Source organism: Anas platyrhynchos, chromosome 1 (genome assembly GCF_047663525.1).
Source record: "Anas platyrhynchos isolate ZD024472 breed Pekin duck chromosome 1, IASCAAS_PekinDuck_T2T, whole genome shotgun sequence".
Classification (NCBI taxonomy): domain Eukaryota; kingdom Metazoa; phylum Chordata; class Aves; order Anseriformes; family Anatidae; genus Anas; species Anas platyrhynchos.
The window spans coordinates 90,271,500-90,335,213 of NC_092587.1; the positions used below are offsets into that span (position 1 = coordinate 90,271,500).

At 46.4% G+C, this 63,714-nt stretch overlaps 1 protein-coding gene and 2 long non-coding RNA genes across 11 annotated transcripts; all 3 read left to right on the forward strand.

Annotated features, from left to right (window-relative positions):
- Positions 1-226: 226 nt before the first annotated feature.
- On the forward strand, positions 227-8,608 carry NFKBIZ (NFKB inhibitor zeta). Of its 3 annotated transcripts, none has more exons than XM_027449523.3 (12): positions 227-597; positions 972-1,114; positions 2,017-2,053; positions 2,159-2,265; positions 2,382-3,145; positions 3,583-3,688; positions 4,020-4,166; positions 4,500-4,563; positions 5,168-5,337; positions 5,959-6,069; positions 6,184-6,351; positions 7,056-8,608. In XM_027449523.3, the coding sequence occupies exons 1-12, from the start codon at positions 363-365 to the stop codon at positions 7,107-7,109; spliced, it is 2,106 nt and encodes a 701-aa protein (XP_027305324.2). In that variant the 5' UTR covers positions 227-362; the 3' UTR covers positions 7,110-8,608. The 3 variants fall into 3 exon arrangements, with proteins under 3 accessions (XP_027305324.2, XP_027305327.2, XP_027305326.2); XM_027449526.3 differs by having other exon boundaries at positions 2,162-2,265; XM_027449525.3 differs by having other exon boundaries at positions 975-1,114.
- A 10,612-nt stretch (positions 8,609-19,220) lies between these two features.
- LOC106016635 (uncharacterized) lies at positions 19,221-33,776 on the forward strand. Of its 6 annotated transcripts, XR_001189468.5 has the most exons (6): positions 19,272-19,408; positions 25,777-25,890; positions 26,643-26,768; positions 28,227-28,348; positions 30,607-30,747; positions 32,848-33,776. It is a non-coding gene; the product is annotated as an uncharacterized lncRNA (long non-coding RNA). The 6 variants fall into 6 exon arrangements; XR_001189465.5 differs by lacking the exon at positions 32,848-33,776 and having other exon boundaries at positions 19,221-19,308; positions 30,607-31,161; XR_001189464.5 differs by lacking the exon at positions 32,848-33,776 and having other exon boundaries at positions 19,253-19,392; positions 30,607-31,161.
- A 4,159-nt stretch (positions 33,777-37,935) lies between these two features.
- LOC106016638 (uncharacterized) lies at positions 37,936-49,068 on the forward strand. 2 transcript variants are annotated; one of them, XR_005262828.2, is made up of 3 exons: positions 37,936-38,031; positions 41,627-41,726; positions 45,741-49,068. It is a non-coding gene; the product is annotated as an uncharacterized lncRNA (long non-coding RNA). The 2 variants fall into 2 exon arrangements; XR_011803633.1 differs by having other exon boundaries at positions 46,794-49,068.
- Positions 49,069-63,714: the final 14,646 nt, after the last annotated feature.

Genomic DNA, 63,714 nt, shown 5'->3' on the forward strand with positions numbered 1-63,714 from the left:
GGGGCCGCCTCGTCTACCCGCTGCCCCCCCCCCCCCCGGGGGCCGCCTAGTCTACCTGCTGCCCGCCCCCCTCCCTCGGGGCCGCCTCGTCTACCCGCTGCCTGCCCATCCCCGCCCCAGGCGCGGCCGCGTCCCGCCTCCCCCCGCCGCCCTTACGGGAAGCGCGGCCCCTCCCGGCCCCGGGCCCTCCTCCGCCGGCGGGGAGGAGCCGCTATAAGCCCGGCCGCCGCGGCCGCCGCCCCCCAGTCCTCGCCGTGCCGCCCCGCCGTCCAGCCCTGGCCGTGCCCGCGCCCGCCGCCGCCGCCGCCCCGCTGCCCGCCGCCCTTCTCCGCCGCCGCCGCCCGCCGCCCCGCGGCACCGCCATGATCGTGGACAGCAGCCGCGACGCGGCGCCCGATGGCGGCGACGCCGGCGCCCTCAGCAGCCCCATCAACCTGGCGTACTTCTACGGGGCCTCGCCGCACTCCAGCGAGGGCAGCTGCTCGCCGGCTCACTCCGCCCCGGGCTCGCCGGGCTCCGACTCGGACCTGTCGGTCAGCAGCCGCGGCGGCGGCCGCCGGGACTCCTCGCGGGGAGGCGCCCGCCCCGCTCTGCAAGGTGCGGCCGGGCGGGGGGCGGGTGGGGGGCGAGCAAATGGCGGCCGTCGGGGGGTGGTGGTGGGGAGGGGGCTGAAGGAGACCCCCGCGTCTGAGAGGGCCTGGGGGGTGCAGGCGGTGACGAGGGGGGGAGGCGGTGACCTCAGGGCCGGTTTTTGGGGTGATTTCCAGCCTTTCGACAGCTGGCGCTGCGATGGGAGGTTCCGGCGTGATTCAGCCGGAGGAAGTGGCACGGAGGGGAGTGCGCTGCGGGGCTCGGCGCAGCCGGGGCGCAGGGCTCTACCGCGCTTTGCATCAGTGTGTCTCCTCCTGCCTTTATTTCTCCTCCGTTTTATTTCTTAACCACTAATCTCGGCGTTTCGTTTCGTGTCCCAGCAGTGGAGCAGCACATGGGGGGAGGAAAGCAGCACAGGGGCCCCTTCCAGGGGGTCCGCGTGAAGAACTCGGTGAAGGAGCTCCTGCTGCACTTCAGGAGCAGCAAGCAGATGTCCTCGGGCACCGCCGCGGAGGACTGCAAGGTAAGGAAGAGCATGTGCCAGGGCTGACATAATCGGGCTGAATGATTGCTGAAGCTGGCAAAAAAGAAAAGGGGGGAGAAAAAAAAAGCATGTGATAGAAGTAAGTTTACGGCTTTATCTGATGTGGATGAAGTCATTGTTTTTCCCTTTCAATACACGGTGGAAGAACAGAGCCGCCGGAGGAAATTAGTGAGACTGTTTACTGTAGGAGAGGGAGGCACTTAAATGTTCTTATTCGGCTTTATTTTCCGAAGGGAGTTCAGACCAAGATGCGTTTGTGTTGTGAGACAGTGGTAGTTCCCTGTTAACTCCTCTGAAGTCATGGATTTTAAGAGCAGGGAGTCTTTCCAGAAGAGGATCACTTGGCAGCTTGTGGTATTGCTGCATTCCTCTAGCATAAAGGCGTATCCCAATCTGGAAAGATAGGAACAGAAAGGTGTAAGAAATGTCTGTAAAGAAAACCCTCTTTAATCTTCCAATATCCGTTGAGAGTATGTTTGAGCTTCCTAGTTAAGTGTTGCCACAGGAAATTTTTTGCATAGGAAGCTTTACAGCATTTGAGAGAGGTAAACTTGGCAGGTTTACATTAAGAAAAAATCCTGACACCTCACTAAGGACGTTGTCTGTCTCCAGATTTTCTTGAGTTCTGCGGTATTGTAACAAATAGCTTAAAAAGCCTTAAGAAAAATGGCGGTTTTCGTTTCAGTTCCATAAAACTCTTTACGTTTTCTAACCTTAATTAAAGTAATTAAATTAGGGTTACATTGCCATGTTACTAGGTTTATTCTAAGGTGTATTCTCTATTTATAGAAGCAAGCTTCTGTTTTTGTCTTCTTTTATTTTCCCACTGAAATAACATTATAATAATGGGATAATCTAGATTTTTTTTTTTCTCTCAAAAGGCACAAGGAGGATTGGTGAACTACGAACAGTACACAGGTAAGAAAAAAAATACATATATATAATATATATACTACCATTATATTTTAAAAGTAGATAGTAGGAATAATCTCCACGTGGATTGTGAATTCCTTTTCTTTTCAGCAGAGCTGAAGAGCATCCTGGGTCACAGTGGCAAAAGAAAGGCTCCTGAGCTCCTTTCTGATGGACCTTCTTTCAAACGCCAAGCTAATATTCACCCACACCTCCTGGTAAGCTTGGACTACTTTTTTCTAGTGCTTTTTGTTTTCTTTTGGGTAATCAAAAACTGCTAGCTAAAATAATGCCTCTAACTTGCTGGTACTTGTTTGGATTCTTTTTCTGACAGACACCACCCCAGACACCGACTTCAATGGATAGCATGGAGGAGACACATAAAAATGAACCAAAGCATGACAGCAGTTCTGATCTGCTCCAGAACATTATAAACATTAAGAATGAGTCGAGCCCTGTTTCTCTGAATACAGTGCAGGTTAGCTGGTTGCACGGTGTCTCCAGTCACAGTTCGCCTGGTGAGCAATACCAAGACAGTCCAGGAACACAGACTTTTTCCCCGTCCCAGAAGTACCAAGCATTCCAGGATCACACCTCCCAGAATATGCTTGATCCTCCCCAGCATTACCCGTTTCCTTCATCGCAGAACCAGGAGTTGTCACAGAGCTATACTTCGGATGCATCTCTGGAGTACAGGCCCTTTTCTGCCAGTGACCAGTCTCCCAGCTACCAGCCGAATACCTTTGAGAGCCATGAACTGCAGTATTGCCCTTCACAAAGTTTCTCCTCCCTCCTCAACGATTCTGAAGGCTCGGAGAACATCTCTGCTCCCCTCCAGCCGCTGACGAGTGCCCACCCGCAGTCTGATGTCAGCTCCCATGCTCAGAATTTCAGCTTGGCTCCCAATAATATCTGTGGTAGTCTTGAGCGCAGCATCTCTTTGGCTGCTTTGAATGTCTCACTACCACACCAAAATGTTGCCAGAAACACAACGCAGCTGGGCAAGTCATTTTTTCAGTGGCAAGTGGAGCAGGAGGAAAACAAATTGGCTAACATCTCTCAAGACCAGTTTCTCGCAAAAGACTCTGATGGAGACACGTGAGTGCTGTTTATCTCAGTGTTTCCCAAGTAGAAGGTTGGGGAATACTTCTGTTCAGGTTTTGGTGGACTACTGGGTTTTAATGAAAGCTGTTTTGATAGTAGTGCTTGTGTCATGAACGCAGTGGTTTCGGTAATCATGGTCTCACTGACGGGCTGTGATGCACGCAGTTGCAGCACATTTGGTAGATAAGGTAGTTGTATCATCTAATTTCAGGTACTTATTGTTAGATTTTTATCTAGTAAATTGAGAGAAAAAGATTCTAATTTAGATGTTTGAAATTACCTTGGGAGGAAGGTGCTTGTGTTCCCGTCTTAGTCACCCAGAAGGCTGAAGCTGGCAGTATAGCACCCTTCCCATAACGATCTCTGTGTCTCTGTAGTGATTTGAGCCCCAGGTTGTATGGTTGTGTAACTGTTTTCCCTCTTCCCTGCAGCTTCCTTCACATCGCTGTTGCCCAGGGCAGACGAGCACTCTCCTACGTTCTCGCAAGGAAAATGGCTGCTCTGCATATGCTGGATATTAAAGAGCACAATGGCCAGGTGAGGTTCTCAACGTCTGTGCACCTGATCTGTGCACCTGAGTGCTCTGCATGTCTGGACCTTGAGGAAAATGTGGTGAAATGCTTATTTAATATTAACCCTGAGATTTAGTCTGCATACTAATACTAACCTTGAGCTATTAATACTTCTTGGGATCACCTTGAGCTGGGAAAACTATACGCTCAACTTCATTTGTCCTGGCTTCCTGGTATTCATAATCACTGCTTAAATAGTACCATGTAGCTAGCTAGGCTTTGTGTTTGTTTTAGTTGCTCCTTCCTGTTGGAGATCAGATGACTAATAGTTGAAATTTTCTTCTCAATGTTTGCAGAGTGCATTTCAGGTTGCTGTGGCGGCCAATCAGCATCTCATTGTGCAGGACTTGGTTAGCTTGGGGGCTCAAGTCAACACCACAGACTGCTGGGGTAGAACGCCATTGCATGTTTGTGCTGAGAAGGGACATGCCCAGGTCCTTCAGGTGAGAAGCTCTATTGTAGCTCTTAACTTGGTATTAGCTGTTACAGAAAATTCCGAAAACACCACGCTTCCCCTTATCTTTCTCTCAGTAGCCTTGTAGATATGTCTCAGGGCTCAACAGCCGTGGTTTAAAGTAAGCTTGAATTTGACTTTTAAGGTTCTTGCCAGTGTTTTGGAGTAATGTGGTGGAATCCTCTGCTACATCAAATCAGTAAATAAGGTTCTTTTTAATGCTTTTATTTATTGCAACTTTGCAACAAGGCTGTATACAAGCTTGAGGAAGCAGTATGCGGTTTGGGTAGACCTAAACATATGCCTGTTCCCACTTCTGTAGGCAATCCAAAAGGGAGCCATGGGAAGCAATCAGTATGTGGACCTTGAGGCAACGAACTACGATGGTAAGTAGTTTGGAGTTTATGACTTACAAAGTTACTGGACGTTACAGTGTTTTATAGCTGCTGATGTGAATCTAATTCTGGGTGAAAAGCAATAAAATGGGGTATTGCTTTGCCAGGTTGAAATTGGCAATTACACTCGAAATTGCGTTATGATTGGCATATTTGTCAGATAAAAGCATGGTTATCCTCTGCCTGTTGGGATCTTTCCTTCTTCTCTCTGACTGATTGACATATTTGGCGCAGAGACTCTAGATGATAATGGGCTATTGTTTAAAATCTGTGAGTGCCAGTAGTATATTAGTGGGTAGAGAACGCAGAATCTCTGGCACCAGAGAGCTGCTTTAATTGATCCTCTTTTCCATGCAATAACTCGTTCTGAAATATATATATTTTTTAATTTTTTTAACAAAGTATATGAGAAGAGATTAATTAACCTGCTAGCTGATTACTCCCCATAAGTTGGTACTTAACTCTTTGACTGACAACCCAAATCCTGAGCCATGCAGGAGCAGTCCTTATCACTTGGAAATGTGGAAACAAGCAGCCAGTTACTAATTCTCTATTGCACTCATTTGCTAATGATGATTTTATTTTTCAAATTAAGGTTTGACAGCGCTGCACTGTGCTGTTCTGGCCCATAATGCTGTGCTGCATGAACTGCAAAACTGTCAACCACCTCACTCTCCTGAGGTTCAGGAGCTTCTGTTGAGAAACAAGAGCCTGGTAGAAACCATTAAGACTCTGATACAAATGGGAGCTTCTGTTGAAGCAAAAGTGAGTAAAACAGCTTTCTGTAAGGTGTCAGATCCCAAGAAAATAGGGAAGCAGATCATGTCCCTTTATCCCATGCCACATCTCAGCCCACTTATTACAGAGGAAGTAGACTGATTTGAAAGCTTCCTAAGCAACTTGTATTTTAATTTACTCAAGTGGAATGAAAATGTTGCGTTTATTAAGAACAAGATATTATCAATGCAAATGAACCATGGGAAAAGGGAGGTCACAGTCTAATTTCTGGATTAAGAATGATGCTACACCAGTTGCAATTGGTTGTGTCTTAAAAGTAAGAATATGTTTGGAGCATTTTGAGGTATCTGTAGTAATAGGGTGCTGATGATACCCTGTTCTTAAACTGTACATTCTAATTACATGCTGCTACCTGTCCAGTTTAGATCAGTGTTGGGCAGATCATTAGTTGGTATAACACTTGTTTTTTTGGCTATGTAAGTTTACTGCTAGATGAGGTGTGGTCTGTTGTTCATTAGATGATAAAATATATATTCAGACCGACTTTGAGTATAAATACTTCAGTTCAACACTTTCGTTACTCTATCTGTTTTGTTTATCTGCATGCTCAAGCTGGATAGGTGAAACTAAAAGTTCCTTTCTTGATAGGATCGCAAAAGTGGTCGCTCAGCTTTACATTTGGCAGCAGAAGAAGCGAACCTGGAGCTCATTCGTCTCTTTTTGGAGCTGCCCAACTGCCTTTCTTTTGTTAATGCAAAGGTATGGTGATTTTTCCCGAGTGCAGATATAATCTGGAACATATGCGAGCTGGTCAGTATAAGTGTCCTGAAACCCTTGCCCCTGCCATTTCTTCATGGTATTTGTCTTCTCCAGGCTTACAATGGCAACACAGCACTTCATGTGGCTGCTAGCCTGCAGTATCGGGTGAGTCAGTTGGATGCGGTTCGCCTGCTAATGCGAAAGGGAGCTGATCCAAGTGCCAGAAATTTGGAAAATGAGCAGCCAGTTCACCTGGTTCCTGATGGCCTTGTAGGAGAACAGGTAAACAAAAAAGAAAGCACAACACACTAAAATAACAAGAACCAAAAAAAAAAAAACCACCAAAACCCTGCTCTCCCCTCCTCCCACTGCTAACCCAAAAGCTATATTCTTCTCAACATTCTTCAGGTTTTGAGTTGTAACTTAAGGAAAAGATTTAGCAAACAGCATTTTCTTCAGAGGTCTTTGGTTTTAATGTTAGGATCAGAAAGAATGTGCAAAGACCTGAAATTGTAGAATTCATTTGTAGCTTTTTTTGTCCCACCTCAAAAGCTTTTTATGTCAAACTAGTATTGAGAGTTTATTTTTCTCAGTAACCTTGAGGAATATGGGAGGTAATGTGCCTTTTCATGTTGATCTCAGTATGGCTTAAGATCATGTTACGAATTATGATCAGCAACAAAAATAAAAATTTTGAGGCCTGAATAACAGATGAAGAAGATAGCTCTTTCCTAGGAGCTGTTGAAGTACATGAAAGAAGATAGCCATTGAGCTAAGGAGCTAATAACCTAAGCAACTCAGTAATTCTATTTTATTTACTTGGTTCAAGTCTTGTAGAATTGGATCAATTCTTGTGTAACTGAATTCAGAATCTAGTCTCAGATAAATGAGGAAAGCAGAACTAGAAATTATTTTTTATTTTGTTTTTAAGTTTCTGACTTCAGGATGATAAATGCTAATGCTTTTGTCTTTTTTCTCTCCTCTAGATAAGACGTATCCTGAAAGGGAAGGCGATTCAGCAGAGAGCGTCGCCATTTTAAACTCCATGTTTCTTGGAGTTTATCTACTTTACACTCACTGTCAGTCAGGCAGTCCTAATGTATCTGTAAATAGACCATTTGCCTAGTGTTGGCAAATGTTAGTTGTTTCTATGAAACAAAAGTATTTTGTTCACTATCATATAGTGGGTTATGTACGAGTTAAAAAAAAAAAAAGAAAAAAAACCAAACAAACAAATCAACAATCAAATTCTTCCGATCAAATGGGAATGTTTTCTTCCCATGTATGTGGAAACTTTGCATGGATATCTGAATTTCATAGCTACAGCAAGACTGATTTATTTTAAACAGCCATACAGCTAAGTTCTAGACAAGGATAATTCTACAGTAGTAAATCTTTGTCTGGAGAGGGCTGATTCATGACAGCATTGCAGAGTTTTTTGTTTGTGTTTTTAATAACACTTAAATACTAAGTGCAAGAGAAATCAAGTATTTTTGAAGAGGAAATTTTATTTATATACCTTTGTGGCTTTCTTCCAATGTGTTGTGCAGGATTGTACATAGTCCTTGGTATTTTTGTACAGCTGTATAGTTCTGAATGTCTATTGATAGCTTGGGAATGATCTGAAGAAGAAAAATCTTCTCTGATCTCAAACTTGCAAGTTGCATATGGAGTTTTAATACTGGTGCAAATCATGTGAGTTCTGTTATTTTTAAAGACTGAAGACCAAAATTGCATTTAAGATGGATTGTCCCTAGCACTGATTTGTGCATGCTTTTGGACTTGTTAATAAGACATGAAAAGCCATGCTTACTCAGGGGACGATATCAGCTTTTTTTGTATGCAGTAGAGGGCTTTTGTTTTGAGAGGACAGTAGATTGAGGGAGAAATGTTGTGACTTACATAGTGTATATAATTTTGTTATACTTCAAGGAATATGATCCTGATTCAGTGAAAATATTTAGCATGTACTTAAATCTTGAAGCATGTTGAAATCACTCCATGTTCCTTATACTTAAATACATGTAAGCCCCACTAGTGTCAGTAGGACTTCAGCACATGCCTACGTAGCTTGCTGAATTGGGCTCTAGTTAATTCTAGAGATTTAGTGTTTCTCACCTCCTAAGCAGAGTTAGTCCAGTCACGGTTTTACCTTATAGGTACAGTAGATAGCAAAGCAAATATTTGAAGTTAATGTTTTTCTATTTTTAATAATTAATGGGTTTTAATGCAAAATGTGTTCTAATGATGCTGTATGCTTGTATTCTGTTGGATAAAACTGCCTCCCATCACTTAGTCAACAATCCACACTGGGCTGTAATCCAGCAGGATGTTCTTTGTATGGTCTTTGCTCTTAACTTGTTCTTGCATCACACGCAATTCTCTTCCATAACAAGTTAATTAGTCTGATTTTGCTGTTTTGACAAAGTATGTCTTGTAGACAAGCTAAGTGGAAAAATCTAATATTCTGAGGCCTGGTTGTGATGTATTTCTTGAAGGGTCTCCTGTATCTTGTGTTTGAATAAACATGTTACTTAAACACAGTTGTGGTTACTGTCTGTGATTAATACTGATGATGAAATCAAGATTGAGATAAAACTGATACAGCACGGTGATATGCAAGACTGGTGAAGGTTCATTTGTGAAGTATGAGATGGAGTCTCCTTTCCATCCCCCCTGGTTGTTTACTCCTTGTTTGATGCTTTTTTTTTTTTTTTTTTTTTTGTAGCTGGTGCTAGGGCATTTCAGGTCATTCATTATGTGGTTGTATTGCATCTGTATTTGGTATCTGTGTCCCAAATAGAAAGAATTAATAGTCACTAAATTGTCCCATTTGTAGGTTTTTACCTGACCAATTGATTCCTGTCTCATAGAGGAATAGAGAATCCTCTCTGGGTGCTGCTTTTGTCCCTATGTACTTGAAAGAATAGCAGTTCTGACAATCTCAGCTTTTCCCTATCATTTCTTTGCTGTCTTTGTTCTGACAGCTCAGATTTGAGCAGTAAACATAGTGCTGATGGAAGTCTGTACCAGTAAAGCTATATGCATTAAAAGTGTACATATAAGTGATAGGCCATTAAAAGTAAGTGAAAGCTGTACACATTGGAAAGACTGCCATCGTTTCGTGAGTAAAAGGGTGGGCTCTGAGTTGACCATGACCTTTCAGGAGAAGAAATGTCATGACAGACAGTGCTTGCTGAGCATTGAGCTAGAGAGATAGCAACACACAAAAAGCAGATGAGGTACATAGTCCCTAGGAAAGGGACAGAGAGGGAAAAAAAAACCCACAACTTCCATGCTACTTGTATAAGCCCTGCCCCCTCCTTAATTGCATACAGGTAGGGTATCCCCTCAGGTAAAAGTGTGTTGGAATTGGAAGAGGCCCAGAGGTGTGGAAGAGCTCTACATGGAGGAGCAGAGTAGCTGAGGACACTTCAGCTGCAAGAGCGGTGACTGACAGCAGATAAAACATCATATCAGGCCAGAGAAACTGGATTGGGATTAACTGCTTGCTGTGCCTTCCACTATAAGAGCCAGAGGCTATTAATGAAGGCACCAAGTGTACAACAGACAAAAGGATGTGATTTGTTGAGATAGTCGAAGAATGTTGTAGAAGCAACATATCTGCTGATCCGGGGAGGGACTGGGTGGATACCTAAAAGAAAAACCTTTTTGTGAAGGGCTTCTCAACAGTCCTCCTTCTGTTGAAGGGTGCTGGGGGAGTACTTGAGGTACAGTAAGATCATACAGGCTTGCTGTGTGCTTAATTCCCCTGGGGATTTGTTAATGGACACTCTTCTGGACGAGATAGTGCAGCAACCTATGAACTTTTGCTCTAGTTATGCTTTTAGTGTTTGACAGCTTCAGTCTGGCTCCACAGATAGCAGTCACACCTTTAATAAGAAGAAAATCTGGGGAATTCATCTTGTGGTCAGTTGAGTGCTTCAGGGGAGAGCTAGCAGATCTTTTGGTCTGCCCCTGTTCTGTGTAAAAAGTGGTCCCTGGAGGCCTCAAAAATGGCCTCTGGTGCTGAGGTAAGATGATGGAGAAAAGAGGCTGTACAATGTTTAGCAGATAAGACTATGAAATGATGATGGAGAGTGGAAATGGGATTGCATTTCTAGTTATAGTATGCAAAGAAGAAATGGCACCTGTTGATGTGAACAACTAATTGGGCCTAGATTGCGCTGAATATGCTGTCATCTGAATGCACCTCTCACTGTTCGTGAACTCAAGTCCTTTTTTGTATGAGGAGCCCAATAGAACAGTTCTCACTTCATTTCCCTTTTATTTATAAAAGGTGATTACACAAAAAAAAATAATAAAAAAAATAAAAATGCTGATGAGATGCTGGCCTTCATATCAGCTGGATCTGACTGCCTGGCACTCCTTTCTGGGTGTTGTTTACTGAGTCATCTAACAAAGGCTAAAGTACCTTGGGCTCTTAAGGGTGGCAGAGCATAAGCATGCACTCAGTCTGTGCTAGGGCATAGAACAGGGGCTGCTGGTGAGAGGTGTTTAGCAAGTGGTGCTGTACTTTCAGTGACACTTGTGCTGCAGATCTGTTCTTGAAGGCATTACATGTTTAAAAAATAATAATCCTGAGGGGAGACTGAAGTGTTTGGAACATATTTAACCTGCCTAGAGCTTAATTCCATTGTCTCAAACTCAGTAGGCAATTTCATAAGAAAGTATAGTTACCCTAAATGACTCATTTTTTTCTACCCTATAATGCTGGGAAGTTTTGGTGTATCTAATATGATATGAATAGTTATTAGAAATTATATTTTTTAGTGAAGGGCAAGTGGCATTAGATATTTAGCAGGCTAGTGGTGTTTACCTGAAAACCTGCAGTGCTGGGAAAGCGCTGAATGGCTTTTATTGACTTGGATGCAAGCACGTCATTTATTTCTCTGTTTGGAACGGAGGCAAAAGAGACTCTGGCTTTGGTCCGAGTAGGGATATTAAGACATATGGAGCTTTGTTCCCAGGATGTTTCTGATTTGTTTGTTTAAGTAAGCCAAACCTCAGGAAGGGTTCCTTTTTGATATTTGTGGATGGCTCATCTGGCTGGAGTTGGGGAAGGTGGCAATTCATGATTTCCAAGAAATGCGTTCTGCTTTTGGGGATGGAAAAAAGTACATTTCCCACATCTATTGCTCATTTTATATATTTATTAGAAAAAGAAGACATATCCAGGAAGTGCATTCTTAGAGAGGTTGGGTGTGGTGGAAGTAACTTCAAAGGTACAACATGAAGTGCTTGTTCTTCTCGCCTGACAGTTTGCTTATCTGGTTGCCTTTCTTTTAAAAATATATATGCTGTCCTCTGTAAGACAGGAGCTGAGGATGATTAAAGTGCCCTGAAAATGGAAGTTAAAGAACAGGTTCCTGCAATTAAATACCTGGCAAAAATTGATCTGATCTTTCCGTGCATTCAAAACAAATCCTCCTATTGTTATCTACTACATTTCTTGGGTGTTTGTTGGAGATAATGGCCCTGAGATACTGATGGCTTGTAGCCCTGACTTCTCATCAGGTTGATTAAGCATCAGTCAGTGTCCAGCACTGTTACCTATCACTTTTAAAGACTAGGGCAAGGATCAACAATGCTGGTGACAAGAATGATCTATGTCTGGGAAAAGCAAGTAGCACCTCTGAAAGTTGAGGCACCTCTTAACAAGCATCCAACCTCCCTTCCCCACTCCCTCCAGGATGGCAGTGAGGGCTCACCTGGCTGTGTTTTGCCACTTTGAGAGGAGACCTCTTTAAAAATATTTGAATTTCTGGAAAATTAAATACTATTTTGAGAGGAGAAAGGTTTGGTTTGCTCAAGGGATGGACTTGCTGATATTTTTTGCTTCTAAAGGAGGCAGAACTAGCCCCTAATTAAAGTAGTTCCTTACAGCCAGCCTTGGTACCTGGGAATGCTCATCTACCTATGTGGCCAGCTGTGTTTCTTGGCAAAACGCACCACTGTTGTTAGCTAATGGATATGTCTAATCTTTATTTATTTATTTATCTATTTATTAGGATTGGTCCACTGTTAGCAAAAACTCAAAATAGCACTAATGAAATTGGGAATTTCACTAGCTCAAAAATGCTATGTGAGAGGTTGTCTCTTTTCAGATGCTTTGATTTGGGGATTGGTTCCTCCTTTAGGAACTTACTTTGGTCCTGTGGGGGAAAGGTGGTGTATCCTGGGCTGTGCTTGTTGACTGTGTATTTGTTTCCAGCTGTTATGATTGATTAAGAGGCTGACTCAGTAACTCTTTGGGTTTTACTTGATAAACCTTCCTCTTAGCTCTGAAAACTTGATCTAGGCTGTTTTGAGAAAGTGGTTGTTGCACTAACCAATCTAGACTTCACACGTGGTTTTCCTCTTAGTTTCTGGTGAAATTTCTCCCCTCCCTTGCTAGTCAGAGAGCCTGAGGGAAAGATGACTAAGGTGGTGCTTTAGAGCTAGGAGTGGGAGCAGACAATTGAAAGCAGTTGCCCATTGCTTCTGTAAACTTGTCTGGGCTGTGATTTTGACTGGTGATGAATCTGAGTGAAATGTTTACATCAGTGCAGTGCAGAGATGTGTTCACATATGCTTCATGAAACCTTGTAGCCCTGTTCAGATGGTCTCAGATGGTATATGCAGCTCACAGTACCAAGTGCTGCATGGGGATGGTTTATAGGCCTCAGCTCCAAGATCTCCTGGCCAGTGCTGAGCTCTTTCCATTGACTTGTCCTTAGAGAGAGGTAGAACTTGGTTAACCTTCAGCCGTGGCTCCTTGGGATGGTATTAAGTCATTGCCCATGTATCTCTTGGAGCCTTTCTTGGAAAGCCCAGAGCTGCCTTGAAGCTTGTGGGGTGCCCCCAAGCCTGCGGGGAGAGACAGGAGGATGTTTGCACTTGGGGAGCATCAAACTCAGGCTCACCGTAAAATTTCCAAGAGGACTGGGACTAAACATAAACACTGCAGTTCGTGGCGAACCAATGAACCCTGCTGAGCTGGGAAGGTGTCTTGTTATTATCCTCAGGCAGACCACAGGCCCTTGCCCAAGGACTTTCATTCTACCAAAACCAACCCAGTAAACAATGCCAATAAACTTGGGGTTTTTGGGGTGAGAACTGGAAATTTGAGGTCACAACAATGAAAGATCTTGCGAGATGCTTGAGATGCTTACAGTGCCACCTGTGACCTTGTCCTTTGCAATGTGCTGCATTTTGGTGTAGCATGTAGGAGTAAGAACTGAGTCACCAGTTGTAGCCCGCATACATTTTGAGGGGAAGGGCCTTAGCGGCAATTCGAGGAAAAGCCTCAGTATGGTAGCATGCTATTATCATTATTCATCAGGAGATTTCCAGGTGGCTTCAAAGGACAGTCAGTCATTAATTGTATCAGCTAGATAAGAAACCAGAGGTAGAGAGAAGCTTGTCTGAAGAGTACCACAAGAGCCTCATCCGAAGGCAGCGAAGGCTTCCAATTACTCCTGCAGTTGCCTGCTCTTTCTAAATTTACTGAATAATGAAGTGAGCAATGACTGAGCTGTAGGTCTTTGACAATCCTTTTTTGTAAGTTGTTCATGTCATTTGTACACTCACTTTGGGAGACCCTGCATGTGATACTGCTAGGCTTGCCAGACTGTTCCTGGTCAAAAGCTCAAGAACGAGCTGCAAACTTTTCAGGAAAAAGTTTCACCTTTCACCTTTCGAAACCCAGACTGCTAGAACAGGAAGAAGGAAAGCAGACCTGGACCAGGAAAAAGTAGACCTAAGCAAATTTAGTGTTACTGCTCTAGTGAGCTCTGAGCTATCCCCATGTCTCTAGTTACTGCGTTATGTGAACATCGAAGGCAAAACTGTGACGGCTTTTTTTCTTATGTAAGGTGCATACATATTTGGACATTTCACTACAAGAAGGATAGTAAGTTGCTCCAGTGTGTGCAGAGGGGAGCAACAAAGCTGGTGAAGGGGCTGGAGAACAAGACGTGTGAGGAGCACCTGAGGGATCTGGGGTTGTTTAGTCTGGAGAAGAGCAGGCTGAGGGGAGACCTCATGGCTCACTACAGCTACCTGGGAGGAAGCTGCAGTGAGGAGGGTGTTGGTCTCTTTTCTCAGGTGACAAATGATAGGATGTGAGGCAACAACTTCAAGTTGCACCAAGGGAAGTTTAGATTGGACCTTATGAAGAACTTCATGGAGAAAGGTGGTCATGGGTTGGAACAGGCTGCCCAGGGAGGTGGTGGAGTACCCATCCCTGGAGGTATTGAAGAGACATGTGGCCATGGTGCTTAGAGACATTGTTTAGCAGCAGACTCAGTGTTACGTGGATGGTTGGACTTGATGATCTTAAGGGTCTTTTCCAACCAAAATGAGTCTATGATTTTAAAAGCTGGTCATAAAGCGTGCTTAGTCATTAATGGATTTCTCAGAAAAGAATAGCGATGATTCAAACTGAGAAATAAACATTTACATTACTGGTATGAACTTTTAAAAGTGCTTTATATATTGCCATGAATATTCTGACAGCTATATGAAACAAGTCTTGCTTTTGGGATGGGGTAGCAAGATACAGCTCAGGATGTGAATGATGCACTAAAAGTTATTATGCTATCAAGTTAGCTATTCTGTTGTTCAGGATAGAGTTCTCTTAAAGATAGTTAAGATAAATAATATAAGTGTCTTTAAAGTTAACAGATAAGAGAGGATGCTTTAATGCCTAGGAATATACAGCTTTTATCCAGCCCTGTCCTTGCCCATCGCCCTCATTGCAGGCTGGTACAGCTTTTCAAACTTTCTCACATATGTCTGAAGAAGAAAAATGCATATGTAGAGTAGGTTTAGAATATAGATCACTTTATTTTTGTACTCTGTAGGAGAATTGTATGTATATATGCATGCAAAATGTAAGTATGTAAAATGTATTGTGTGGGAGTACATAAGACTGCAAAACTCTTTCAAGAAGATTAATCTTTTAATCCAGGAATACTTCATTACTTCAGAAGTTTTTATTTTCTTTTGTTAAAAATAGAAACTTTTCCCATACTATTCCCTTGAATTTGCAAATGGAATACACTAGTAAAAACATGTAGCAAAAAAAAAATCTACGCGGAATAAAATTCAAGTTTCTAATGGTTTTCTGTCCTGAGAATGAACACCAACATAGACTCTCTCCCATGCCTTACACGGATGAAGCATGTCCTCAGCAGTGGGTGAGGACCCTCGTGTGCTCCCTGCTTCTCTCTTGGCTGTCTCTGTAAATGCAGAACATCCACATGTCCATGTGAGCTGGCAAACCCTGCAGTCTCCTCTTTCTGTTCCAGTGAGGAGGACCCCAGGAAAGGTGTTTTTTGTGCACATTTTGGCATGGGGGGTGGGAGCGGGGTGGGATGGCTGAGTCAACATTGCAAAGGGCTGATGTCCTGCTCGGAAAGTGTCACACAGCGCACCAGCAACTTCAGCCCTCATCCAGGACTGCAACCTGCCCGTGCAACCAGTAGTGCAAAGGCAGATACCTTTGTACTTTATTACAGACACAGTGAACAAAGAATTTTTTTTTTTTCTTCCTTAGCTGTCATAATGTAATTCTGTTACTGAAGTGGTTTTATCTGTCTACTGATGAGCATGAATGTCGTTAGCCTCTTTCCCACGGTTTCTGCATCGGTGTCTCAGGACACTTCCCTTGATTTCGGAGCAGCCCTTCCTTTCCACACCCAGCGTCCTCAGCTGTACATTCAGGCTGGGCCATGGCAGAGCCCAGGGAAGGGAGATCTGGAGAAAACCTGACCGCAGGTGTGAGGTCACTGGGCACTGACCAGCTCCACAGCTTGCTTGGGAGCAGCACGAGCTGGTGTTCAAGCTTGGGATGCTCAAGCCGGGACACAGTGCAACTGTTCCCTGTCAATCTGGACTTTATGGAGTAGAAGCACTACTAATAAACCTTTCTAAAAATCTTTTTGCTTCTAGGAAGCTGTCAGAAAGATGCAGTAAGAGCTCTAGGGAAGGCAGCATGCTCCTTGTGTCCTCCTGCTCCCAAACTAGTGCCCAGGCTCCTGCTTCCCAGCTACAATGGGAGGACGGACCTGTGCTCTCCCAAGAGGTACCTGGCTGGCACTTCCTAGCTAAGGCTGCGAACATTAAGCCTTCTTGCCCCTTCCTTGTGCTGCCTTTGCTCATCAGGTCCAGGGGTGGCACCTTCCTTCAGGGGCTTACTAGTGGCTGCTGACCCCTGCAAATCCCCCCATCGCCCCTTGGAGCAGTCAGGGGCTCGTGACAGCCTCTGCCCTGAGAGCTCTCAGTCTAGACACTGGGTGCGGAGACGAGGACGCTGTGGGCCCCTACTTCAAACAGATGAGTCTTCCCTGGTCGCTTGCTTGTCGTCTTCCAGAAGCCTCCCGGCACGCTTGGGGAAGATTTGAATAAGGAGAGGGAGGAGGCCCGGCAGCCCCATGGGGGGCCTCTATCAGCTTCTTGCTGGGTTTGTGCGCAGCCTGTACGCTGCTGCGCTGTGGTCCTCGTTATCATGCTGATGGCTCCAGTTCTTGCTCTGCCTGTTTGGTTTTGCCCTATTGTTGAATTTATTGCTCCTGGACTCTTTACTCTTGTTGGCTCCTGATAAATTGCTGCCTCTTATTAGCCTTAAATTACTGCCTCTTACCAACCTTTAATTACTTGCCATCATATCTTGGTGCCACATCCTCTTAATTATTGCTCCCATGCTTCTGAAGACTCCTCCTTGCCTTTGCTAAACCCATTAGCCTTGCTTTCAGCTTGCTTTGGCCACATCTCTCTCTGTCCCTGCCTTACCTATCTCTATGTGTCTTGCATAGATCCTATGTGGAGTACCATGGAGTCCCATCCTTTCCTGGGAGTATTTCTGGTCTTACTGCATCCTCCCTCTCTTGCAGATTCCTGCTGCATAGCTCCTCCATGGCCTGCACCCCACTGCCATTTTTAGGGCTGGTGCTGATGGGTTTCTTTTGCTCTGTCTTCTCTCTCTCCCTCTGCTTTTTTAAATACTCTGGTGTCCCCTTACAAATTTCACCCATCCCTCCTATTTCTCAATTAGCCAGCGTTTTTTCTTTTCTTTGTCACTTTTGTGGGAAATACTTTGCAAACTTCTCTTTTGCTGCCAAACTTCACTTTGAGACCTGCTTTTCCACTCAAAGCTGCTGACAGTTCTTTGGTGCCTCTTTTCCTGGGCAGCTCCCAAGGGCCTCTCTCTCCTATTGCATATGGTCCACCACACCTAACTGTGGTACTTGCATGTCTCCTGCTGGGTCTCTTCCTTGGAGTGCCATGCTTGAGCTCATGTGGGCAGATCCTGCCTCTCCTGTTGCCTCCACCCCTGTCCCTCATGGTGCCTGTGGCACCCCCTTGCTGGTTCCAGCTGCTGGGTGCCAGTCAGACCCATTTTTCCAGCCTTTACCTATGTTCCTCACCAGATCAGGCTTTCTGCCTTGTTCTGCCTTGTGCATTCAGTTTACAGTCATGCTCTCTCTCTCATGCTCTGTGTTGCTGCTCCCCAAGTTGTTTCCTTTCCCAGCCTCACCTTTGGAGCCATTGTCTTCCTTGCCCATTTTCCCACTTGTGCAAATCCTATTGGCTCAAGTTTTCCTTTTTAACCCCATCAATGCATTTTTTTATATGTGTCTGCTCATGCCAAAATGTTGGCTGCGGAGAAGAGAAATTGAAACTCAGGGAGACAACAAGAGGAAAGTGAAATGGTCAAAGCTAAAATTAGCCAAACCTTGATGATTTGCCTAGAATTAGCCTATTCCACCATCTTTCGATGATGGAGCCTATTCAACTCCTCTTTGAGTTCCTCTGGTCATAACCCATTGCTAGAACATCAAGTACCTGATTCTGTCCCCCATGTGTGGGTCCCAGGGCCTATGTAGCCCTACAGCCTTTGTCCTTTTTGGCTCAGCCATGCTGTAGGCTAGCTATAGCCTGCAGATCAACTCCTGCATGCCCTTCACATGGGACTTTACTGTTATCTACAGTATCCACTTGGGCCTGCTTTGCATCCTGCCTCTCAACACAGGGCCCAGCAATTGCCTGGATGTTGCCATTTCTTTCCCTAGTGATTGCCTGTGAAAAATTCCAGCTACTTCCTCTGTGCACTCAAAAGAGTTTTCTTTGCCATGTCACATCTTCAGAGTGGCTTCATCAATGCTGTTGATGGAGTCTGGGATCAGGGAGTCCCCTGAGGTGCCCTCCTCCTTCAAGAGCTTGGCTGGAGCTGTCAGTTCTCAGGACCTGTCTGCTTGATCCAAGTGTTTGGTGAGATTGAGGGAATGATTCTGCTTATGTAAGTCATTAGTTTAACTAATATTGTATCTCTTCATTGTAAAAATGCTCTTTGAGGTCGATTAATGAGGAGTGGGTGGAGATAAAATGAACTCTGGTTTTACAGGTGAAACACCATTCCTTTAAAACAAAATACTTGTAATGTTACAAAAAATAAACCCACTTAAAACAAACCTCCACTTCTTCCTGTGGGGAGACTATGTCTCCCACAGAAAATTGTATTTTCTCCTGTTCTTTTTTTTTTTTTTTTTTTGGTGAACAATGTATTCCCTGCATGTTTTTATATGCCTGCCTTTGGTCTCCCTCTTTCCCAAGTGCTAACACCTTGGGTCACCAGGATGTAGCCTGGTGCCTTTGAAGTGCATCTGTTGCATGGCATGAGATATAGAAATGCTGCGATATCTCTCCTTATCAGAAAGCCGTTAGGAAAGTCTACATTGGGATGTTCTCCTGAATATAAGTTTGTCTTCCAGGTCTATCAGTGCAGCTGGGAGCTTTTTTCCAAGCAGAGACGCCTTGTAGGAAGCCAGCACAGGGAAACATTGCATCATTTGCAGCCATCCCCATACCCCGTTTGTGAAGCCACCATCATCTTTTGATGCGGTACGTGTAATGCCGTGGCTGTAAGGGTGGCAGGGGGCAGGGATTGCCCATCTGCTCTCCCTGACCTCGCAGCTGCAGAGCTCTGTGCTGCAGTGGTGTCAGGCTGCCTCCTGCTTTTTCTCCCTGATTAACCAGAAAAGAAGGCTTCACAGGGCAGTTCTGCAAGCACCTGGTCATGCTGATTGTTCCACAACCCCCTTAATAAAAAACACTTGTGAGCAGCATGGCAAGGTGCCTTTTTTGCAGCCCCATGTGTGCCTGCTTGGGGTGGGGACAGGCTGTGATGCTGAGGCCAGTGCCTCAGCTGTAGATGAGGAGCCGAGCAGAAGATGGGTGAGCCGAGCTAAAAAAACCTATCACCTGCGTCTGGTCTAGGCCCAGAGCCCGTCTGCCTTGGCATACTCTGTGCTGGGACGGGTGAGGAGCAGGACGGGTATGCGTGGGGGAAGATGCCTTGGCACTGCGGCCTGTGCCTGCGGAAGCGGGTGGGAGGTGATCTGCGCCCGGCAGCTCTCGGCGGCATGGCTCGGCTTGCTGGGCCCTGCCGTGCCAGGCCGGGGCCTGGCTCTCCGTGCTGTTCCTCTCCCGTTTCCCCTTCTCTGTGTTGCTTTTCTTTGCTTCCCTGCGAGCTAAGCCTTGTTTTGGAGTTGGTGCTGAGGAGACTGGTGTGAGATCCCAGCAAAGGGGAGAGAGGACGGTTGCTCTTAAACCCTCTTGTGCACCTCCAGCACTGCAGCACCTGCCTGGGGTGCTGGTGCCAGAGATGCAAGAGAGCAGGGATGGCTGGGGCTGATGAGTGACTGTGTGCTGCTTGTCCTGCTGGGGAAGTGTGGCTGTCACACGTGGCCAAGAGGTCTGCGTGCTGGGGACCGAGCGTGGTGCTAATTGTCATAATGCTGCGCTGGGCTACCGGTGTCTCCCAAGTGAAGGCTTGGAAAAAGCGACTATCCGGGTGCTATCAGGAGACATGCAAACGCATGTAGAGCCAGCTCACGCACGGGGCAGGGAACAAGCGTTCCCCCAAGGCAGGAGTGGGTGGGCTGCTGGCTGCCTGCGCCTGTGGGAGGAAACACCCCGGCGTCTGCCCTGGCTTGAGAAGCAGGCGAGGAGATTGGCTTTGTAATCACGAACTGTGTGGGGGCTTCTGGCAGCCCTGCCCCATGCTGGCTCATTCCTCTCTGTGAGGATGCTTTGATACACTGGATGAGGGGGAGAGGGAATGGGAACTGCCATCTCCTCTCCCTTTCAGTCCAGTTTATATCATGGAGACTGATGCTGGCACAGCTGGCTGGCGGGACAAGATGCCTTAAAACAGTTTTATTGACTTCTTACCACACCAACCATTGCTTCAGCCACAAGAAGATAGTCACTTACCTCCCCAGTGGTAAATAACAAGCAGCAGGGGGTAGCTCAGGGCCAGGCATAGGGCTCTGCTAGCCCCACTCTGCACCGGTGGGAAAGGTTGAGAGGTGCTGTGAGCCAGCAGCACCCTCTGCCTTGGGCACCAGGCCCTCGGGCTCGTCTGCTGCTCTTGGCAGGAGTTTGGGTGACTCCTCACCGCTGTCCCTCCTCCATCTACATGCAGCTGCCTGCGTGCCCTCAGGTGCCAGTGTGGGCTGGGGGTTAGTGATGCTGAATGGGGATGGTCTGGGGAGGGATGTTGGGGCAATACCCCCCAGTCAGGGACAAAATCCTTACTTCAATGAAGGCTGTTTCTCTGGACAAAGCACTTAGAAAAATCTCTGTTTTCATCTGGGAGAGCTTGGTATTGACATCTGCAGGGTTCCAAGCACCAGCAATTCTTTTTTTCAGGACAGGGGGCATCACAAAGCAGTGTGAATGGACCCAGCTCCGACTCCTCCAGGGATTTGGTTTGAGATGTTTGTTTTTTCCTCATCCTTCCTCATGACCATTCCCACCAATTGCTACCACCTTAGCTCAGCCAGATGTTGCATGGCCTCAGTAACTCTTCCTCTGTACTTTCATATTTTTTTTTTACAAGGTTATTTTCAGTGCGGACACCTTCACTGACTGCTCACGAGTTCTGATCATCTGGGAACCTCCTGCCATCATAAGAGATGAGTCCCTGCACTGCAGGATGGGCATGGATGAGAGACAGGGTGGGGAGGAAACTGGCTACCATGCTCATCATATTCTCCCAAAATTTCATGGTGAGGGTTTTGCTGGAAATGAGTTGGCCTAATGTAGCAAAGTGACACTGATTGGAGAAGTGGTGCAGCTGCTGCATCTGGGACATGGTTGGAGTTTCTCCTGAGTTAGTGAAATCTTGAGGGAGCCATGTGTCTTCTCTGGGATGTAGAAGGAGTTGAGGCTTTGGACTTGCTGCAGGAAGGCACAGAGATCTTTCCTCGTGCTTCTGAGGGGTTATGGCAAGTGCAAGGAGTGAATAATGCTAGTTGGATAGCAAGATGAGGTTGTAATTAAAGCTTCTGACCTCCTTGCCTTGCCTAATTTCTCTTAAATCGAACCTTAAATCTATTTTTCTTTTCCTTACCTAAGGATAAATGCAAAGTGATGCAATTAGATCCAGTGGAGAAACAAATTGTAGAAAACTGATCAGAGATAAGAATCCGATCTCATCTTCCGTAAAATGGTGGTCTTTCAGCTGCTTCCTTGCCCTGGCAAAACCTCAATTGCCAAGGGGACCATTTCTTTATCATTGCAAAATATTGTTCCTCCTTAATTTTAATGCCCAGAACCTCTATCCAAGGAAATATTTAGCATGTGCAAAGCTTGCACCCAATGAACTGGGACAAATTCCCCACTGCTGTAATCATCCCCTAGCAAAGCTCCTTGCTCTTGGGTACATGGGATGCTCTGGTGGGGAGGCTGTGGCTCACCAGAGCCCCAGGGCTGCCCAGGTTGCTTTTCCCACAGCAAGTCACCCCCATGAAAAGCTGTCCAGTTGCAGTGTGGGCACATGGCTGCCCATATTCCCCAGATGAAAGCAGAGGTGAAAGCAGCTTGTGTCTCTCTTCCACACCTGCACGTGCAGGCAGGCACAAGCTCTGCCTCGGCTCTGCCTCTGTGAGCGATTGCTGTCTGTGAGGGCCAGGCACCTGGCAGGGACCAGGCAGACTTGACAACATGGCCACATGTCCCAAAAACCCACCACAAAAGGTTGATGTCCCCTAAAGAGCCCTTGGCTGTGCAAGAGTAGCTTAGATTGCTTGAGTTGTGCCCTGGTGTCTGGGGACTGAATTAGCTCCCTGCCTGCAGACAGGAGATGTTTTACACCTGGGTTTTGGGAACCTGGCTGTGAAGGGGAGACTTACCTGCCTGCTCTGTTGGAGGCTCTTGGGGAAGCCTTGGTCAGAGCTAAAGAGAACAAAACTTGGCAGGGTATGGCTTATGGTCCCTGTGCGTGGAGGGGGAAATGAAACCTTTGTGCAAAGATATTACAGCTTTATTGTAAGGCTGTTTTTGGCAGCCTTCTGCAAAAGTCCCCTTGATTTGTGTTTCCACTTTCCATTAAGCAATTCAATTGAATTTTGGGAAAAGTTTAATCTTTAATGCTGCGTGAGTAACTGTAGTTAGCTCTGGTCAGAGCATTGCTGCTGGATTCCAGCCCTTAGTGGATGTGTGCAGGCTGACAGAAACAGCCTGCAAATTCCAGTGAAGAGTCAGACATTTTATCCTGGTGCTTTATTGCAAGTGTGGTGTTCTGAAGATATCAGCTGGATGACATTTGTAGGTAGAGGTAACATCTTTTATCAGAGCAGCTGTTATAACTGCAAAAAATTAAGACAGTCTTTTGGGAACAGAGTCATTCTGTGCTTTGCGGTAGCAGGCATGAAAACTTTTTTTTTTTTTTTTAATCCACCTGTACCAATTAGTTGAATAAAAGATAGATTTGTAATCGTGCACTCCTGGCAGGTAGTTGCCTCTGTGCGATTAGGACTACAACAGAGCACAAAGTATAAAAGTAGCACCTCACCAGAAGAAGCTCTGCAAGCTCACAGCCAGTGTATAAATCAGATCAAAGCAATAAATTAACCTGTCAAATTCAATAACTCAACAAAGCACACAGTCCAAAGTTCAAGTTTGTTTAGGCTTTTATTGCCTTCTCAAGACCAACCATTCCGGTAAGTTGCTGCTGTTTGGGTTTCTTTTGTGAGTGTGTGTTTTATAGCAGTGTTATTTCAAAGAAGTAATAAAACTTCAAAACCGGACTTTGAGTTACACAGCTGGTGCTTGGGAACCGAAATTTTCGAAACAGAATTTGTCTTTATCACCTGGATGGTGTGCTCATGTTTGTGTGCGCAAGAGAGGGAGCAGGAGGGAGATCTTTACATATCTACATCATCTTGAATTTCAAAGGGCTTTACAAATCTTAGTCTTCCAAAATCTACAAAAATGCTGTGCTTTGCATATGATTATGTGAAGCTCATTAGTAAGGGTACTAATGAGCCTCACACACCCGAGGCAGATAAATGAGGTTCCAGAGTAAAATGATTTGCTTAAGGTCAGACTCCTGCGAGCTGACAGCAGAGCTGGAAATAGAAACCATTGTTTCCCAGTGTCTTGTACCATATTCCCACGGAGGGAATGTTGTTTTAAAAGATGAAAACATTGCTGTTTGTTCATGCTCTTTCACTTCTTGTGCTTTCAGTGTAATCTTCACAAATGCAAATGTGCTGACCTAGAGCTATATAAGGCCTTCATTAAAACCTCTCTACAGTATCAGGCTTCATGCAATTGTATGAAGCAGAAGGGATAGCATGATCTAACAATTCCCACGCCTTATAAAATGATTGGCCTAGTTTCTTTAAAGTGGGTTTAAACCATAGCCCCTGATGTGATTTAAGGCGGAAGCCACGCTATTAATTGCCTATCTTCTGCCATTAAGGCAATGAGTTATGGGAAACTGGGGGAAACGGTTGTTTATCTTCCCTGTGCTAATAGACAGTTTTGCTTGGTTTTTATCTTTATGTTTATGCTGTGACAGAGCACGCTGACCTCATGCCTCCCCTTTGCCTTGAGGAGCTGTGTTTGGGGTGGTGCAGGGTGGGTGCTGCGCCTGAGGAGCCCCATGGTGGGCACTGGGGACACGGACACCTGCTGAGGTGCCCCCCAGCCAGAAAAGGGGGATTTTGTTCCCGTTTGGGATCAGAGACAGGTGGTGTGAGAGAGATGCCAAGGAACTCCTGGTTATTCCCTCCCAAGGGCACCATGCCCCCATTGCTCTGGGTTTTACCCATGGATGATGAAACCTCCTCCATACACTTGCCCTTCTCTTTACGACCTCCTCTCCTTTCCCTCTTTACGTATAGCATGCCTGCTCCTCGTTTCCCTGTTATTTCTGGAACACAACCAGTTGCTGGTCCTGTCAACCATTTGGATCGAGTCCAGCAAAAGAGTTTTTGGCAATTCTAGGCTTGCAGGGAAGACTTGTGGCCCAGAGAAAAATAAAAAGATATATATACACATACATATATATACATATATACATACACATATGTATGCATTTATACATATACATGTGAGAGAGAGAGTCTGCCCACAAGCCTAATGTGAGTGTGTGTCTGCATTTTTTTGGCAGGGTGCATGTGACTGTGCGTGCACATTTTGTGCTCCCGTTCCAGGCCTGATTCCTCCATCCTCTTGTACTCCTGAGCTCATCTAAAGCTTGGATATTTGGGACACAAAATCATTCCTGCAGAATGGGTGGCGGGGCTGGGGAAGCCGTCCATCTGTCCGTCCGTACAGCACACGTTGCACTAACCCTTGCCAGGCAGATGCTGTTTTCTTTGCGAGCAATCACGTTGGCGTGGGGATTGCTGGCAAGGGGAGCGCAGTGAGCACGAGCAAACAGTTTCCTTGCTGCTTGTATAAACTGAGCAGACGAATGCACAAGAGCTCATTCTCCTGCTTATCTCGCTGTGGCTGAAGCAAATGGTGGCTGTGGAGTTCAAATACCCTGCGTTTGATTAAAATAGTTTTTTTTTTTTTTTTTTCCTCAATACACTGAAACAATAGCAATAAAAGCTGTAAAATTGTGTTCTTCTTTTGGCACCAGCCCACTGTAAACAGCAAGCTACCGGGCTTAATTAGGCAATTCTGTACCGTCGCTTTTAATAACTGAATGTTTGTCTCCCGGCTATTCAGGTGGGCTATTAGTGATATTTAATATTACTGGCAGTGTTGTTGCACGCTCTGTGCCAGCGCTGGCAAGGAACAGTGTGATTCTTCCAGATAACAGAACTGCACCAGCATTTTTCTGGATTTAACTGAGAGAAAGGCCATGCACAGAGACTGCACGCTCTTCTTTGGCTCTCCCTTTTTTCTTGTAAATGTTTTTCCAGACACCAAAAGGGTTAAGCAAAATAATTGCAAGAATAAGCGTGTCGCTTCTAGTTTCTGTTATGGCAAACATCAAAATGTATTGACCTAAAAGGCAAATGTTGATTGAAGCAAAAAACTGACGTCAAACTCCAAAGCGCTCTGTATCTTGATGTTTGGCACGTGAATACCGTACTGTTTGCATCGTGTGAAATACTTAGGTTGCTTTTAATTAGATGAGTGATAATCTGGCGATTGTGGTTCTCATTTCAAGTGTAACAATTTACTGCATGACTAATTCTTCTGAAAAAATGAAATTGTCAGCGACAATCCAGAGGGCTGAGCAAACTGTTAAATGACGGCAGTTTATTCCACAAATGACACCAATGGGTTTTTCAGAGGAAAAGATTTGTATGCTCTTCTCTTCCTAGTCTGACCAAATTATTGGGGAGATTTTTCTGTGTGTTTTGTACCCGTATTTCCTCCCCCTTTCCCCAGATCTGGCCATGGAGAGCTGTTGGTGGATGAAGATTTGGACATCTGGTCCCAGTGGCATCCTTTCCTCCTGCAGGCGTGCTGCTGTAGCAAAACCCTGCCTCTCCTCTGTCGCTGGTGAGTCTTAGCTGGGGCATGAATTTCAAAACAACCACGGAGCTGCAGGTTGTACAAATGTCCAAGGTGTTCAATGCCATGTGAGTGCTCCAGGTTATTTTTCTCTTTCCAAAACATGCTGGGCTGACCGGAGGGTACTGGCCGTACGAGTGATGCCTGGCACCAAGCAGGAGGGTTGTGTGAGGGATGCAGAAGTCCTGCATGGGGATTTTGGTACTAATGTGGGCTGCCTGCCCTGGTTGGGAAGCTGACGGTGAATGAGCTGCTGTTTAGATCCGGTTGAGTGGGCAGTAATCACAGGCTGGTGCTGACTTCTGCCTGGGGCAGGCCCATGTTGCTGACCCCATGGTGGTTTCTGTGGGGGCTTTGGCCATCCAGGAGGGGGGCGGCTGAAATGGCTGCTGGGTGATTGCTCTTGGAATTTCCTAGAACTGCTCAGGAAACTGGAAAACATTTCTTAGAAACTATGAGCTGCGATGAAAGCAAGCCGCCTTCTGCTGAGAAATCTGGTTTTCTATGAAAAAGCTTGACTGCAGCAAGAATTTTGTGGGAGGGGGCAAAGCCAGCGTGCTTTGTGGCTGCTCTGAGAGGAAGGTATGGGCTGGGCTGTCCACGTGGGATGTGGTGCACATGTACCTGCATTGCTGGTGCTGGCCCAGGCTGCATCCCTTGTGCTGACACCCCACTGCTGCCTGCCTTTCTTAGCACAAACTAATGCTCCTCAGCTCCTCGCTCTTTTCTTCTGTCCTTAGGTTTGCACAGCACTGAATTCTCACCCAGGAGCTGGGCAGCTCTGGGCAAGCTGGCTGGCTGAGAAGAGAGTGGAAGTGAGGTTCAGACCCTTCCAAGCATCATGGATGCTTCAGAGAGGTTTTGGTGTAAGAAGATGTTTTTTGACTGGGGCCTTGATGGGGAGGGAAGGGAGATGTGAGCAGGAGCCATTACTGCTTTCCAGCAGTGTGCTAACTGGTAGATCCAGCAACTGGTAACTGGTAGATCCAACGCTCCCGAAGGTGAGAGATGGGGCTGGATCCCAGACAGTGGAGGTGGACGAGAGCGTTTGGTTGGAGCTGCAGGATGTGAGTGTCTGGGGACAAGAGATGGCCGGGAGCTGGGACGTTTGCTCGGGGGGTGCGAGGGTGGTGCGTGAGGGGGTGGTGTGCCTGCAGCTCCTGCCAGCGGCCATGCTGGAGCAAGCTACGATTAGGATTAGACTTGCAAATCTCCTGAGAAACCCTTGGGAAAGCACACACTGTGATTCATAGGGCTTCTCCCTGCATGCACCACACAGAGGGCAAATCCCAACCGAAGCCCTCGCTCCTGCTCTGATGGGGATGGATTCTCCAACCGGGAAATCTGCACCTTCAGCGTCTGGCTCTGCTGCTCAGCCTGGTGTTGCATCTCTGCACGTCAAAGCCCTTGTCCTTGGGCCTTGTCTTTACTCAGCCTTTGTGTGCTGACTAAAGGTTGTTTTCATTTTTATGGGCCCCTAAGTGTGGATAATTGAATTGTGAGCGTGTCCTCCAAAGAAGCAGTGAAGCAGGGAAAGGCCTGGTGGAAGATGTAAAAAATTGGGTGTTGATTTCTTAAGATGGGTCTGACCATGTAAATGGGCTTGGATTGGTTCCCCTCGTTTTTTTTTTTTTTCACTCTGATTTGGAAATGGAGACTGACTGCTCTCACAGAGTGTTGCTCTCACCAGCCCAGTGCTAACCCAGGGTTAGCGTGAACTGAGGGGCTTGGAAGAATGACTTCATCTGAAGGCAGTTTGGAGCTCTGCTTTTTCTCCTCTGTGTTTAGGGTGTTCCCATGTCCCACTTCCAAGCTCTTTTTCTCTTTCAAACTCTAAAAGGAAGAAACGTTAATTAGTAATTTTTAATTAAATATAAAAGATGACATTCTCAAGCTTCAGCCTACTTCTGACAGGTTATGTGTTAAAACAGACTATCAGGCTACATTAAAAATACATGGGGTGTGTTGGAAAATCCTCAAGGCCTTAATGAAGAATTTAGGCACATTCACTAGTTTTCTTTGGCTTTGAAGGGTAATCTGCAGGTTTTTCTTTTAAAACAAGGATTAAGCATTTTTCCAAGTATTTTCAGGCATTTGAGCTATGTGGTAAAACAAGATCTCCGACAAACATTTTCTTCTGTTTTGCAGTGTTTCTCTCTGTGTTAGGTCTACTGCCTTCAGGGAAAAGTGTGGCAGATGAGACGTGTTTAACAGCAAAAGCTAGCTGGAGAATCCCAGTGCCTTCTCTGGAGGGGAATAGTGAAAAGGACATTCAATGCAAAAAGAAGCAAATTGGAAAACCTGCATTTTCCTTCCTTTTTCAGGTGACTTCAAGTGTGACACATTTCTGTGATACTAACCTGTTGCTTCAGGCTACTGTCCATGCTTGTGGGTCTGGAGGGGACCAAAACATGATGCTTCAGAGGAGGACATTTTGTAATCCACGGTAACCCAGTTCTGTAACGTGGCACGCATGGGGTGAAGAAAATGGGAGAGCTTGTTTCCAAACCTACCACATCTCTCATTCGAGTACTGATCATCCATTTTGTTAAGAAATTGTGGTGACGTATTATTATAATTTCCTAGTGTTGTGCAAAGCAGAAATTGGGTCTATGGCAATTTAATGGCAGGCTACTTCTGGTGATTGCTTTTGTGTTTAATATTGCAAGGTAAAATGCAACTGGAGGCAATAAAAGGAGGTGCTTTAAATACAACGCAGTTAAAAATGAAAGGCTCCTTGCAGGATATGGGGCTTTTGCTGTGTCACTGGGATCATGAGGCATGAGTCCTTGCCTGGTGTGGGAGGGGATGATCTTGGTCCCAGGCTCTCCAAATCTCAACACCTGGCTGCAAGTAGCCCAGGTGGCTTTGCTTCATGCCCTGCTGGGACAAAATGGGTTGTCAAGTCCCACTGACTTGTGCTGCATGAGGTAAACAGCCTGGCTGAGGATGCAGAGCACGCTCGGATCGTAGCCCAGGTCTGTCCCTGCAAACTTATCTCGGTCACCGAAGGCATCTATTAAACTCTGACTCACCTCGCAGAGGCACAGCCCGCAGAGGAAAGGTAACTTTGCATTGCAGTCACTCTTTGCTGTAAAACTGCTCTTCAAGAAACCCGGTCCTTCCCACTGATGAGCTCATGAGCTGTGCGCTGGCACTTCTTCACCTCACAAATGATGTGTGGGGTTCTGGCCCCGATAGCAAGCACCTGAGTAGGAGAACCAAGAAAACATGTCACAATTTACCACTAAACCAGGGTTTCAAATATTTTGTTTACAGAGGGAGGAAGAGGTGACTCATCCTTCTCAGGGTAGGTGGGTGATGCTCCTGCTGCCAGCCTGGGTATTCCCCAGCCCCCACCTACTTGTGCTGTGAGAAAGGCATTGCTCTCACAGCTCCTCTTCTTGCCCATGCTGCCAGCACATGGAGGGCAAGTGTTTGGGTGCCTCAGGGTGTCACAGGTCGAGTTTGGGTGCCGCAGGTGGTGGGGATGGCAGGCAGCAGTATGGCAGTGTGCTTTGTGCCACCCCTGGTGTGGCTTTGTAAGAATTCAGGGCTCTGCTTTGCTTCTTGCACAAAGCCTAGGTGCCAGATTTCGGCTTGGTCAGCAGGCCTTCCCCTTCTCTGCTCTTGTAGGAAAAATTTGGGAAAGCTGCCATGTACGGGTTAGGTAGAGGCCTCAGAAAGATGTGTCAGAAACACGAGCTGGCTGACCAGTGAAACGGCAGGCTGCTTCACTGCGTTGCAATGCTGGCTCTTCCAATTGACTGCACGTCATGGTTTTGTTTGGTGTGCTGGAATAGTTTGGATGGAGCCAATGTTATTCGTAGGTGGGGTGAATCATGGAACATGGGATCTCGAGCTGTGTCTTGCAGGGTGAGATTTTTACATTTTGAGCAACTGAGATGTGATCTTGTTCCAGGTTCTTTCCACACTGTCAAAATCAGTGTTGCTGGATGAATCTGCAAACAAGGATAGTTGATGGCTTGACCTTATTCTCCAGCTTTAGAGCAAAGTGGTGACTTATAAGAATTCTCACCCTAGTGTAAATCAAACTAATTTCTGCCTATTCGGAATAATTCCCTATTAGCCTTAGGAGTTTGTGCACTGTTGACTTGCTGCACATCCATTTACTAGACTGATTCTCAGTGTTTGGTTTTGCAGCTGGACAACATATGGGATCCGTCCAGGGGAGGAAAAAAACAAAACAAACAAACAAAAAAAAACCACTCTTGTATGATTTAGGAATAAGCCCCATATGTGCTCTGCAGTGGATGCTTCTGTCAACTGTTTAGCTGAAACAATGTGCAGTCAGTTAAATATTTGGGTTCTGCATAACAGCTGGAATGGCAAAGGAACGTTATTATACAATGAATCCAAGCTACACCCAGACCTTGAGTAATGTCAATTAATGTGAGTAAGTCAATTGAAGACAGTAAAGACAAGGGCAGTGCAGCCAGGTCTGCCAGTGGAGTGCGGCATCAGCTGAGCAAGATGGGGTGCCCAAAATGCTGATGCTCCCCAAAGAGCCCTGAAGGCTGTGCTGCCCCGAGGAGAGGCTGAGGCTGCTGCCCCGGGTTGACAGCTGCCTTTCCATCTGGATTGCAGCAGCAAGTTCCTAATAAAAGTAGGACCAGGGTCTGTGTGTTCATGGAAAGTCTTTAACTGAACATTTTTGTTTGTTTGCTTGTTTTCATTCATTAGGGCAGCTTGCTGGAACTTCAAGTGTTAACTTCAAACCAACGCTTGTCATCGTTCCAGGGGTACTCCAGTGTCACTTGCTGATGTAGACTCCTCTCAGCCCTGTGTACGACACAGATGGAAAACGGAAACGAGAAATGATAGGTTATAAAACAAATTCTGGCTCCCTTTTTTGCTTCCATCACTTCCTCGAGGCCAGACACTATGACAATAAAATTGATAAGAAGCAATTTTTAAGGGTCTGTTTCTCTGGTGTCAGTATGCAGCCTTATCTAGAGGAAGAGGAAGCACTGAATGCTTCACTGATATTTGGATTAGTTTAAGATAGCCAGTTGCTCACCATTTCCTTTTTATTTTATTTATTTATTTATATATATATTTTTTTATTTTGAGAGATTTTCTTCTGATTAGAGCCTTCCCCTTCCCAGCATTTCATGCCCTTCTTCATTTCTGGCAGGGATTAATTCCCAAAACTGACGTGGTTTGCTAACGGCCTATGGCCATTGAATGGAAAAAAAAAATCTTGGATGGAAAAATATTTGCCTACACTGACTTTAGCTGTAGGCTCACAGCAAGCAGCAAAGGTACACAAGAGCTTTGAGACTGCATGTAGAACGCCTTCTCCCTTGATAATTTGCTTGAACTGAGTGAAAGGGGACTTCTTGTCCCTTATAGACAATAGGAACATTGGGTAATTCAAGAGGCCAAGTACTCATACTGCTGCATACCAGACCGCACCACTCTGCGTAAAAAGACAAGATATTGAGGATATCCTGACTAGTAAAATCCAAACAGCAGAAGCCCTGTTCTGATACGCAGAATGAAAGTTGAACTATCCATGTCTGAAAATACACATGCAATGTCCGTTTTGTGTTTCTTAACAGGGACTTACATTTGCTTCAAATGCCTCTGCTGTCTCTAAAACTTTCATATATGCCACAGAAATACTTTTTTTTTTACCCCCCTATAATACACCCTGGCTATCTGTTAAAACAAATGCATGTTTGCACGTGTGGCTTATGGATCATCAAGCCTGCTTGGCACAGTCTTCCATCCTGGCTATTTGCTATGGTTGTGCTGCCTTTTGGAATTGCATCTGAATGTTATGACAATATAGCTTAGAGATGGTAAAGCAAGGAAAACAAACAGTTTGTCTTCACATTCTGGCTCCTGGAAGAGGGATATGCAGAATAGAGGGAAGTCAGGGCTTACCTAAAAACAGGTGGAACCCAAACCACGGTGGGTGTAGCTCCACTCACCTCCAGACTATTACATAAGTAGTGGATTTAATCCATTGAAAACATCTAAGGATTACATGTACGAGGCATCTAGAATTAATATGTGCACATTAATAACAATTATTTTTTTTCTGGTCATGATTACTGGATAATGGTGGTGTTACTAAGTAGTTGGTCTCCCTTCCAGCTCTCTAGTGTTTGTATTCCTTTGCCTGTCTTGTTGTTTTAGGAGGATTTTTTTTTCCTGGTTTTGTTTGTAAACAAGGCAGCAGATGCCAAGGTCTATTAGAGACCTAATCCAAAACCCATGAAAGTCAGTGATTATCTTGCCTTTGAGCTCAGCTGACTGTCAAACTAATAGTTAGGACTATTTAAGCCTTGAAACAGTGTTTGACTAGCTCTTCCACACATTTATAGCAGTGATTCTGGCTATTTTGGCTGTGATAACGGTATATAATTTTTAATGGGAAGCTGTGGGTTTGGGCTGAAAAAATCTTACATGAACTGGAGTTGGTCTCCTTGTGAACTTCTGAAGGTTTGTTGTTGAGGAAAAAAATAATTCCTGAAAAACTCTTGTTTGTAAGTTCTGGTGCTTTCCACCTGTTGAGAGCTGCTGTCCTTAGGCTGCCTTGTGTACCCGTGCCCCTTGCATGTCCTTCATGCATGGTGATACCTCTATATCTGGTGTGGTAACTCACTGCCACACCTGACACCTAAAATCTTCCAAATGGCTCTTCTACACCTCTCTGTGATGTGTCTTGGTGTGTGTGGCTGGGGGGTTCCCTTATTGCAGAAAAGTGCAAAATTATTGCAAAACCTGACCCAGCAAAAAGGTTACAAGTATTTGTTGCTAGTGGAGATGGTGAATTCTGATTTGGACTACCAAAGTCTATCTTAAAAGAACTGGTGGAAGTGGCAGTAATATTATCTTTTCCTTCTTTGTTTTTGAAATTGGATGAAAAATTGCCTATATATCTGATTTAAAAACACTTGCCTCTGTTTTCAGGCTAAAGTGGGATCTGAAGCTTTCTTTGAGAGGACAACTGATTTCTGTGGTCATCAATGCATCTATCCACTGATGGAGCAATGAAGCACTGAGAGCTGCTGAGCCAGACAGAGAGGAAACACATCTCGCAGATGTTATGTGGATCAGCCAATTTTCAACACGTAATAGAAATGTTTCCCTTTGGATACAGGGTGAATCATGAAAACTGTAGAAAATGTCAGAGCACTTTCTGCAATGGCCCCAATTTTGTTATGTTACTGCTCTTCCTACACCAAGACATAGCTTTTTAGCCACTTTGATTGCTGAAGGGCCAAAAATTCGCCTGGATCTGGGAGCAACTCCTGTGCTATTATTCCTACAGACCAGCATGAGCATTGGCAAGCTGCGGGTGCTTCACCCACAGCTGTGCTTTGCCAACTTTACCAGCCTCCCAGGCAGAGAGCCCTGCTGATGTGCCAGAGCTCACCGCAAAGCTGCCGTGTTGACACCAGGGATGTGACAGTCCTTATCCGGCCACAAACGTGTTCAAAAGCATTGGGGAATGGCCTGAGTTACCTGAAGCATTTACTAATTGTTTGGTGATGACGCAAATAGCAGGGTCCAATTTCAGCCGTGCAGTCAGCTCCTGGGCAGGGACGGCCTGCTCAGCTCTTCCTGCTCCCAATATCCTGGTGGCAGACAGGGCTGAAAATCCCCCTGGTGCTGGAGTCCCGTTGTAAGTAGGCTGTATTGAAAGGGACATTTAATCTCTTTTGAAGTGAAATACTCCTGCCTGTGGCCCTTTTTCTGATTTAACCCTGTGTGGTTTTTCACCCACGTCTGTGTAGAAACCATGTTTTGGGGATCTGTCCGAGCACCATTTCACATGTGTTCGCTCTACACGCTTTTGTTATTGACCAAAACTATGATATTAAAATCACATTCACTGACTTAAAGTCTCTCTTTACATACTGGCCTAACTCTCAGCACATCCTACATAATCATTTCATCATGAACTATGCTCTCCCTCACCCCGAGTTGAACTGGAATAGTTCTCCGCACCATTGGCAATACTCATGGAAAACTGCTGTAACGGCTGCCTCATAGCGCTCGAGGTGGTTTTATGTGTTTTTCTCAATGTTTTCATTGAGTTCCCTTCTGGTTTGGTCATTCACAGCAAAGGCCATCCGATGTTATTTATGCGGTGGCTGTACCCTGGGGATGAGCGATGCGGAGGGCTCAGCCACAGCCCACGTCAGGGCCAGGTCTCAGCCTCCCTGTGTGCCAGGCGCCATGGGGACATGGGTGGGTGGCAAAGCTGGCAGGGTCTGCTGGCCAGGCTTCACCCACAGCCACCCAATTCCTGTCAGGAGCAAGGCTGAGGCATAGCCTGCAGGCCTGTGAGGCCCTCAGGGAGTGCACCATGCATGGTTGGTTCTCTTGGGGTCGGTCCCCAGCGGCTGGTGGCTGGGGAAAGGGGCCCTGGGTGAGAGGCTGAGGCTGGGTCAGTCATCCCGAACAGCTGCAGGAGGAATTGCCTGCACACAACACTGAGAATATTTTCTGTACAGCTTTTTTCACCTGCGTGGTTATTTGGTTCTGCCCAAGCTCTTTGCAAAACATACAAAGTGGAGGGAAAAGAGAAGAAAAAGTGCCTTGTTTTTAATGGTAGCGCTTAAAAATAATATAAAACCACCCTCAGTGGCCAAACCACAGAAATTGCCATGCAGATCCAAGAGCAGGTGTGCCTCCTCGAGCTACTGGAACAGCATCAGAAACCTGCTGGATCCCGAGTAGAAAGTGTCCTTTTAATTCTGGGTCAAATTCTGCTCCAAATGTGGTTGAAAGCAAAACTCCTATTTACTTTAATGCTCACCGGCTTTCATCTGTTGCTTTTGGAATAAACTGAGATCAGACGTGAGAAGCGCAATGTACTGCTGTCAGGACGGGAAGTCAGCGCTGTGCTGGGAGAGGTTTGGAACGAGCCGCTTGGTACGTCCAGGTCCTAGGGACAGGGCCTGTAGGAGCATAATGTGGCAAAGGACACTCCTGGTCTTCCAGCATAAAGCTGAGGCTACAGCTTTCCATACTCCTCTCTCATTTTCCTTAATTTTACCCGCAGGACACCGGGGTGGCTGCAGCCAAACGCCTGTCTTGCAAGCAGCAGTGGCCACTGCGGGCATTTCTGTGGAGCTTTTCCTTACTCTGTCCTGCCAAGCCAGTGGCTCTGTTAGAGCTGTCCCTGTGCCTGCCAATGTGGACGTGACTGAGCCAGCAAAGCAGCTCTGTGCCTGCCTTTGGGTACCTGCACTGACACTGGTACTACAGGTGGCCCTCACCCGCATGGGTAGGTGCTCCTGCTCAGCTGGGTCCAAGGAGCAGGGCTTTAAGCTCCACCAACCAACCAACCAACCAAACAAACAAAAACCAACCCTCTGCTATCTTCAGCTTGTGACGTTTGGAATTTCAGGCATCTTTAGCATCCATCCTTTCAAGAGCAGTAGGCTGGCTCAGTGCATTCTTGTAATGCTACAGAAATACAGAGGGAAAGCAGGTTGCATTGTGCACATAGGCTCATACAGGATGTATTTCTTAAATCAATTTCATAACTGTACAGCTGGTCCAGTTTCTGGGTCAGCGTGGATACGAGGTAGTACCTGACAGTTAACACAAACATCCAAAGAGATTCAGACCTTCCATCATTCTTATTTTCTTTATTCTTACCCATCAAAAACTTCCACAGAAATAATTGGCCTATTATTCAGTAGGAGAACTCCTTTCCCTCCCACTTTCCTCCCCCCTATTTCCCAAACCATTCCCTCTCACTTAAAGCCTTCCAAAACATTTGAGACTTGATACTCCAGCATGCCGAGCACCCTGGCCCTGATTCAGTAGAGCACTTAAACATAGGAATAATTTCATTTGAAGTCAATGCAATTATTTGCATGCTTTAGTTGCTTTGCAGCGAATTGCTCCATATTCAATAGGGTGGAGCCCATTGAGTCCTTTCCTGGCTGTGCTGCTCAAATTTTCTAGACAGGGAGGAAAGCTAGAGCAGTCCTTCCCAGTGCTTTTGCTGCTGGTGAACAAAAGGCAGCGGCATCTAGAAAGGGTATTTCTGGGCAGGATGGGGTTGTGGTTCAATAATGCTGCATTGTAAAAGGCTTGTTCTTATTGTACTCTTATCAGAGCCCGGGAGATTATCCTTATCAGAGCCTGTAACATTATTTTTATCAGCGTGAAAGATGATTCTTTTATATCAGGGCAGCTGTGAACCTCTTAAGGCTTTTCCCTTTATTTACCTCTCTGCTGCACTTCTCTGCCTCTCACCCATCAGCGTTGCCCTTTGATACGAAAGCTCAGAGTAGCCCAGCTTTTAAATGCGCAGCGCTGGGCTGGAGGTATTTTACAGTGTAAAATGCTTGGGATGTGTGATTCAGAATACTGCCTCTCTGTTCCCAGCTAAAAGTATGGCTCAAGCTAGGCTCCAGTGTCTGTCTGTCTGTCTGAGGAGATTGAGCCCTGTGATGCTTGTTCCAGACAGCACAAGCTGGTGGCAGAACATGAGGACATGCATCAGTGATTTTATCTGTGCTGCTTCGGGCTGCTCGGGTGTGCTGTGGGATGAGCTCAGCAGCTCCTGGGGACAGACACATCTTGCTGTTTGGTGTGGAGTCTGCTGTAAGACTGGAGCTCCTGAATCTTCCTGGAAACACTATTTTTTCAAAAATAATAAAAATAACAACAACAACAACAGTCTCATTCCACCTTCATTGTAAAAAATACAACCAACCAACCAAAAATAAAAACAGTTTGGCCATTATGCACTTGTGTTTTTGGTAATCTGGTCTGGAAACCTCCTCACCTGGTGGCAGGGTGGCACCAGCAGATTCTCCAGCCCTCCTATGAGGTCTGTTTGCCTTTCCAGGAATTTTCCTCTGGTGTTAGCAACACAAAGGGCTCAATGGGATTGTTTTTGCTGTGCCTGGTCATGTTAGAAGTATGTGCATTTTGGGCCAATGGTGAGACCACTGCATCACGGCTGCATAAACAGAACCTTGCTTAAAAATAGCCAAAGGGAGTGACCTTGGCCATTCATGTTTGCATCATATATGAGGCCCAGGAAAATAATGATGATGCTCAGTGCTCCTTGGTTCACTTTCCCACCAATGATGTGCAAGGGGATGTGACTGTTGGGGCTGCAGGGACATGCAGGGTGGCTGCTCCCACTGCGGGCACCCGTCTCTGTGCACAGAGGCAGCTGGGCAGGCTCTGCCACCTGTCAGCCATGAGAAAGCTTTGGCTCCTGCCTCCTCTCTCTGCTTCCTACCATGCTGCAATCAGAAAAGCATCAGGAGCAGTCACAAGCACAGTGGGTCTGACTGGAAGCTGCATCTAACATGTTTGTGCCTCAAGAGAAAGCCTGGTGCCACATGCAGCAAGGATATGGGAGCACAAGTATGAACATCTGTGGGCTGGGGCTGTTTGTAGCCTTGGCTCGAGGCCCAGCGCAGAGCACCCATTTTGGTCACGCTACCATCTCATGGGCAGCACAGATCCCTGGTTTTGCAAGCCGGTTCCACATCTACAGAGGGCAAAAATAAGCTGGGGAGCCCTGCAGGGCTTTGCCAGCCTCTGTGGTTGGGTCACAGGACGTGCACTGGGCTATGTTGCTCATCTTCGTTCCCTTGCAAGCTGTAGCCCAGGGTGTCAGCTGCAGCGCAGCCTTGTGCACCATCCCACCAGCAAGAGGGAGATGAATTGGCCCTTGAGCTTGCGGTGAAAGCATGAAAACATGTGGGGTTGTGGCTGGAAAACTCCCCTCGCTTAGACACCTGAAGGGAAACCATCCAGATGTTGTTGGGTTTTGTTTTTTTTTGGTCTTAAAGTCTTGAATTTATAAACTAGCCTTGCGGGGATTGTTTTTTGTTGTTTTTATTGTTGTTTCACCCCAGCTGGTATGGGAAAGACTGATGTGGGGGAGAGGGAAGGGGCTAGTTACTAATAATTCCTGAGCACTTACAGCTGGCATAATTGGCAACAGGACTGTGCCGTCACCATGATTGTGCCTGATCCTCCTTTTGTGATGGGTCTTTTCCCCACAAAAGGATGGGCCTGAGGTATTGGGCCTTTTTGGAAGAGGCTGATCCTTTTGGGAAACCCTTTTGATGCTGACTTCAGCAGGATATAGACCAAGCTTTTAAGGTAGCTTCTACAGATTTTTAACAGAACCTGAAATCCAGTCTAGAAATGATATTGCACGTTGATGCTATCCAAAAAAGAATGATGAAATACTGCAGAAAAAAACCCAATGCCCATACTTGTTCCATCTTCAGCCCTAACCTAGACTTTCTTTACCCCCAGGTTTTGCCAGGGCTGTGTTTTGCTTCACAGCACGCTTTGGGTCAGCCAGGCATCCTGGTCCCTGACTGACAGCTCTTCTGGCAAAAGCCTGCAGTGTGTATCTGGCCTGTGAGGTGCCTTGTCAGCAGTGTTTTAGGTAGATATTCAGGTCCTGGGAGCATTTCACAATCTTGCTGGAAGCCCCTGGGCTGGCTGGAGTGCTCCTTGGGCGCTGTGAGGGAGCGTGGTGATGCTCAGCAGCTTGCAGGGTGGAGCTCATCCTCTTGCTTTAAAGCAGCTTGTCATGAATGCCCTCGTCTGAGAGAAAAGGGACAGTGGCGCTTCCCAGTGCTTGTACCCAGGAGAATAAAGGGAAGTGGGACTAGTGGGAGTCTTCAGAAGCCTCTAACTCACCATAGGAGCATAAATATCTTCAAGGGATTGCCCTGGGGTGCTTCTTAAAAAAGCAGCCGGGTTAAAGTGGCTTTGTTAAGTTTGTTCCCATGAATATGATTTTCCCCAGGCATGCTTTTTACATATACCTGTTAGATAAAAGCTACCACATGGTATAAAAAAACCAACACACAGGCCTCTTAATTAAAGATATGGGGCGAAGGAGGTTCCTCGTACAAACAAGAAAGCGATGAGGTGGTTCTGGTTTAAAGATCCCTGAGAAATAAAGCTGCCTGTGGCTGCTGTGGTGGTCCACCCAGGCTTCAGCACAGTGCCTGGCCTCTGTGAGTGCTGGTGGCTGAGAGACATGCAGGCGGCTATGTGCCCTCCTCGCTGACCGAGCAATGACAGGCATTGGGAAATCTGATGAGAAAGCTGCTCCTCTCAGTTTGCTCTCTAGGACTGGTCCCTCTGGTGTACCTTGCCCCGGTTATCCGCTGGCCTGTCCAGCTGGCACTAGGAACACAATTTCCCCAAACTCCTGTAGGGTTTTGCAAATATGTGGTGCATTTCAGAGGGTGGGCTCCTGCCATGCAAGTGATGGTGCCATGATTGCGTCCCTAGACGCAGTCGTAGTCCTGGGTCTCCCATCCCTACTCTGTGCTGAGCTTCCTTGTGTTGTCTTTCCATGGCACCTGGTGAGGGTGGATTTTCAAGTCCCTCTTTTTCAGAGGTGTGGCCCCTGATGTGAGGCAGGGTGATTTTTGCGTAGCTTTTCCCAGCTTGCCCATCATGAGCTGCAGAATTGATCCTGCAGTGCTCAGGGCCTAGCAGCGATGAATAGGTTACTCGCCCACAAAGGTGAGAGCATCACGCACAGGAAATGGGAGCAATGACTTGTGCTGGTGGAAAAGCCATCTGTTGGACATGCCTACTTTGTGCCAGGTAATGCAGTCACGCCAAAGACTCGCTTTGATGTAAATTCACTCCTGTGAACAAGCCTATAATCTTATATTTGAATGCCAAGAAACTCCTGTTGCTGAAGATTTGGAATCTGTAAATGCTGTTGTTGACATGTGATGACAGTAAAGACACATGGGATATGCCTTTCAAAACACATTGGTCTGAGATTTTTTGGGAGGGAAGGAAAAGGTGGAAAGGAAGTGGGGAGTGTCTTCACTGGCTGGGGGCTGTGGAACATTTGGTTTAGAAGACCTGTCTGCTGAGCAAGATGGGTGTTTGTGGCCTAATGGAATGGGGCTTCACAGTGCTATCCAGTCTTTGCTACCATAGTTTGTGCTCGTGTGGGTGTTTTGGGAGCTCAGCGATGTGCTGAGCCCCCTCCTGAGAGAACAATGTGATGGTGGGGATGCCAGGAGGAGCTGGGCTGTGCGTAGGGTGGCTGGCTGGTGAGGAAGGATGGTCCTCATGTGCCTGGACAGTGTGGCCACCAGGTACTGGCCCTTGGCTGGCAAATCCAGGGCTGTGATGGCCCAGGGACGAAAACCACCGTGCCATCAGCTGCCGGGCAGTGTTCACCCATGGAGGAGCTACGTGCTACGTGCTGTATGAACACAGGTTTCAAGGAACAGTCTGAAATAATAACAATGGATAATGGAGCAGTAGAACTGACTGAAAAAAAAAAAAAAAAAAAAAAAAGAAACTAATACCAATAGAAAACAGTGCTGCAAGAGCGGTGTGTGAGATCTGGAAGATAATCCAGACCTAGCAAACCACTGTGAGAGCGACAGCAGTTTATCTAGCGCTCCATCAGTCTGCTCATGGGAACCCGTGCAGCAAAGTATTTATTCCGAGGGCTAGTTGTGTAGGTGGCCTAGCATGTTATCGCAGAAACAAAATGTTAGTCATGAGAGCCTACTTGCCAGACATGCCTTCTGCATGCGCCTTCTCGTGCAGCAGCCGGCGTTATCTGCTGGCAGCAGCGGGTCGCTGCCAGCTTGGCATGGGAACGCGGCAGGACGGGGCTTGACTCGACGGGGAGCCTGGAAGCCAAGGCTGCTCCGCCAGCACCGGGCGCTGGGGCTGTATTTCCATGTCTAATCGGCCTAATTCGCATTTGAATTAATGCAGCGTATGTGAAGGAGCTTACAGCTAACAAGTGGTTGTGGTTTTGTTTTTCAAATCGCTATCTCGCCTTCTGATCAATGAAACTAACTCCGCGGCCTACAAACAAAGCTAACGTACTGAGGCTTCCCAACGTACCGAACTCCTAGGCTGGCTCAGTTTTTGGGTGCCCAGCTGTAGCTAAGCTTTCAGTGCCTTTTTAAAAGTGGATCCCAGGATGATGGAATTAGGCTCAACACAACAGAGGGTCCTAAATTACAAATTCCTAGGTTTTGAGTCCTTAGATCTGGTCTTCCCTTGCTTGTGCACTGTTAACAAGGGGTCACAGAACTGCGCAGTGCAAGCGTTAGTTTCATACCAGTGTTACTTAATCCAGAAACTTATTCCCCGGTGAGAAATAATGAGCAGTTTTACGTCAATGTAGTTGCACAGTTGCTAAGATCATTTTTCCTTCTTTTGGCCATTCTGATAGAGTTAAAGCAATATAACTCCTAGCATAGACTTTGCTCTTGAATATAAGCGAGCATTTTGTGAAACTTGTTCTGCTTCTGAAGATCTTGTGCTTCAAAACAGTTTTGTTATATGGTAGAGGTCTCTGGTCAGGTTCTTGGGACATTATTTCTGCAGTTGCCCATTCCTCAGTTACTCTATTTACAACATGATTCTCTTTTTTTTTTTTTTTTTTTTTTTTTCTTTTTTCTGCTCAGGTTGTCTTTAATTTTGAAAACAAGATAGAATCAGATGAATACAAAAAAGTTTAAATGCATTTTTTCATTATACAGTTCAGTCATGGAGGGGACTTGGCCACTAAAGGGGCTTTGTGCACGGGAGGCAGGTGATGAACTTTGAGGGGTGCAAGAAATCGTTGGCCTCAGACTGCAGCTTGACTGCAGCTTGGGGCTGCATTTAGCAGCCTTGCTTCACAACAAAACATCCTTTCATCTCTGTAAAAATCGTGTCTCTGGCTTATATCCTGCAGAATCTGATCTGACAGCAGATGTGGCTGCTCTCTGCGGTCCCTGTCACAGCCTTCCTACTTTGGATGGTGCTTCGCTCAGGGACTGAGGTTTTGGGGAGAGGTGAGTGGCTTGTACTGTGCTCCGTGTGGCATGGCCTGAGATGCCCAGGACATGGTTGCTCATGCCTGCTGGGGTGTGTGGTGCTGGGGAGGTTTGGTGCATGTTTTAGGAGAAAGGCAGCAGCTCCACATGTCATTTGTGTTTGTTGGTGGAGTCCTCAGCGAGGGCTTCATCTTTGCATACGTGCCATTTCATAGTGATCCTTCCTGTCCCGCACACTGCAGTTCATTACTTCTACGCTATCTGGGAGGCATTATCAGGTGCTGCAGGGAGACCCAAAGAAGGAGGAGGATGCAGGACCTGTGTGTGGCAAGGCCTCGTGGAGGAAGCAGAGGAGGCTTTGGTGGGCACCACGCAGCTGAGGCCTGGTCCCACCCTCGTCCTGACTTGTGAAGACATTCCCATCCACCACCACGCTGTTAATTTACATCCCAGCCCAAGTTGCCAGGGTTCTTTAACAATTGTTTTCTTGGTACATATTGATTTTATTCTGTTGCCTAAAGCCATAGAAATAATTAGCAGAAGAGTCTTCCCATCGCATTTGCCATGTAGTTAATGAGAAGTTTTATCACATAAAGCGTTTGTGTGAGAAAAGCAGACCTTTAGTAACACAAGTCTGCTTTCTCAGCTGCAGTGAAACAGCAGATCTCCATCGACTCCTTCAGGTCCTCATTTCACAATAGCAGCAGAAAAATGGTCCTGGATGTCGTGGCAAACCCTGGTGTCCTCTGTTTCAGGCACACTTGGAGGCCCTGCAGGTGCTCCAGCAACAATCCTACTGTTAAGCGGCTTGTGGGGGGATTAAGCTGACTTGGTGCTCATCAGTGTCAACGCCATGTTCCCCCTGGTGTCCTTTCTGTCACCATGGGAGACTCTGGCTCAGATGAGCCAAGCAGTCTCCTTCTGCCCCTCTCTTTCGCCCTGCACCCTAGCAGTGGGTGCGGTGTCCTGCTCAGGAGGTGGCCAGCCAACCATCTACGCTGTGTCCACCCCTCCTGCACAGTGTGGTGGTGCCAGGCCATGGCTCACAGACAGGGAGATAGCAGCCTTGCAGATTTGCACACGTTTGGAGGTGGCGATGGTGGATAAGTGCGTGCTGAGTATTGCTTGTTGTGACTGCTGACTGCAAGCTCAACCTTCAGGTGCTGCTGGGAGTGGCGGAAAGGTTCTCTGATGGTGTGTCTGTATTTGTGTGTATACAGGGCAGAGATGAAAAAGAGACTTGCACATGCCAGCAGGTAATTTGGGTATTGATAATGAATCCTTCCCTTGTAACCAGGTGGCTTAAATGCAGCTGATGGCCTAGAGAGAATAATGTTTATTCCTGAAATGAAGGCTCTTCAGCAGGCTTTTCTGGCTGCAGTCCAACGCTTGATATCCATTACTTAAATCAGAATAGGCAATGTGTGTCCCAGAGAGGAACTGAGGCTGGTGGCTGCCTCAAGGTGTAGGTCAGTCTCACCTTCCATAAAGCAGGGTGGAAGCATGTGCTTGGAGCTCTGCCTCTCTGCAGAGGTGCTGTGCCAGGCGGCTGGTGCTCCTCTGAAGCTGCTCACAATTAAGTGCCTGTTCCTGCTCGTGTCGTGCACAGAGAGGTCGTGCTTTGGTGGGGAGTGCAAGATCAGCTGCAGCTGGCTTTGAGTCCAGTAGCACTGCTTCATGTTGCATTCTTCATGCTGAGACGGGGTCTCAGCATGTGGAAAAGCAGTCAAATACATGGGCTGCTGGTATTCCTTTGGAGGGGTTCCTGGCTGGCAAAGTGGGGTGGGTGGAGGTGCAGAGCAGGACCCTGGGGAGGGCCCTCTCAGCACAGACCTCAGGTCAGCAGGTTCTGCTTTCAGGTCCTCTACTGCAAGCTGCAGTAAGCAGCGTGCCTTTTATTTCTGCAGCCACTGCCCTACTTGCATGGTAAGCTCTTTGGGCCTGGGTGCTATTTGTCTTCCTGTTGTGCCCTGCAGCCTTGGTTAGATGTGATGCTCTGTGGGCACTCAAGGTGGCTGCTGGGCTGGGGGTGCAGGCGGGCAGCCTGCCTGGGGTCACATCCTGAACCCAGGCTCCAGGGATCTGAATTGCCTTCTGTATACTGTGCTTAGCACCCAGGGCTGGTATAAGCACCCAAGTTAGATGCCCAAAGCTAGTCTAAGGTAGTCTGACTATTCTCATCCTCTTTCCATATGTATTTTTTTTATGCATATGCTTATATGATCGATTCTTGTGTGGTCATTTCCACCAAGAGGCTCTTCTACACACAGTCAGTGTTGTGGTGCCCTTTGCCTGGATAACCAACATGTGTTGATTGTTGTCCTGCAGCTGTATTTGTTGGAGTGAGGGCTCATCTATTGCTTGTGTGCCTCCAGACTGCGGTTTGAGATGCATGTTCGGTTCGGTTGATGTTCGAGTGTATTTAAAAATATCATTTCTCTAAGCCTTTTCCAAATGTTTCTGTTGCACCAGTGGAAAAGGAGAAGTTCTGCTTGCTGAAAGCCCCCTTTCTCTTAGATCTCTGTCAGTGCCTTGCCCAGCTTAGATAAAATACCCACATCACAGCTCACAGCTTTTTATAATGTTAGAAGTGAACTTCTCATCTGAGTCTTGCAGAAAAGAGCCTATAACCTCAAAACAGCTGTAACTGAATGAGCAGCAGCTGGGCTATAAATTGGTTGCTTCTTCAGAGGCAGCAGTTTTTTCTTCTCTTTGAGTAGCTGGCCAAGCTATATTGCTTGCTCCTTTTTAATTTAAGGCAAGTTCGCCCTCACTCAGCTGTGCTAAAGGAAGACAGCACCATCATTATGGCTGCTGTGCCCGATGGAGGCAGCTGATCAAGTGGCAGACCTTCCTGGTGTCCTGTGAAGAGATCCCTGCGAGCGTTTCCCAGGCACAACCCACCCGCCTGCAGCAAGCAGCTGCCTCCGGGTGTCTGAGGGTTTGCCCTCGGCACAAATGCTCAGGGCAGGAAGGCAACGCGAAGCCCCGACTAGATCTGCCAGCAAAACGGCTTGTTATCTGCACCCCGCCGGGGATGAAAGCAGCCCCATCTGGCTACTTAAACTCTTTGAATGACTGTGTTGTGACTGAAGTAGATTAAGGAGGAAGGCAGGTTATGAGTATGTAGGGATGCTGACACAGCAAGATTTGGAAATCCTGTCCACTTGTGACCTCTCATTTAGAGCAGGCTGTTGTGCGTAGCTCTGAAATGAACCCCCATTAGTTCTGGGCTGGATACAAGAGTGGCTGCTTACATCCCCAGCAGTGGAAAGGTGCCTAATGGCATTTTAAACGGTGGAGGATGGAGAGGGCAGCAAATCCCTGAGTGTCTTCTGTGGTTAAGGTAGACTCTGAGCTCCCAGCTACTTAAAGCTGCGTGTGATGAGAAGCAAGACTGGAGTCAATGTTTTGATTTCAGTGGGCTTTGTGACAAGGCTATGTGGCAAGCCCACTGAAGCCATTTCAAGTCTTGCCCACGATCTATATGTATTAGGGCAATGCCTTGTTTCCACATAAAACGAGACATTTCACAGCTCAGAGTTGCTTATCTCATATGTGGTGAAAGCAGCGATTCTATTGCTGGAGAGCAGGAATCCGTAGTTTCTTATTATCAGATATATCTTTCCTGGGGTTGATCTTTGAGCCTCTCTAAAAAGCTCAGGAACTACTAAAGTCACAGTTGGCATTTATCCCCAAAGTGATTTTCCTGGCAAAGCTTTGACAGGTAGGCTTTAGCAGAAGGAAAGGAGGGGAAGAAATTGGAATTTCCCTCTGCAATTCATTGTGACCAGGAAGCAGTATTCTCCTTGCACACCTGCAGGTAACCTTCAGGTGGGATGCTCCTGGAGTCCTTTCCAACGAGCAGGAGGTGTTGTGTCTGGAGTCTTGTCTTCTACTTAAATGTCATGTATCAAGGGGTTTCCCTTCCAGCAGCTGCCTAGCATTTTGAAGTACACTTTGAGGAAAGCTAATTGTTATCGCTGCAGAAAATTCTCCCACTTGTTAAATGAATTCAAATGAATTTTTCAGTCCTTTTCAGACAGCATCTCAGCCCAGACTGAGCTGGCCAAAGCAGATTGCTATCATCCTAACTAGCTCAACGCTGCCCTAATGAATTTCTGGCTTGAGGATGAACTTTCCTCTCAAAACATGCGTGTCTGCAAACACAACTGCGAATGTAGCAGGTGGAGAGGCTGCAGTCCAGCATGTTCCTTCAGATACAGATCTGCCTTGAAACAGCAACGTGGGCCTGATTCCCCTTGCCAGGTTTTTCAGTGGCTTTACTTGTGTGCGAGGCATGGGGCTGTGCCTCAACACAGCAAGAAGAGGGAGGAGCAGGAGCTGGCATCGGCAGGGAGCAGGATGGGGAAAGAGGGAGCCTGGTGGGAAACCAAGCTCCTCATCCCTGTGCCATTTCTGATGGGGATGGTGTTTGCCGGGCTGTTGAGGGACACCACGTCCCTTGCTGGGTGCGTATAATGTGAGTTGTGGGAACTACTGATCAGTACAAGATTGGAGGACTTCTCCTTGGCTTGAGTAATCACTTCCACAAATGTTCTGCTGACCTCAGAAGCTGGTGAAAACTGCCCTCATCTAAACCAGATCTGCGCAGAAACAGGATCAGGTCTTGCAAAATATTTAGTTATTGCACCCGATATGTCCGGGTAATTCAGCAGACAATAGCTGCTTTCTCCTCTGACAAGAGCTTTGCTGATTGCCCAACTGGGCAGGGAGAAGAAATGTGGAGCAGGGTTCCTGCAACAGCAGCTCCTGGAGCAGTGAGGACAGTGGCGCCAGGGAGGTGTGCAGGGGAGAAGGGCCGGGCATCTGTAATGTGAAGTGAAAACCCAAATCAAATCAGGGAGTCAAAGCATTGCTGGCAGTTCCTGTTTGCTTTTCTATCCGATTTGCTTTAGCAGCCAAGCAGGCCCTGCATTTCTCTGGGAGCCCAGGTGCCCTGCATGGTATGGAGCCTGGGATGGCAGCTGTCTCTGGACTGAAGGTGCTGGGGGCTCCCTTTGGGTCCCTGCTTCAATCCTTCAGCTTGCCCTGAAGCTTCTCCCTTCCTCATTTCTTATACAGGAAAGGTTTTTATCCCCCACTTGGACCTGTGGCAAAGTGCATCAAGGGCGGGCAGTGTCTGTCTCCCTGGCAGACTGGTTCTCAAACTTTCCTCTTGTTCACCTCGCTGGCTTGGGACTCTGCTTCTTGCTGCGAGGCTGCCCTTCCACTCCAGTTGCAGCTTCACCCCTCCACCTGTGGTGAGGGGTCCTGGTGCTGCCTTTGGCCCAGGACCTTCCTTGCAGAGAGCAGGACCTTACAGCCTTGACAAATCCTCCTGCACGGGGCTGGAGCTGACGGCTGCTGACTCACGAGAGGAGCTGCGTGCACACTCGAGCGAGGCGCTGAGCCAAGGACAGAGAGGGACAGGGCTTGGCACCTGACCGAACATCGCCGTCTCCTTGTGTGGGTGTGCAGAGCCGTTCCTGCGGGGATGTTGAACCAGTCCTGTTTGCAGTGTTTGGCTGCTGGTGAGCCTCTGCCTCGGGGCAGGAGACTGGCGCGGCACGCAGGCGGGCACGGCACAGGGGAGCAGCAGGATCGTGGGTATCGCCGTGAGTTACCAGGATCTGCAGGGCTCCTGCAGGAGGAGGACAGGGCTCGGACCCCACGGCCTCTTGCCCTTATGCCTTCCTGGATGCAGCACACCTACCCCTGAGGCAGGCTGGTTCAAGGATATTCGTTCAGTGTTGCCTCTTCCACTGCCCTTTGGTCTCGCTCTTACGCGTGTGTTTGTCCGATGAGCTGGAGAAGCAGGTTGCACCTCTCCTTTCAAGGTGTTTAGGTCACCTGGTGATTCTCTCGTCCTCCTAGCCCCAGCTGGTGTTTCCAACTCCAGCCTGCTGGCAGCTGCTTCAGTTTCAAAACAGGAGAAAAAAACAAACAAACAAACAAAAAAAAAACACACACAAAAACTGTGTTTTTCCTTTTTAAATAGGTCTTACGCTATATTTTTAAAATGAATAAAAGCCTCCAAAAGAGGAAGTGACAAGGAAGAAGGGGAAACTAGTGACTATCAAGGTGCTTGGCTCAGTGGAATCACTCAGGCTGCCTTTCTGAAGTTAACTTCCTGCACTGCCAAAAACACTTACAATAAATGTATTTCAGAAAAAAAATGAGAGTGATCTCGTCAGTTTCTCTCTGAAAAAAACAGAAAGTGCTTTTTGACAGTGGATCACCGCATGCTATTACGTGAGGTGGGAGTCTCCAGTGAGCCATTTTCCTGCAAACTGATTTGAGGAAGAATTACTCAGCAGAAGTTCCCTTCAGATACATTGAGACATTTGCAGATTTCACCTGCTTCCTAAAAGCAAAGCAAGCCTGCGCTGTGATTTTAAAAAGTTCAGGTATATTGATAAGGGCCTCCCTAGAGATGAGTGACTCTGGTTCTTGGGGGCTCCCGCTGGAGGGTTACTTGCTTTGCCCAGACCTGGCTCTGGCTGACCGAGGCTGAACTGCCGTGGCTGGGATCCCACACAGGGGTTGTGCTTACTGTGCAGAAGGTAGCAATAGCTCTGCTGTCTGATGGACACAAAGAATCTCATGGTGCTTCGGTGCTGCTCAGGAGCAAATGAAGCAAAGAGCAGTCCTCTGATGTAGAAGTCCCATGGCGTGTGGGCGGACTGCAGTCAATGTAGCCTCCACCCCACTTTGGCAGGAGCTGGACTCTCCAGGAACAAGACCGTGGGATTGCAGGCCATGAGCCATCACCCATCCTTTCTTTTGTGCTTCAAGAAGTGAACCTGGGCAGGGCTTCGCTTTTGTTTTTAGGATGAAGGCTGGTTTGGGGTTTGAGTCCTTTAAAGCTATTTTTTGTGGGTTGCTCCCTCACCTGGAGCACCAGGGAGAAGACCATATCAGGACCAAGATGCTGCTGGATATTTACTTCAAGGTCCTGCCACGTGCCTACACACAAGACACACAGTACCAGCAGTGCTACCATTTTTGTGCATACTCTTCCTGCTCACAGTCAGTGTGAGCACTTGTTGCAAGTGGCTATCAGAGTGCGGTGGAGCAGAAGGGAGGAATTCAGATTCTCTCTGGTTTCCAGTAGCATATGGCATAACAGTGCTACCCGTGAGGTGTTCATGTCTTGAGGTTTCTCAGTATTAGCCTGAAGAGCTGGTGGGAGCGGAGTGTTCCCGAGAAGTGATCAGTGGAACAGCAATTTCCTGCAGATGCTGCTCCGTGTGAGGTGCTGGGAATGAGTCCTCCTCTGATTCACCACCTGCTGTCCCCAGGGCCAGACCGTTCCCAGCCCGAGGGCTCTGTGCTCCCTCACAGTGCAGAGGGGTCAGCAAGTCTCTGCAACTGCCTTGAATGGAATAGAGTGGAAACAGTTCCCAGAAACACATTACAATTGGAATGGAAAGAATCGAGGCTAAATCGGAAACTGAAGAGAGCGTCCCAGGCTCAAATACAAGGAAAATGTCCTTCACCTCTCAGAAAGGAGTGTTCACAGTTTACCACTGGCAAAAAATTATCTGGGTTATCCAGAATGCTTTTCCCTCTTTTCCTTGTAAACCTGATGCACTAGAAGACAGAAGTAAAGGAGTAATGTAGATGCAATGAACTTTCACTGTGCTTGCACCAAGCCCCTTACATTTTATAGGAATGCTTTAAGCAGTGAAGGACCTTAGAGAGGAGTCACCAGGTCCAGTAGTATGGGAAGTGGTCCACATGCAGGAAGACTGGATGGATTATGTAGGCAAAAAAACTTTTTAACAATTATTTTATGGTCTTACTGGAGTAAATAATCCTGTCACTGTTCTTTTCTTTTTTTCTTTTTTTTTTTTCCTCTTTGTGAAGTCTTTATAAGGAGATAATAAACTTTAAATTGAAGTAACCTGTGGTCTCTCTCTCTCTCTCTCTTTTTTTTTTTTTTTTTAACCCACACAACTATCTTTCCTGCTCAGTTGCTGAATGGTTTATAACGTGACGTATGCTGAATTTCAGGTACCATTGAAATGATCTCAGTGAAACTGCAAATGTAGAAATAAGGCAAAACCTTGCCTTTATGCAAAGGAAAGCAAAGCCTACAAAAAAGGACTTTCCCAGGCTTTTTCTATTTCTTCTTTGATGTCATTTCATCCGATATTTATTTGAAAATCTAAACATGAGAACATGTACTTCCTGTGCCTGACACTGTTTCTATTTCTGAAGTAAAGGAAATGAATATTTTCCTATTCACTTATTTCTTTTGTACTGATTCAGCCACAAATGTTAGTTGACCTCAACTGGATATGGATCTGTCCAGGCTTTTCTGTTTTGCTTCTTATGAAATCTTGCATCTATGTTTGCATGAGTCCTCTCCCACCTTTTAGGTTTTCCAACCTGTATCTTTGTTTACAGTCTGTAGCAGGCAGTCTACTGCTGTGTGCCCAGAAACCACAACTCACACTGAGCGTGGAGTGGTAGCAGACCACACCATAAACACGCTGATATTTTTATGAAGTTGGGCTGGTCATTTTCAATAACCCTTGCTGGTACAGGAAGATGACGTCTAGTGTTGTGATCATACCAAAAATCCCCCGTTTTTTTTGGCATGAATCAACTTAGAGTTGTTCCTGTTTGAGATGCAAAACCCGAATCCCAACGCCCAAACGCTGCAGTGAGATGAAGCTGTGTGGGCAACTCCAGTGCCCCCAGACCCACAACCCAGCAATCTCTATCTAATGATAAGGGCTTATACTCAAATTCCTGTTTGCGTGATACTGGGTACGCATAAGGCGTACATGGGTGGTCTGATGGTGGCACGCAGCGTATATCTCGTTGTTCAGCTTCCTGACTTCGTGCTTCTAAACACATACTGTAGCCTTCAAAGATGCGTATTTGCTTAATGCTCTATTCTGAAACTTGAGTATTTATAACAACAAATAGGTGTTCAAATTACTTTCCGGATTCTATTGTTTAGCTTGACCTAACAGTTTAGGATTTGGTAACAGATCCCCAAGGTCTGTCTTAGAGCTGCGGATTTGAAACAAGGACCTATCCTGTTGCTCATTCCGTGCCAAAAGTGAAAATGATGGCCCATTTCTGCAGGTATCTTGTTGAAGCAAATTCTTCTGTCTAATATGTTACTACAGGAATGCCTCCTGAAAACATACAGATACACCTTATTGCGTATCTGTGGGAACAGTTCCTCCTCTCCACAGAAAGCCATGTATCCCTGCTGACTCACACAGCGTAAGGAGCCATAATTGTGGTGTAAAATCTGTAAGACTGGGTCCGAATCTGAGGAAACATGATATGCCAATCTTCATGGTTCAGCAAGGATTTTTCCTCTTCTGATCTACTTTGCTGTGGGCCAGATGGGATGGCAAGACTTGTAATGCCTTGTGGCAGTGGCACCAGTTCCTTCTCTTGTCTTTTATTTAGGATGAGGTAGATGGTGAAGAACTGTTTGATTTCTGGAGGAAAGCTCTTAGGCCTTTTCAGAGCAGACTGAAGTCTCCTTGATGACAGCATGTTTTGGGAGGCTGCGATGTTTCTTGTTTGGTAAAGGGGTACAAACAAAAGGGGCGTCTAGCTGTGGCCAGGGTTGCTCCTGATGTCCTGTAATGTGGTGCCTTCCCCCAGCATGGCCAACAAGGACCAGGTGTGCACTCAGCTGGTCTGCCAGGGTGCTGAGCACTGGGCCTCCCAACACACAAAGAAAATGCTTAAAACTTCTGCAGAGAAGGCTTATGGCAGGCTGCCCAAGGTCACAAAGAAAGTCAGGGCAAAAAAGAGATGTGAATCTAGATCTTTATGCACTATGCTGTGTCCTTGTCTACCAGACCTGCCTTTCTCCTCTCTGTTCTTGGTTTGGGGTAGCTCACTTTTTCCTCTGTAGTTTAAAAAGTCCTCCCTGGCAGCTAGCAGAAAGCATTTAATTCTGCATAGGGCTTCTGAAATTGAGGTATAGCTGATGCAGATCATTAAGTGATGTCTCTCCCCAGCTATGTGAGGCTGTTTGTGAGCTCTCTCTTCTCTTCCAGTGTTGGCCATAAGACTGAGAAACCTCCCAGTTTTTCTTTGTGTCCATTTTGTGGTGAAGCTGATGCCGGATGAATTATGTCTGTTTCCCCACTGGCATGAGATTTATTTTACTAAATCTTCTAAATGGCTGTGCACAGGAGAAATTGCAGCTGGATTTTTTGGGGAGGTCTTGATGAGCAAGAGCCGTGGAAATGCCACACTGCTTCCCCACAGAAAAAGCTCCTGATATGCTGAAGCAAAACACGAGCTCAGAGAGGGAGCAGCAGCTTCCCCCCTGGAGGCTGATGGAAGATTAGGCGTGCTTACATGACCCACAGAAAGAGATGTTGGTTGCCTGTGTCTGCCTCGCCTGTGACGCAGACCCAGTGGGGCTAAATCTGCATGGGATGAAATTAAGCAGAGCGATATGTGCTTGAGGTACCTCCCCAATATCAACAGAGCCACCAGAGGCTTGCACTGTGGTTTCAAATCTAAATATTCTCTGCAGTGATGTGGTTGATCAGAAAAGAGAAAGGAGATGGCTTGTAGCCCTCAGGAAGCCATGTCTGCTCGAGTGTCCTGAGAAGCTGCCCGCTTTTGCTGATGCCAGGTCAGCTCTCCTGGAGCTACTGCTTGCAGCCAGCGGGATTGCGCAGCACCAGGTTGGAGGAATGCTATGCCACGCCTGGGGCCTCTAGACATTGTTGTCCTACAGATAAATAACAGGGTTTGAGCTGCTGACGTTGCTTGTAACACTGTGAGTCAGGTTTTCCAAAGAACATGGTGCCTGATGTGCTGAGCTGGGGGAAAAGCTTGCCTCACGTTTAGGTGTCTGCTGGCGCGCCGTGCCCTCGAGAAAGTTCGGTGCTCTGCTGCGGGATCTGCGTTTTCGTGGGTTTCGTGGCTCATGTCTTCTGCTCGGCCTTGAGGCTAGCCTAGCCTCACTGGCTCTGTGCTGCTTCCCTTGACAGGATACTCCAGTTCTGTGTGGGATTGTGCTTGCCCGGCCCCTTGTTTTTGAGGACCTCCAGCTGGTCTTATTCCTGGAGAGGCAAAGAAACCCCCTTGCCCTCGCTGGCCATCACAGATGAGGCTGTTCTTGCCCCCTGCAAAGCCTGGGAAGAGTGAGGCGTTGCAAGAGGCATATTTAAAATGAATAGAGAAAGGTGTGTCTTTGCACAAGGTTCTGTTCAGCCTTGGAGCAAAAAAAAAAAAAATCCACCACGGTTATTAAATACACAGAAACTACTTCTGGCTCAGGAAGTACCTGAACTGTATCGTGCCAGAGAATGGGTCTGTATTCAGGGGGAAGCATTATCGTATGTGTGTACTCCTCTTACACTCTTCCAAACTGGAGCCTGGCTGGTTTCAGGGACTGGAGGTGCAGTGCGATGGGTTTGGGTGCCACCCCGTGTCTCCATGCCCAGGCCTTGCCATGGCACGTGGCCCCGCTTGGGGCCAATGTGGTGCCTGAGGGGAAGCTCCGGCCTGCACTGCTAGGGGAGAGAGACCAGGAGGGCTCCGATCCTCCGCGTACCGGGCAATTTCTGCTTAGGACTGTGTTTATTGTTAAAAAAGGAAATACAGCTGTCTGCTTTCCTCACTGCATCGATACCAAGAAAAACCACAGAGATGAAACTGTCACAGGACAAACCCCAGACCTTCTCAAAACGATTCCAGCTGTGCTTCTCTTTTTGCGTAACATTGAGGGTTCAATATTTTCACTGGTTTTCTCTGAGTGTGTTGTTGTTGGTGGTGGTTTTTGTTTTTGTTGTTTGCCTTAGGCCACAGACCAGACACAGTGTCAGAGGCAAATGTCAGGGTAAACACTGCAAGTCCAGTTGGCTCAGCTACCCCGAAAGGGTCACTCCTTTGGCCTACTGTCTTCCCTATCCCTGTATTATTGTTTCCCGTTTTTCCTCTTTTTTTTTTTTTTTTTTTTTTTTTTGTGTGTGTGTGTGTGGTGATTTTAGACATTGTAGTTCAGCTGTGAGACTCCTTGTGCCCCACTTCTGACCCTGATGCAGCAGCAGCTCCTAGCATACACCATAAACATCTGTAGGGAGAGAAATACTAGCATGCCCAGCCCTCCCTACTAGAGCAGTGGCTGTGCCACCTTGCAAGTTGTCCCATGTGTTTGGCTTTTTGGGCGGCTTATTACTCTTCTGTGAGGAAAAGGCTGAAGTCTACGTGGAAGCATTGTGAGGACAGCCAACCAGACCATGCTATTTAAATGAAATTCCAGTTTGTCTGGCTGCCAGGGCAGCTGTTCCTTTGAGGCTGAAGCTTCTTTTGAAAAACAAAACAAAAACTGACCATAAAAATGTCAGGAACCATACAAGGTATAGAGCTATTCAGGATACCATCAGGTAGGGATGGAGAGTTGTGTGTGCCTGCCTCCTGCACGCTCAGCAGTCCCTGCCTGGGGCCAGCCTGGACGCTCAAATCGTGCTGTGTGTAAGAATGTTGATTGTTTGGGGTTTCTTTCTCCCCAAAGGTCAAAACTGTCTGAAAAATAGGGCTTCAGACTACTCCCTGAAACCTTTCCTTCCGAGGAAGAAAATAAAGCCCTTTAGTGTTGTTTAGATGGAGTAAATTGATGTGGTTTTGGTTTGTGTCTTAAGACTTTATATTTTACTCCGGTCTATTTCTACAATATTGAATGAAAACATATTGAAACCACATCATTTGGAAAGGGGGGTATCCCTGAGCAGTTGGTTTGCTGTGACTGGGTATGGGAACTTTTGCCCCACAGCCATTTTTACCTAAGCCAGGGTATTGGCAAAATTGATGCTGAGTAGTCAGATGGAAAAACAATCCCATTGCAGTTTTCCAAAGAAAATCTCATATTTATCTTTGCAATGCAAGAGTGTGGGAAAGTGCACTGTATTTCATATCTAATATGTGTATATTAGAAACTGTATGGTCCAGCCTGAATGCCTACTTGCGCACTTAACCCCTGTCGATTTCAATTAAAATGTCATGACCAAGCATCCTTTGAATGCCAGAGCTTGGTCTTAGCTAGCTGTATGCAGAAAGCTTTTGGCAGTGCAAAGAACTAGCTATCCTCCCTGGGGAAGGACTGCAGCCAAGGAATGCCACTTGCCATAACACTTTGATGGACTCTCAAATAGAAGTTGTGGCTAAGGCAAGTGTCTGTGCTATGAGAATAGGTCAAACCAATGGGAAGTCATTTGAATTGCAAAAAATACTGCTGAAAGGGAAAAGAGAGTAAAAGGCTTTATAGGTTAAATGAGTATGAAAAGAAAGGTGAGAGTGCAAAATGGTGATGAAAGATGAAATTTGGAAGCTAAAATACTGATCTGCCCTATAATGAAAACAATGGATATGAAATGTTCAGATGCTGGAGTTGCCCCAACTGACCTACAATGTTGCTTCATGAGAACATCGGTGGGGAATGTCGCAGGTCCCCAGTGAACGGTCCTGGGATTACAGCATAGCATTCAAGTAACACTCTGAGTTCCTGCGAATTCAAGCTAATGCTGAAGCTATGGGAAGCCTTTTGATTTCCTTTGACAAGAGGAATTGTTTGGCAGTGAAACTAAGTATTCTGTTGGTGGTGGGAAAAAAAAGGCGTTTCAGCCATATTTGTACTTTCTTCTCTCTCTCTCTCTCTCTTTTTTCTTTTTTTTTTTCCTTCAAAAAATGCATAAACAAAGTTTAATTTGCAGATTAGAAGTTAAGGTTTGTGTTGTTTTCACCCTGCTGGATAGCTAAACACCACCACAACTGCGTTTTCTCTCCCTTTCCTCAAAGGACGAGGAGGAGAAAATACTGTGGGAAAAGGGCTCAAGCATTGAGGTAAAGACATGGAGATCACTCACCATTTACTGTCACAGGCAGAACAGACTCAATTTAGGGAGATTAATATAATTTATTGCCTATTACTAGCAGATTAGAACAGTCAGAAACTGAAAACAAATTAAAAAAACACCTTCCCCCCAACCACCCTCTTCTGTCCTTGGGGAAGTTTATGTCAGAAATTAGGGGACATTTCTTCTCAGAGTAGCCAGGCACTGGAACGGGTTGTCCTGGAAGGTGGTGGAGTCACCATCCCTGGGGGTGTTTAAGGAGAGGTTGGACCTGGTGCTTAGGGACATGGTTTAGTGGGTGACATTGGTGGTGGGGGTTTGGTTGGACCAGATGATCTTGGAGGGCTCTTCCAACCTTAATGATTCTAGGATTCTACCTCCTCCCCATGAGGAGGGGACACAGGAGAACAGGGAATGGAGGCTGCGGTCAGTCCCTGGTGCTTCATCTCCGCAGCTCCTTCTCCATCACTCTCTGCCCCTGCTCCCCATGGGGTTCCTCCCATGGGATGCCGTCCTCCTGAACTGAGATTGCGGGGGCTGCCCACAGGCAGCAGCTTTTCAGGAACTGCTCCCACACGGCTCCGTACCATGGGTCCATCTGTCAGGAGCAAACTGCTCCAGCACAGGTCCCCCATGTTTAGCAGCTCCTGCCAAGTCACCTGTTCTTCTGTGGTCCCGTTTACACAGGCTGCGGCTCTGGCCCACAGTCTGTGTTGGTGGGGGTTCTCCACAACCCGCAGCCTCCTCCAGGCCACATCCACCTGCTCCAGCGGGGGCTCCTCCACCCATGGGGGGGCTGCAGCGTGGAGATCTGCTCCATGGGGGACCCATGGGCTGCAGGGGGACAGCCTGCTCCACCAGGGGCCTCTCCCTGCACAGCCCGCAGGGGAACTGCTGCTGCCTGCCTGGAGCACCTCCTGCCCTCCTGCTGCACTCACCTGGGGGCTGCAGGGCTGGTTCTCACTCTTCTCTCCCAGCTGCTGTTTTGCAGAAGTCCTTTTTCCCTTTCTTAAATCTTCTCTCACAGAGGCACAAGCAACCCATTCTGGCCAGCGGCAGGTCCCTTTGGAGCTGGCTGGAGCTGGCTCTGGATTGACATGGGGCAGCTGCTGGACTCTGCTCATAGAGGCCACCCCTGCATTTTTGCCGCTACCAAAACCTTGCCACATAAAACCAATAAAAATTTATGCATCTTTAGGAGGCAAAATGCTCTCAAAGCAAGATACTTGTGAGTTTCACAGTTTTCACTTATGTTATTCATAATGTTTGCGTTAATCATGACATGATGTTGTTTCTAAGACACTCAATTGCTCAGCCAAGAGGCTAAATCTAAAATAATCAATCAGCCCCTGCTCAGGAATTAGCTCCTCTGCTTCCTGTCAATGTAAATTATGTTAATGTAAAGAGTGTAATTGAATGCAGTGTATAGACTGTTAATGGAAAGAAATGTTAATTTCTTAATTGATTCTATTCTCTTGTTTGCATCTTTTCAACTAAACTGACCTGTCACTCTAATACGCTTCATTTTGTCATGAAAAAAAAAAGTACAATATGAATAAATATAGCGAATATGAAATTGAAATGTCTCCTTTTTTTTTTAAAAAAAAAAAAAAAGATCAAAGCTAGAATTTGAAATATTTGATGTTGAGACAGGTTTATGGATATTAGCCAGAGAGCATAAAAACAGTAGATTTGTTTTTCCCTAGCTCTTGTACAGCTGGAATACTCTATGAATGAGTACTTACATGGTGACAAGAACCCCATGAAAAGAAGAGTTTTGAAGGATTTGTGCTTCTCAGAGAGTACCTTGTGTGATGCTATGGACAGGATATTCACACATGGGCAGAAGGGCATACGGTGGTGTTGTGAGTGGGCTTTCATCCGGACTGCAGTATCCTGTTGTGAGGGCATGATCCTCAGAGTTGGCATTGCTTAAATGTGACCCATGTCCTTTTAGTTCCTAATACTTGGTGTTTGGCACTTGAAAATCTGGTTTTAGAGATTTTTTCTTTCCCTGTGGTTCTTGTTCTCATAGCTTCTTAATCATTCTCCTCTGCCTTGGCTTCCTGAAAGGAGTGCATCTGTTCTCTTGTGCTGGTTTCAGTCTGAGCTGAAACCACAAAACTCAGATTAGACTCTTCAAAAGCTTTACCAGGCTTCAGGAACTCCTGAAGCAAATCTGGGCCCGTTTTCATGCAAATCCAAATACCTTTTATGGTTTCGTTTCAACTTGACATTTTGATTTTGAGATTTTGAGTTGCTCAGACCCTAGGGCTTTATGTGAAACCCAAAGGGCGTGAACTTACATGAACTGAAATGGAAAAATATTCAGATGAACCCACTGAAGACTGAAACTATGTTCCCACAACTGTGCTTAATAAACCGCTCTGTTTTTTTCTTAATTGGAGAAGTGGCAGCTTCTGTTCCACAGCTTGAAGCACACGGCAAGGCATAGTTTTCAGTTTATGTATACTAGATATTAATTAGGTAGCCCAGTGAATCATGGATGGTTTATACCCTTCCAATTGGGAAGTCAGTAAATACACATTGTTTTCCATCAAAGTGTAACCTAAGTAGCCAGAAAACAATGTTTTCCCTTGCTGGGATGTACAGATGTAGGGCTTATGCAGTGGTTCTCGTCATGGTGGGTCACCCGTGCTGTGGCTTCCAGGAAAACTGAAGCTCCTCCTCTGCCTCAACATGGCTGAGATCAGCAGTGGTCAGCCCAGCCCCGGCTGCGGTGGGGAAGTCCTGTCTCTGCTGTATCCTAACACTTCCAGCATCATTTCTGTTTCTTCCAGTGGTGGCCCACTGGATCCTGTTGACCCTCTGCTGAATCACTTCTGTGGATTGAAACCCTAACAGCCCTGGGGACATGTGCAGAAGTAGCTGCTGACAGAAGTAGCTACTCTTGGGCACTGGTGGCTTGGTGCCATGCCTCTTGTCTACCTTTGCCACCCACCTTGGCAAGGGCCAGGAGGCTGTGGGGGTAGTCCTGTAGGGATGGGATGTGGATGGAGATGGGAGGAGGAGGAGGAGGTACTGCCTGACTCAGGTACACAAAGGGCAGCTCACAGGAGGGAGAGCAGTGTGTGTTCCAGGCAAGCTTTATCAAATAGCTGGGGACTTGGTTATCGTGGTAATAGCCAGTTGGGCCCAAACAGACCCCAAACTGTCTACTTTCAAGAGTGAGCCTACGCACAAAATTGCAAGGTCCTAGCATGGCAACAGATTTTATAAGTTACAAACACTCTTAGGGGCCCTTGTTCCTAAGTCCTTCTCTGCAACTCTGAACGATAGTTCCTCCTTTTAACTCAGCTTGTGAACTCTGTCCATCCACAGAGCTGTGAGGACTGGCCTTCTAAGGACATCCCCACCAGGAGGAGAGCTGATGGCTCTTCGCACCCCAAACATCTGCTCTGTCCTTTTGCTGGACCTGCTGCAGCAGAGGAAAGCCCACTGTGGGTGTTGCAGTGTGTGGTGCTCCTTCCCCACCCACACCCAGTGGCAGCGGGCTTTCAAAAGGTTTCTAAACACCTGGAACAAAGCAGTGATGTTGAGATGAACCTCTCTTTCTTATCGCTTCAGTGGTCCAAAGTGCTTTCCTGCCAGATCATGTGCACCAACCATGTCCTCTTTTCAGGAGCAGAGGCAGACCTGTGGGGAGGGCAAGCCTGAGTGGCTCTCCTCGCTTTGGGGCCCGTGCTGTTTCTGTCCTTGAGGTTTCAAGCATGAGAGACTACAGTAGGCTCCATTCAAAGAAACAAATGGTAATGGTGGGGCTCTTTTTTATTAATAAAAACCCCAAACTTATTGGCACAGCGGTTCACAAGCCCTAGGAGGGAAATCCCATAGTCTGTGACAGTTCCACAGACAGACGGATGGCAGCATATGACCTTTTGGCACCATGTTCCCCTTCAGAGGCTTCAACTGAAGAGAATGGAAAAACTGCTGTGGGGCTATGGCTGTGAATGGCTGCCCTCAGCCTCCGCTTTTCTCTTTTTTAACAAAGCGTGTGCTTGGAACCAAAGGTCTGCTCTTTCAAAGGCTGACTTTGATTTTGGATGTTTGTGTCCATGTGTGAAGTGAGCCATCCACACCTAGGAAAATGAGGCCTTTTGAAATGAAGCTTTCAAAACCATCAGTTAAGACTTTTTATGTTAATTAAAAGATTAATATAATTGATTTAAAGAGCATGCACATCATGGCATCCTATTAGGGACATGCTATCTGCAGTTTACATTTGGTTTACTCACTGCAAATACCATACATACAGTGAAGCAAAGAGGGTGAGGTTACTCATGGGTGGAGGGAAGCAAGTTGTCCTTGTTTAGGTATCTTGTGGTAAAAAACACAACGATTGTATCTTCATTAGTATTTTACTATGAGCTTGCTAATGCTCAGTAACTGACTTGTTTTTGTATTCTCTCTGAATCCGTCCCCCAGCTTTTCCTGCACTATGGGCTTCATTTTGGAGTTACCTGATCTCCACAATCATAATTTCTGCACACTTGGAGGTTGCTCGGACCTTTTGCTCTTACAGCTGGTAATGGATGCAAGGACTCAATCACTTCCTCAAGGAGACATGGGAAACCAAGCTGGAAATCAATCCCAGGCATTCCCAGCTAAAAGTTTTTTTGTTTGTTTGTTTTGTTTTTGTTTTGTTTTTAAATCTCTCCTCAACCCTCTGAGGCAGTTTTCCTTCGGCCAAGCAGTTAGTTAATTCACCAGCCCTTTCTTCAGGCTGTTACCACTCTAACACCAAGATTGACAGAGTTCCCCAGTAGACAGGGTTAAAAAAAAAAAAACAGTCTTCCATGGTGTGTAGATGAAATTACTGACCTGTAGTTTTGTAGTTACCTCCAATAACTTCTTAGCTTTACTGTGAACAGACTTGAGCAATGATTGTGGCCTGCCTTTCTTTCTGAAAGATTTACAGCTTCCTCACTGAGGGTGGGAGCAAGAAAGTTGGTGTTACTTTTACATTCTGGCTGCCATATGAAAAAGTAAAGGGCTTAAGAATATTTGCTTGTCTTTTGTTCCTATTCCTATGTTCAGCTCTTATGCTGAAAATGTTTTCTTCAAGAATTGTTTGTAAGTGGGAAAGCATGTGGAGGATTTATTGGATTGTCATTGATTCTTTATCGTTCAAAGCTTCCTCTAGGCAAGAGGGCCATCAACCTTAGCTGCTTCTCCTTTTACAAATATCATTGTGTTAATCACGATGCGATGCCTCCTGGAAGCTCAGTGAAGAATCAAAGCCCCCCTGAAGTGCTATGACCTGCAAATTGCAAGTAGCAGACAGCAGGAGGATTTCAGACATATGTGATTGACATCATCAGCACCATAGGCATTGCCAGAGCTCAGAATAGCTGAATTACTCCAGGAGGAATTTCATCTAGGGTTTCCAATCTTTTTCTACCTAGGATCATTTTGCAGGTGCTGTGGTTGGACATCAGGAACAGTATTTGTGCCACTGCTCAGGGGCTGGCATCCCTTCAGAGGGTGTGCTTGGTCCTTCTCCTGGGTCAGCTGGCACAGCCTCTCTAGATGTTTGCCATGGCCAGGCTGGCAGCAGCTTGGAAATCACTGAGGTGTTTTCTGGTGGAGGAGCATCTGTTGAAGAACAGCCAGTCTGTTGGGTTCAATTTAAACAGCTCAGCAGGACAGATCATTTGTTTTTTCTTTAACCAGAACTTACTGAATTTCCTACAGGCTCCTCAGCTACGATATGCTATGGTTTTGCTGATAGACAACATGGTGCTTGGCAGTTTTGAGTGACTCTTAACCCTTCCTTTGGGTGGCTGCAGATATGGGATTAAAACTTCTTAAATCAAAGCTGTGAGTAATGCTTCCTGGCTTCTCTTGCCAGCCAAATCACAGGGATGTTTTTCAGTGTATTGCTTAAAAAAAGACTAAAAAAGTTGTTTAAAGTGATGTGCATATAAAACACCATCTGATCATTTTGCATTTGCATGAACAGTTGCAAAAATGTAGAAAACTGTGCAACAGTTTGAAATGTTTTGCTTTTTTTAATGGAGCCTTTTAATAACATTTGGTTGGAGCTTGTATCTGTTTGGTTAATGATAGATAATTTGCATAATGAGAAGGCTGTTGGACACCAGAGTGACAGGTCAGGATTGGTCCTGCTGCAAATGAACCAAGCCACTCACAGGACTGTGGCCAGAGGGGAAAGCCATGCAGGGCTGTTTCAGAAGGGTGTGTAATGAGCTGATGAATGTGGCTCCAGTATTTCTTTCTGCCAGTGTAGAAACAATGTTGAATAAGTATCAAAATCAAAATCCATGCACCCCCCTTAAAAAAGAATACACAATTCATACTTTTGGTTCACTGTAACTTAGTTTTCAGAGGCAAGACCATGTCCTTTGAAGACTTTAGTCATCTTAAAACAACACTACAGGTCCAAGTGACATTTTGTCTGTAGAAGAGGCCGACTGATGTAGATATACTTCTCAACAGTTCTGACGTTTGGTTGTGAGTGACCTCAGAGCAGATGACATCGGTGCATTTGTGGGGCAGGATGCTCTTGATCCTCAGAGTCAGCTGGGAGCTGGATCCAGTCAGTGGTCAGAAAGCACAGGGAGCTGTTTAGATTTGAAAGCAGCTGTTGCCCGTGTGCAGTGGGCTGGTTCCTGTTTAACATTTCATTTCGATCTTCTTGTTTGTGGGTGCAACAAGAGGCCAGAGAAGTTTACTTCTCATGAATAATTTGTACATCCTGTGACAGTTTATTGTAGCTGGCCTATCTGCGTTCTCTGAGCAAATCAGAAGTATCTGGAAAATAATAAACCACCGAAACAGTTGCAAGGGCAAGAGATGGAAATCTATAGCCTTCAAAAGTGGAAAACAAAAAAACTTAAGACAGCAATGGAAACCATGCATCAGTTGAAACAGAAAAGAGCATTCGGATTTGCATTGGGTTGAAAAAAGCAGCTTACTTAATACACCTACTGAGTGTTGTTTCTCCCTCTCCCCCCACACCTGAGTACTTTGGTTTTCACTAATTGGGTTGTTACAATGGATTGGTGTGCCTTTAGCTTTACACAGGTCTCTTTGTCTTCTGTACTGTGTTACCAGTGACCCTGGTATTTTATTTCAGTGTAAATGTTATAACAGGTTTGAAAACCCATATGGATGGTGCAGACTTAACATAGACATTAATTTTTCAAGAAACTTTTTATTTATTTAATTTAATTATTTTTAAATAAATTTAAGGTTTGACATCGGATGGATTTTCTTTCGCTTGATGTCTACGGGTACCTCTGTCTCAGGTTTCCAGTCACTGTTTATTTAGGGGATGGATGGGGAGGAGAGAAATCATATGGTTCCCACACTCTGAGGTGGATGGTTGTGCTGCAGCTGCTGGGCGTGATGTGTGGTGGTTTCAGTCTGAGGTGGGTTCCTACCCTCAATTCTATTTTCTCTGTGGTCTATGGCATCCACTCACCCTTCAGCATCCTGGTGGCAGCAAGAATTAATGTTCTTCACAGAAAACTGACCTGAAAGTAGATCAGTTCCCTGGAAGGATGAAAGACTGCCCATGGCTTCAAGAACTGCCTGACGATTTGGTATGCCCAGGAGCATGTTCAGGCCCTTCCACTGTCTTGGTTAGCCTTTTGGCTAACCCTGTCAGTGAATTCTGCTCCCAGGCATGGATCCAGCCTCTAGACACCCAGCTGTCACCAGGCTGTAGCCCTCAAACCCCAGCTAACAAAAATGCTTCTGCAGAACAAATATTTTCCTGCTTCCCCGCCCCCCCCCCCCCCCCTTTTTTTTTTTTTTACAACCCAATGCAACTCCAACATAACAGTGTCCAACTGCCAAAGTTACTCAGAGGATTTATGAAAACTACTGGGAAAGGGCCCAGGGGTTTAAAACCCATGGGGTTTTAAACAGTGACTTGGGATTTTTTTGGAAAACCAGCTCAATGAAGCGTGCGTTGTGTATGGCAGTCACTCAGCCTCTTCCAAAACATTTTCCAGAGTAACTTTGCTCTGTGTAAAACTTTTTTTTTTTTTCCCCCAGGACTGCCTGGTGTGGCTTGCCCTTCCTTAGGCTGACTCTTTACATCTAATGGGTCTGAAGAGCAGTGGAATGGAAGTGACTGTTTTAATAAGTGCTAGGAACTT

Coding starts and splice junctions, on each gene's coding strand:
- NFKBIZ (XM_027449523.3), top strand. CDS start 363: ATGATCGTGGACAGCAGCCGCGACGCGGCGCCCGATGGCGGCGACGCC. Junction 2,054..2,158: donor GAACTACGAACAGTACACAG/GTAAGAAAAAAA, acceptor TTTTCTTTTCAG/CAGAGCTGAAGAGCATCCTG. Junction 4,167..4,499: donor GACATGCCCAGGTCCTTCAG/GTGAGAAGCTCT, acceptor CCACTTCTGTAG/GCAATCCAAAAGGGAGCCAT.